The following is a 72,089-nucleotide window of genomic DNA, read 5'->3' as shown; positions in this document are numbered from 1 at the left end:
GCGTTCGTAGATACAAGAAAACTGTTAAAATTCTTCAGAAACGTCACTTTTGAAGTGTTTTCTTGTACTTCTAAGCCACTCAGATACCCTACGGGCCCGGAAAGTGCAACGAAACCATCAAATTTTAGCTAGAAACTGTATTTTTGTCGATTTTTATTGAATTTGAACTATATTTCAACGTTTTTTGATGGTTCTGAGCCACCAAACACACTTAAAGCATGTAGAATCGACTCAGAATAGGAAAAGGAGACGTTTAGGTCAATTTTATGCATTCTGGCGTTCGTAGATACAAGAAAACTGTTAAAATTCTTCAGAAACGTCACTTTTGAAGTGTTTTCTTGTACTTTTAAGCCACTCAGATACCCTACGGGCTCGGAAAGTGCAACGAAACCATCAAATTTTAGCTAGAAACTGTGTTTTTGTCGATTTTTATTGAATTTGAACTATATTTCAACGTTTTTTGATGGTTCTGAGCCACCAAACACACTTAAAGCATGCAGAATCGACTCAGAATAGGAAAAGGAGACGTTTAGGTCAATTTTATGCATTCTGGCGTTCGTAGATACAAGAAAACTGTTAAAATTCTTCAGAAACGTCACTTTTGAAGTGTTTTCTTGTAGTTTTAAGCCACTCAGATACCCTACGGGCTCGGAAAGTGCAACGAAACCATCAAATTTTAGCTAGAAACTGTATTTTTGTCGATTTTTATTGAATTTGAACTATATTTCAACGTTTTTTGATGGTTCTGAGCCACCAAACACACTTAAAGCATGCAGAATCGACTCAGAATAGGAAAAGGAGACGTTTAGGTCAATTTTATGCATTCTGGCGTTCGTAGATACAAGAAAACTGTTAAAATTCTTCAGAAACGTCACTTTTGAAGTGTTTTCTTGTACTTTTAAGCCACTCAGATACCCTACGGGCTCGGAAAGTGCAACGAAACCATCAAATTTTAGCTAGAAACTGTATTTTTGTCGATTTTTATTGAATTTGAACTATATTTCAACGTTTCTTGATGGTTCTGAGCCACCAAACACACTTAAAGCATGCAGAATCGACTCAGAATAGGAAAAGGAGACGTTTAGGTCAATTTTATGCATTCTGGCGTTCGTAGATACAAGAAAACTGTTAAAATTCTTCAGAAACGTCACTTTTGAAGTGTTTTCTTGTACTTTTAAGCCACTCAGATACCCAACGGGCTCGGAAAGTGCAACGAAACCATCAAATTTTAGCTAGAAACTGTATTTTTGTCGATTTTTATTGAATTTGAACTATATTTCAACGTTTTTTGATGGTTCTGAGCCACCAAACACACTTAAAGCATGCAGAATCGACTCAGAATAGGAAAAGGAGACGTTTAGGTCAATTTTATGCATTCTGGCGTTCGTAGATACAAGAAAACTGTTAAAATTCTTCAGAAACGTCACTTTTGAAGTGTTTTCTTGTACTTTTAAGCCACTCAGATACCCTACGGGCTCGGAAAGTGCAACGAAACCATCAAATTTTAGCTAGAAACTATATTTTTGTCGATTTTCATTGAATTTGATCTATATTTCAAGGTTTTTTGATGGTTCTGAGCCACCAAATACACTTAAAGCATGCAGAATCGACTCAGAATAGGAAAAGGAGACGTTTAGGTCAATTTTATGCATTCTGGCGTTCGTAGATACAAGAAAACTGTTAAAACTCCTCAGAAACGTCACTTTTGAAGTGTTTTCTTGTACTTTTAAGCCACTCAGATACCCTACGGGCTCGGAAAGTGCAACGAAACCATCAAATTTTAGCTAGAAACTGTATTTTTGTCGATTTTTATAGAATTTGAACTATATTTCAAGGTTTTTTGATGGTTCTGAGCCACCAAACACACTTAAAGCATGCAGAATCGACTCAGAATAGGAAAAGGAGACGTTTAGGTCAATTTTATGCATTCTGGCGTTCGTAGATACAAGAAAACTGTTAAGATTCTTCAGAAACGTTACTTTTGAAGTGTTTTCTTGTACTTTTAAGCCACTCAGATATCCTACGGGCTCGGAAAGTGCAACGAAACCATCAAATTTTAGCTAGAAACTGTATTTTTGTCGATTTTTATTGAATTTGAACTATATTTCAATGTTTTTTGATGGTTCTGAGCCACCAAACACACTTAAAGCATGCAGAATCGACTCAGAATAGGAAAAGGAGACGTTTAGGTCAATTTTATGCATTCTGGCGTTCGTTGATACAAGAAAACTGTTAAAATTCTTCAGAAACGTCACTTTTGAAGTGTTTTCTTGTACCTTTAAGCCACTCAGATACCCGACGAGCTCGGAAAGTGCAACGAAACCATCAAATTTTAGCTAGAAACTGTATTTTTGTCGATTTTTATTGAATTTGAACTATATTTCAACGTTTTTTGATGGTTCTGAGCCACCAAACACAATTAAAGCATGCAGAATCTACTCAGAATAGGAAAAGGAGACGTTTAGGTCAATTTTATGCATTCTGGCGTTCGTAGATACAAGAAAACTGTTAAAATTCTTCAGAAACGTCACTTTTGAAGTGTTTTCTTGTACTTCTAAGCCACTCAGATACCCTACGGGCTCGGAAAGTGCAACGAAACCATCAAATTTTAGCTAGAAACTGTATTTTTGTGGATTTTTATTGAATTTGAACTATATTTCAACGTTTTTTGATGGTTCTGAGCCACCAAACACACTTAAAGCATGCAGAATCGACTCAGAATAGGAAAAGGAGACGTTTAGGTCAATTTTATGCATTCTGGCGTTCGTAGATACAAGAAAACTGTTAAAATTCTTCAGAAACGTCACTTTTGATGTGTTTTCTTGTACTTTTAAGCCACTCAGATACCCAACGGGCTCGGAAAGTGCAACGAAACCATCAAATTTTAGCTAGAAACTGTATTTTTGTCGATTTTTATTGAATTTGAACTATATTTCAACGTTTTTTGATGGTTCTGAGCCACCAAACACACTTAAAGCATACAGAATCGACTCAGAATAGGAAAAGGAGACGTTTAGGTCAATTTTATGCATTCTGGCGTTCGTAGATACAAGAAAATTGTTAAAATTCTTCAGAAAAGTCACTTTTGAAGTGTTGTCTTGTAGTTTTAAGCCAATCCGAAACCCAACGGGCTCGGAAAGAGCAACGAAACCATCAAATTTTAGCTAGAAACAGTATTTTTGTCGATTTTTATTAAATATGAACTATATTTCAACATTTTTTGATGATTCTGAGCGACGAAACACACTTAAAGCATGCAGAATCGTCTCAGATTAAGAAAAGGAAACGTTTGGGTCAATTTTATGCATTCTGGCGTTCGCAGATACAAGAAAATTGTTAAAATTCTTCAGATACTTCATTTTTGAAGTGTTTTCTTGTAGTTTTAAGCCAATCAGAAACCCTACGAACTCGGAAAGAGCAACGAAACCATCAAATTTTAGCTAGAAACTGTATTTTTGTCGATTTTTATTAAATATGAACTATATTTCAACATTTTTTGATGATTGTGAGCGACGAAACACACTTAAGCATGCAGAATCGTGTCAGATTAGGAAAAGGAGATGTTTGGGTCAATTTTATGTATTCTGGCGTTCGTAGATACAAGAAAATCGTTAAAATTCTTCACAAAAGTCACTTTTGAAGTGTTTTCTTGTAGTTTTAAGCCAATCAGAGACCCCACGGGCTCGGAAAGAGCAACGAAACCATCAAATTTTAGCTAGAAACAGTATTTTTGTCGATTTTTATTAAATATGAACTATATTTCAACATTTTTTGATGATTCTGAGCGACGAAACACACTTAAAGCATGCAGAATCGTCTCAGATTAGGAAAAGGAAACGTTTAGGTCAATTTTATGCGTTCTGGCATTCGTAGATGCAAGAAAATTGTTAAAATTCTTCAGAAACGTCACTTTTGAAGTATTTTCTTCTAGTTTTAAGCCAATCAGAAACCCAACGGGCTCGGAAAGAGCAACGAAACCATCAAATTTTAGCTAGAAACAGTATTTTTGTCGATTTTTATTAAATATGAACTATATGTCAACATTTTTTGATGATTCTGAGCGACGAAACACACTTAAAGCATGCAGAATCGTCTCAGATTAGGGAAAGGAGACGTTTGGGTCAATTTTATGCATTCTGGCGTTCGTAGATACAAGAAAATTGTTAAAATTCTTCAGAAAAGTCACTTTTGAAGTGTTTTCTTGTAGTTTTAAGTCAATCCGAAACCCAACGGGCTCGAAAAGAGCAATAAAACCATCAAATTTTAGCTAGAAACAGTACTTTTGTCGATTTTTATTAAATATGAACTATATTTCAACATGTTTTGATGATTCTGAGCGACGAAACACACTTAAAGCATACAGAATCGTCTCAGATTAGGAAAAGGAGACGTTTGGGTCAATTTTATGCATTCTGGCGTTCGTAGGTAGTAGTTATATAGTGGGGGTTCTAGACCAGGTCAAATGAGGTCAAACTGGTCCAGCTCCCCGATTACTTTTCATCGAGCAGTCATTGACCTTTCGTTTGTTGTCGACCTTGTCGGTGCACGTGGCTGTCCTTGCCATCTGGTCCAGCTCCCCCATTACTTTTCATCGGGCGATCATTGACCTAGTCGTTGCACGACCTTGGTCGTTTATTGCCCGCGTTCATCTCGAGATCTATCCCCTCTTTTCTTTTAGGTCGGGTCGCTACACGGGGCTGGCCTTGGCTGACTTGCCTTAGGAGTGCACTTGACTGACCTGTACGTTTTGGCACCGCCTTTTACTCAATCGACCTGACCCGTTTTTCCATAGTCAGGTTGGCCGAGCGGTCTAAGGCGTCAGATTTAAACTCTGATTCTCGAAAGGGAGCGTGGGTTCGAATCCCACACCTGACAGTTTTTTTTCGTTCTTAATTTTGGCGTTTTGACTTGCGATTAAATAAAACACATTTTAATATTATATTCTTTATTGAGGAAACCTTGAATACAACCAATTGTAAATACATTTAGCATTATTTAAAGAACAGTAACATTTTTTATGATTAGCAATATGTTTATCACATGCCGGGATTTCTTTAGATAATTTCACAGAGTCTTCAATTGTTTCGAGGTTCACAATTTTGGGGCAGTCTTTTTCTAGCGTTTCCTTAAGGTAATGTTCTTTAAATTTTCCTTTTACATATAAGATCTCCACTGCATATTCCTTGATGAATTTGAACAAAATTTCTTTTACAGATGTCTGCTCCTTGAAGCCGTCATTAAATCTCAACATGTGATGATAACGTTCTAGATATCTAGCTTCAATTATGTCAACTGACTGAGAGGAAAGCGACTATGTAATTTTTTCTGTATCAATCCAACTGTTGTGGGTGTTATTAAATCCTAACCATTTTACATAAAATACCTTTCTTACCTTAACTTTTTCGACGAGATATACACCTGGATGCTTAACTTTCAGTACTTCCATTTCATAGAAACTCCCTAAAATGTTTTCACCCTTTTCATCTTTCAAAAAATATGTGGTGGGATTAGTGAGATTAATTTTTCTTATTATGAAAATCTCATTTGACCAATTGGGAGTGTATCCCTTATCAAAGATTCCGCGATACTTACTTATTCTTACGTTATCACTAGAGAGCGGATTTTATGAAATTTGCATATCCGTTATTTTTTGCATATAAGTCTTGATATTTAATATGTGAACGAATCATGCTAATTAAAAATGAATACAGCTATAAAAAAATTGCATATTTGCATATATTTGCCTTCTGCTGCATATTTCACGTAACGGGTGCATATTTTGCATTTTTATCAATTTTTGTGCTACTTTGAAAAAAAAAAATTGCCATTCGATCGGCATTTTTCTAGAAAGACGAAATTTCATGAATCATATTGCAAATATTGTCCTGAGCTTCAAATAACTGGGAAAGGTTTGGGTTTTATGGTAGTTTGGACGAACCACTGGGTGTTAAGCCATCCTTCCAGGTAAATTCGGGTCCTAATTACTTTTGGAAATACCGTTCATTTCAATATTTTTGTTCGTTACTTAAGGGTATTAATGGTATGTTTTATGGTGGTCGAAGGGACGTTATCCTATTATTTTTCATCATGAGTTTGCATTTAAGTATTTAAAGCGATAGAGATGTGTGTAAATATGTAGATAACTCAAATTAATTTATTAATTAAACCTTTTCCTGAACTTATTCTTCAAGAAGGAACTGTGTTTTGTTGTGCCTGCTCTAATCAGATAAGTATTTTTACATCTGTGGACGCAGTACGCAGTTTTTCTATTTACAAATACATACTTTAGAATCACCGGAAAAAATTTTGTTAGAATATTTCGAAAAATATTTAAAAATAAATTGTTACCAAAATAGTAATTAAATAGTCGATTACTACTATTTTTTAATTCGTTCTGTTTACCTATATTTATTTTTTAGTATAAGAATATTATCTTAAAAAATGTCATTTATTTGTCAGTGAGATCTAATTAAACACTTTGCAATGTGATTTATGTATTTTTTGTAATAAAGGGTAAGGTGTTTTTGCAATTTGTAAATAAATTTAGTTCGGTTATTACGCTTTCTTTTATTATTGGAGCATATGCAACTGCATATCTCTGCATATATTAAGAAAGTTATTGCATATTTGCATAAATTTGATGCATATCATATGATCATATTTCCCAAAATTTTGCTGCATATATTCCGCTCTCTAGTTATCACCAACTTTAAATTTTGATTTATTGCTAACTATTTTAATGTGAGTATAAGCAGCTTTTAGAATAGTGTTTTCATTACTTTTGTTAACTTGTGACGGTTTCATTTTTATAGTACGATGAAAAGAATTATTATATCGATGTACCACATTTGCCAATAAATCTAACCATTTATAATAATAATAGTTTATTTCCCTTCAGGTTACACCCAATTACAGGAAAATATACAATACTTAAGATTAAGGCAAACGGCCTGAAATTAAACACAATAGGGTAAATGTGTACAAGAGTACGCACTTAGTGTAAAACTGTCAACAACTTTTTAATTTTTTTGGATAGACAAATTTTATGATATGTGTTCGTCATATACATGTTTAGAGATCAGATATATTTAATTGTAGGTCCCAAGACCACTATATTTTACGAGTAATTTCAATTTTTGTCAAGATGTGTAAATGCGCACTCTTAGACAGTTCATTGCACAAGAGTGCGCATTTGAACGCTTATGAGTGCGCATTACATTTTATGAAAAAATCTTTGTTTCTAAGGTGAAAATAAATGGGAATAAGTAACTACAGACGGCACATAAAACGGGAGACCTATTTCTTCGTACTCTAGGGGTCTTGAAAAGTCGAGAAAACGTAAAACTAGAGAGTCGGTCGACGGACTCGATTACAACACGCTCAGAAAGTAAGAATTAAAAAAAAATTCACCATAACCACCACCACACAACTTGAGAAGCAGTACAAAGTAGTAGAGTTAAATAATTCATTATCGTATGATATGTATGTACAAGACTATTAGACTACGTATCGCAAGCAATGCACACTCTTATACAATACCTCGCTGCGCACTCTTGTACATTTGTACATAACCTAATGTTTTCAAAGTTAAAAGTTTTTGATGGATAGAAAGTATAAAACTGTTAGTGTATAACGAGACCTTAAAAGTTACAGCTAATGAAAATTATTACTGTAAAATAAAAGAACTGGTACGTACCTTACAAAAAACTAAAACTATGAGCGGTAAAAATTACATCCACGCAACATGTGAACATAAAATCGTCAGTACGACCAAACTATAAACTATATACAGGTCACTTTTTCACCTTTATCTCAGGTTTAGCATTAAACTCTGAATGGTATCACTTCATATTACCCAGATGGCACTAATAAACAGAAATCATCAGTGCGCACTCTTATACATATTCGCACTCTTGTACACATTTACCCTAATAATACTAAAAATTAGGCTTATTCTAAATACTTAATAACATAATCAGAAATCTCTTTAAATGGTGTAAAATAAAGATCACATTCATTAGCTATTTGATTAAAATGCTCACACATAACACTTACCGGTGAATTGTTTGATACATTTGTTCGGCCTATTTTGGGGTAAAATGTAATATGTTGGCGGGAATTATGTCTAGGTACCGCAAAGTTTAATTTTGATAAAAGCAGAGAGCTATCAATGATGTTATTAACTAGTTTGTATAAAAAGTGAAGGCTTAAAATAATTCTTCTAGTTGATAATAAATTCACATTAAATCTTCTTAGTAACATATGATGGTCACAGCCTCTTTCAGGATATCTACCGTCAAGGAGAAAACTTACGAATTTTAAAAATTTTCTTTGAACAGACTCGATATGCCAACTATGAGTCTCATAAATAGGGAACCAAATAAGACTACCGTACTCTAATTTTGACCTTAGCAGACTACAATACAAAGTAATAAGGGATTTCACGTTCGTAAAATCTCTACAATTTCTGTATATAAAGCCATAGTTTACAAATGCTTTTCTGACAATGTCATTTACGTGATTGACAAAAGTGAGTTTTTCATCAAACAAAATACCTAAGTCTTTAAACTCAGTAGTTCGTGTCAAGTTAGTGCCATTTATATTGTATGAAAATTCAATAAATTTTTTCTTATTTGAAAATGACATAACCTTGCATTTATCTAAGTTTCAAGCTAGACAATTTAGGGTGCACCATTTATATAAATTATGTAAATTGTTTTGTAGTAGTAGACAATCATTTAGACTGTCTATCCTGTGGAATATTTTAAAGTCATCTGCGAATAATAACTTTTCACTGAAGATGGTATTTGGTAAGTCATTTATAAACAACAGAAAAAGAAGCGGACCTAAGTTGGAGCCTTGTGGTACGCCTGAATTAGGGGTAAAAGCTTGAGAGGTATAATTTCTATATCTGACACAATTTATTCTGCCGCGAAGATAAGATTTTAACAAAAGTATTAGTGATTCAGAAAAGCCAATTAATTTTAGTTTATGTAATAACATGAAATGGTCTATTGTATCAAATGCTTGAAATCCGTAAATATCACATCAACTTGACTTTTGCCATCTATAGCTTCAGAGACATATTGCGTAAAGTAGGCTAAGTTGGTAATGGTGGATCGTTTTTCTACAAAACCGTGTTGATATGGTGATATTGAATGTTTCAGTGTAGAATATATTTGTTTATAAATGGTTGATTCAAAAACTTTTGAGAAATTGCATAGTAATGCTATTGGACGATAGTTTTCAATCTTGGCTGGATTATCCTTCTTAAATACAGGTGTAATACAAGCTTTTTTCCAAACAGAGGGAAAATGAGATGTTTTTATAATTAGATTAAATATGGAATGCAATGGTTTTGCAAATATTGCAGCACAATCTTTTAAAAGAAAATTTGGAATTTCATCTGGACCTGCTGTTAAGTTATTTTTAGTCCTTTTTAAAGTATTTAGTATTTCCTCCTCACTTATATACTTTACATTAACAGAATCGTTTGACACATTTTGTATCATCTGTGTATGTTTACAACTAAGGTTTGAATTAATAAATGTACTACAGAAGTAATCACAAAAAGCATCAACTATTGTGGTAGGAGTTGATACTTTAACATTCTTGTAGCTTAGTTCACTTGGTATTCTAGTCTTGTTTTTTTTGTTCTGCAGAAAACACCAAAATTTTTTAGGATTAGTACTGACAGAATTTTCTACCTCTAATACATAATTTTTGTAAGATTGCTCAATAAGATTCTTGCACACTGTACGGTATTGTTTAAATATTTCGTAATGATGCTCGGAAGGACAGTCCTTGTAATTTTTATGAGCAATAAACTTTAATTTCAGGCAATGTCTAACTTCACTACTGTACCAAACGGGATAAGCGGCTTTTTGGGACGAATATCTGCGAAACTTTGGAGTTGCTGTTGCAATAATTTCATCAAGAATACTGTAGAAAGCATTGCAGGCGTTTTCGACATCTGTTGCTAAATATACAGAGGTCCAATCAGCATTAGATAACATATGATACATAAGTGGAAAGTTGGATTTCTTAAAATTATATTGATCTGTTGAATTGTCAATAGAAAAGTTTTTAATGCGGCGAATAATTTCTGTACATTTGATATTTAATGTGGAATGATGTAAATCTTCATTGACTAACGACCAGTCAGATGTATTAACATGACACTGTATATTAGAGAAAACTAAATCTAAAATATGCCCATACGAATTGACTATTTTATTGTGTTGTTTGATATCATTTAGATAACGGAAGTTGATTAAAGCTTGAACATTACTGTTCATTAAGTTCAGACAATAATTGGGGGTATTAAAATCGCCGAGTAATAAGACTTTATCTGCGTTATTATTACAATAAAGCTGAAGTAAATCAAGAGATGTTTCAAAATTGGAAGATGTCGATTGTGGAATGTAAACAACGAATATGTATAATTTCTTGTTGTTAAAGCAAGTAACTTTAATTCCTACGATATCTATAGTTGGCACTTCATTAGTAATAAATGAAAGATCTAGTTGTGCTGTTGTATAACGAATGTCAATAGCTAAAAGATCTCCACCTCCCTTACTTACTCCACCATCTTCAACATTTCTATCTTTGCGATAAACAGCATAATTATTGGGAAAAATTTCGGCATCAAAAATATCCTTACTTAGGGGCCAATTTCAAGTTGTGTCGCAACTAATCGCAAACTCCGTTGCCATGGAAATTACAATAACATCACTTGCAACTCCTTGCGACGAATTTCAAGTTCGTTTTTGACCGGCTATTTGCAAAGACGTTTAGGTTTCCGATTAGATATTTTGCGAGCGCTTGGGTTGCGGTTGCAAGTCGTTAATGACAAGTCGGAGCGGTTTCCGCGGGCTTTGTTGAAGTTTTTTTTTAACTTCAGTGGATTTGATAAGAGTGATTAGGAAGATTCCAAGAGAAAATAAGCGAAATAATACGTTTATTATATACTAAATATTCGGACGGCCGCATTTTTTGTGAAATTGAGTTAAAACGTTTGGAGGTTATGTGGTTAATTTTGACAAAAACACGAGAAATAAACTACCAGTGGTTGAAGTTCCCAATTGGGGCATTATTTAAGTTATTATTGTTCCTTATTGCTTGCAGCCCCGCAGCTCTCGTCTTGTTTTAATACTTACTTTGAAATAGTTGGAATGGCATTGGCGGGAGCGGCTGCGCAACAAGTTTTAGCGGGAATTATTGTCGGAAATTTTTCGGAAAGTAGTGATAGTGATGACGAAGACCAAAGGCTAATAAGGCAGCCGTTTACCATCCGTCAGATTTCTGAGAAAATCTTGTACCAACAGACCCGGTTAAATAGGGAGGTATTTAATTTTGTTTTAGACCTTCTAACTCCGTATCTAACACCCAACACAAGAAAAGGACGTTACCAACATCTAACGCCAATGCAGAAGTTGTATGTCGCTTTGCAATTTTATGCCACAGGAAGTTACCAATGGTTAGTTGGTAGTAGTGGTAGAATGAAAAAAAAAAAAAAAAACTGAGTGGGAGTGAGTGACGCGTGAGGTGGTGTGTTCTCGCTGCGGATTTTTACCCACTATTTGCCTAAACAAGGTAACTATTTATTGTTTTGCTTACACAGATTGTTAAGTTTTTTGTCGACTTACTTTCCGCCAACCCCCCTAAATTACGGGGAGGCAGTAATTTGAGTAGCTGCCTTTATAGGTTACAGGCTATAAAACAACCTTCTGTACAATCGGAACTTATCGGAGGTACAAAAAGTGCGGCGATAAAGTCGGTATATTGTTGTTTTTTTGTTTTATCTGCACTCACTTATCTCTGCAACTTTCACTTATTTGTCTAAATACAATGGCTCCTGGTGATCCTGACGGGGCTTCGAATACTTTGACCCTTACAAGTACTTCGACTAATTATTTACCCTGCAAAAAATGTAAAGCTCTTCCTGCTGGTGGTATGGTCTGCATTAAATGCAATTCTCTTAATCATCCCAGCTGCGTAAAACTTTTAAAAAATATTCAAATTCTGGACAAGTCTTCTGTGATTTGTTGTAATGATAAAAGTAATTTCCACACTGATCTGAAAGAGCCTTTTGTCAAGGACTCAGATCATGCGGATTTACATGTCCCTACCTTGGATAAGGACCTAAAAAGCTTATTACTGTCAGCTATTAATCCCTTAATTGATGAAATTAGGATCCTCAGAAATGAAGTAAACATATTGAAAGAAAGTAATATATAGCTTGTCCATCTTTTACTTTCATCCGGTACTAGTAACAATCAGTGTCTAAATACACATAACGCAACTTTCTCACCTGCTAAAGTATATGCAGAAAATACTTCTACTACCCTTCCTACCTATGATATCGATAGCGAAGTTAATCACAACCTATTTTACCAATCTAAACCTAATCTTGTAGACAACATTCCGGGAAATAATGATCTCGAGTGGACTCAAGTTGAATCGCGTCGCAATAAGAAGAAAAAATTAAGTACAAATACAGATATAGTTTCACCCAATATTCTGTTGAAGAACCCAGGAAGGCAAAATTTGAGTTCAGTTGATTCTGTTTTTCCTCATACTAAAAATGATCCTCATACTAAAAATGATGCTTAAAACGATAAAAATGATAACACTTCCAGCTCACAACCCACCGGAGCTAATAAAAATCCAAATTTTTATAATAAGAAAGGAAAAAATCGTGAACGCTGCTTCTCAAAAAATCATTCCGTTTTAACTGGTGCTAGATCTAAGTTAAATCCTCTTATAAAATACTGTCGGATTTATGTGTCTAATCTTAGTCCACTTCAAACTAAAGAGGACATTTTGGAGGTATTAAAAGAAGTGGATAATACGGCGGATTTTGACGTAGATAAACCACCGGAACTTAATAAAAAAAATACTAGCAGCGCCTTTACCATTAAAGCTCCTAGTACTTTCCAATCTACTTTGCTGAATCCAGATTTCTGGCCAGCAAATACATATGTCAACAGGTACTTCTCTTCAAGAAGAAAAGATACAATTTTTTCCGATCAGCCTCAAGCACGGAAACCAGTGTAATTCATTTTGATCCAAACATAAAAACTTGTCTTTTTCCACATCAAATTCTTGACTTGCCTGTGTCATCTAATGCTTCTCACACATCAGAAACAAATGGTTCATCTAATCGGCATACTTCTACTTCTAGTCCACCTTGTGGATATATAACAATTGTGCACGCCAACATCCGATCGGCTGTAAATAAAGTTCCTGATATTCGTGATTTTGTTTCTTCAAATGCTTTTGAGATAGTGGCCTTGACGGAAACTTGGCTAAATCCTCTCATTGACGATAAATTACTACACATCAATAACTTCACCTTGGTACGAGAAGATAGGGAAACCAGAGGTGGTGGAGTTGCTATTTATATCCCATCGCACTTGAAATATCGTAAAGTTGACGTTCCTGTAGATGATTCATTACGCTTAGAATACCTAATAGTCAAGCTATCAATGAAAAGTACTACCATAACTCTTGGTGTATTTTATAAACCGCCTGATATTGCGTATAGTTCCATTTCTATTCTTGAGGATATTTTTAGTTTCCTTGTGTTAGAAAATTGTTCAAATTTTGTATTTGTTGGAGATTTTAACTGTGACTTCTTAACTCATTCCCCAGGTCGGGACTTTCTGACACATATTATGTCCAGTCACAACTGTCAGCAACTTATTAATGATCCTACTAGAGTAACTCCGGACTCTGAAACTTTACTTGACTTAATCTTTGTTAGCAGCGATCTGCCGGTTATCGAAAGTGAAGTGCTAGATTTGATGCTTTCGGAACATAATACTGTCTCTTGCAAAATAGCGTTAGAAAACCAGAAACCCAAGCCCTTGTTAAAAACCATAAGGTCGTACAAAAATTTTGATATACATAAATTCGCTGAAGACGCGAACAAAATTGATTGGTCTAGATTTTATCAAATGTCAAACATAGATGAAAAACTTGCCTTATTTAATCATTCCTTGCTCATGTTATTTGAATTTCATGCACCTCTTAAAACCATTAAAGTGAAACAGCATTATCAACCTTGGTATACCGACAATTTAAAATATCTGAGCAAAATCAAACGGAAAGCTTGGCTTCGTTACAAAAAGTCCAGATCTATTATTCATAATAGTATATTACATATCGAGGGTGGTAAGAAGCTAATTACGAACGAAGTTTATACACGAGCGAGCGTAGCGAGCGAGTGATGTAATATGAGTTCGTAATTAGCTTACCACCAGAGTTGTGTCATACACTTTTTCTACGATCTATAATAAAGAATCACTTTCAGAAGAAATTTTTTTGGGAAAGCAAATATTTATAGTTGCTATGGAAACTATTCAAACAGGCACGTAATATATATATATTACGTGCCTGTTCATTCATTACATGCCAGTGGGTGTAACTATGGTTTTACTATGAGGCTAAACAGTTCGTAATTCATGGATTACTATGTGGGAGTAGAAAAACAATTTTTTCTTCAAACGTCAGAAACACGGGTTATTGCATACCTCAATTGATAAATACAAAGTCCCACTTCACTGCCTTGACAGGAAAAAAAATTTCTGCTTAGGCTGCAAAAATTTTTTGCTGCCGCTGAATCAACCAATGAAATTTAAGCCTAGCCGTCTTATGTATTGATGTTGATGTTCTCACTGTTACTAGTGTTTTGTGCTGCCAATGTCAATCACAGACAACTGTCATATGTTATTTGTCACAATTCAATCGGTCAGAGTCGAAGATTCGAATTATAACTGTCACCTAAATTAACCAATCATCATGCACAATCAAGAATAGTCATAATAATATAAAAAGGTAAAATTTTACAAAGGGCACTTCACGATTTCGCACAAACTGTTTGCACACAACTCTTCTACAGCACCCCCTGAACACGTTCCTCACCTTCAAATGTAGAAATGCTTACTTTTGCCACAAAAAAATTGTTAAATTTCCTACACTCTTCAATGGGAAGCCGTTTCCAACATAACCTAACTTTTTATAGTCAACAACACGCGTACATGTAACGTCGGGTATTTAGTGAAGGCAGGGCGCTTCGCGCCCTGCGCCCCATTGCAAACATACCCCTAAACGTGGCACTTCTTGCTCCGTGGATCATTGTCATTGGAATTCGTGCGAATTCAACTATGTGTGTAGTTGGTTGCCTACATGTGGTGCAACTAATAGGGTGCAAACCATAGGGCGAAAGGGGCGAACACTAAATATTTTTTTGTGACACAAGGAAGCATTTCCACAACTTTTGAAGGTAAGGAACGTGATCAGGGGGTGATGTACAAGAGTTTTGCACAAACAGTTTGTGCGAAATCGTGAAGTGCCCTTTGTAAAATTTCACTGAAGTAACAACATTTAAAATATTGTAAAATGATAGTATTTGTAGGAGTACGTGATGGAATCAAAGGTATTTTGATTGCTAGAACTTGTCCTCTACAGATTTTAAAGGTGGCATATTTAGGTGAAGGTTGTTTTAAATAGCTGGAATTGGAATATTAAACAAGAAGGAAAGGCATCTCGGTGAGTAAATTTGCCACTGACCTATTTTCACATCAAAGTGAAAAACTATATTGATACTGAAAGAAAAAAATCACACAGTTATAGAGTATAGTGACTCCAATTTTTCTGCCTAGGCTGTTTTCGCATTTTTTCTGCCGGTCATCAGCGGCAGATAAAGTGAGGGGTAGGTACCTACCTGTTTGGTGATTATGATTTATGATCAAGTGTCTGAATGTTTTAGACCTTACAATACAAGTTGGTTATTTCAACATTTTCATGTCCAATAAATTGGATCCAGTTTCACGTTTGAAGAAAAAATAGCATGTTTTATACGGAGAAAAATGACTTTTCGTGGCTCATCTGTAATTGCCGGCCTCGCGCGCTCGGCCGTCAAACCTACAGATTCGCCACGAAAAGTCTCATTTTTGCTCCTTATAAAACAATATACTATTTCTGTCAAGTAAGAAATTTCTATAATCTTGCTGTTGCTAACGAAAAACGTGCCTATTATCAGCATGTTTTAAGTTCTGTTTATAATGATCAGAAGAAGTATTGGAATAAAATTAAGTCGCTACAAATTGGTAATCAATATACAAATAACACAGTACCTACTGAATTTAATGTAAATGACATAAATAAACACTTTATTGAATCTGTCCCAAAGTTTTCCAGCTGTAGTGAGCAGCAATATATTTCATCTTTTACTATGCAATCCTTTTCATCCGATCAATTTTTATTCAAACCGGTAGATGTTGCAACAATTGAGACCTTTGTTTCAAAATTGAAACCTAACTGTGCTGGTGTGGATTGCATTACAGGTAAAATGCTTCAGTTAGCTTCTACTTGGTTTAGTGAACCACTCACTCATATTATCAACCTCGCTTTTGAACAGGGACAAGTCCCTAAACTGTGGAACTTCTCTTTGGTGAAGCCGATTCCTAAGAAAAAAACATCTGTTTCTTTAGATGATTTTAGGCCAATAAGTCTGATTTGTAACACGCTAAAAGTGGCTGAGTTTGCACTATGAGCTCAATTTAAAACATTTCTAATGAAGAAAAACATTCTTCCGTCGCAACAGTCTGGATTTCGAGAAAACTTCAGTACATCTACAGTTCTCATTTCCTTGGTTGATGACATTTTTAGTGGATTCTCCAATGGTAAAGTCACTTTGCTAACTCTGCTTGACATGTCCAAGGCATTTGATAGCCTCAATATATCTCTGTTGGTTACCAAACTTAAGTATTATGGAGTGTATGGAGCCACCTTGAACTGGTTCCAGAATTATTTATTTAATCGTGCTCAGTTAGTTGACTGTAATGGTCAGAAATCAAATATGATGGCTTTAAGTTCCGGGGTTCCCCAAGGGTCGGTACTTGGACCTCTTCTCTTTTCTTTATATTCTGCCGACTTAGTAAAAGTTATTAAACATTGCTGTGTACACATGTATGCAGATGATGTACAACTTTATCTTACTTTTAATCCTGAAGAAACTGAAGCGTGTGTTAACCTTATAAATAGAGATCTAGAACATGTACAGCAATGGTGCGTAAACAACTGCTTGCAACTCAATCACAGTAAATGTGAAACGATTCTGTTTGGTATGCCTACAAAGCTTCTTCAGTGTAGAAATCGTGTTGAATTAAAAGTAAACAATCATGTCCTGAAAAGTTCCTCTGTGGTTAAGAGTCTGGGAGTTATGCTTGATAGCCAGCTAAAGTTCGTGGAACATGTCAATCACATTTGCAAAAAAACCTTTTTATCTTTTAAGCAAATAAGTCCTTACAGGTTTTATCTGGATACTAAATCTAAAAAGCGGCTGTCAGATGCTTTGATTTTATCTCATTTAAATTATGCTGACACAGTATACGGCCCTTGTCTATCTCAGCTGCAAAAATATCGGCTACAGAAAATTCAAAATTTTTGTACCCGCTATACATTAACTGTTCCACGTTTTGCTCATGTGACCCCCTTCATTAGACAACTAAATTGGCTGAAGTCAGGTGAACGACGCTTCATTCATTACGTCTCAATTGTTTCCAAAGTGTTGCACACATCAGCACCTTCTTATTTGATTAACAAAATAGTGCTGCGATCAACTATCCACAATAAAAACCTAAGAAATGTGTGTTTTTCAGCTGACATACCACGGCATAACCTGGTATGTTTTAAGTCTTCATTTTCCTACTTGGCGGCGTATGTTATAAATAATGTCATTGGCGTAGAGAAGAGCCTCATTTTTAATCAAACTTCAAAGAAACTGCTAAAACAACGACTGCTGAATGGAGAAATACCAAATATAAATTTAGGTCTGTTTTAAATTATTAATAATTAAACTTCTTTTAATACTAATGTTAGGTTAGATACTAATGTCAGGTCAGATTAATATCAGTGTTTGCTGTATCTGCACCTTTTGTACCAATGTTTATAATTTATTTATTTAAAATTGGTTCAATAAAAATTATTATTATTATTATTATTATATTATTATAATGTCTCAGTCCGAAGTATGTCAGGCCATCAGGGCAGTTACAGACGCTTTTGTAGCAGTGTCCCCTCAGTTCATTATTTTTCCAGATGCTGAGGAATACCCAGCTGTGAAACAAAATTTTTACAGATTGGGCATCACAAGACATGGACGAGGCTTTCCACATGTGTTAGGAGCAATTGACTGCACACATGTTAGGATCCAGGCACCCACAAATAGACCAGAACAATATCTTAACAGGCACATTTACCACTCAATTAATGTTCAGTTAATTGTAGGTCCTGACTTGATCATTTACAATGTTTTTGCTGAATATCCTGGCTCAAATCATGACTCCTACATCTGGCGCAATTCCGCTGTTCGAGATGGTTTAGCCAATGGAAACTTTGGTGAAGGCTGGCTTGTAGGAGATTCTGGTTATCCTCTAGAACCATGGATCATGACTCCGGTTGGGCAAGTTAACACACCTGCAGAATTGTTATACAATTCTGTGCACATCTCCACAAGAAATCCAGTGGAAAGGACAAATGGAGTTTTAAAAAGTCGTTGGCATGTTCTAGATTCTCCTCTAAAGTATTCGCCAAGAAAAGTTTGTGCAATAACAACAGCATGTTGTGTACTGCATAACATTTGCACAAGGCATAACTTAGGCGTTGACAATCTACAAGAATATCCACTACATGACGACTTTCCTTGTCAAGAACCCCAAAATCCCAACTATGCTAATATTAGACAAAATCTGATTGAACGACATTTCACCTAATAACTTGTCTTGTATCCTTTTTTTATGGGGTTCTATGCATTAGTTTTTTTTTTTTTTTTTACTTAAAAAAATTCATAGTCTTTCCTTGATCATGCTATTAATTTTGTAATACTTAATTCATTTAAGCATTTTTACTTTAGACTTTAGTAGGGGCAAGTGGTACCTAGTGGGACGCGGTACATACTGAGATTTCTTGTATAACACAAAATTTAATCGAAGCAGTGCAACTAGAATTTTAAGATTCAGTTCTACAACATCCTAGTAAACGTGGGTGATAACGCAGTAGTTGCCATTTAAAAGTATTTTTGTGATACACCAACTGATTTCGGTAAGAACTGTTCTGTGTGTGGTTACGAGAAACATGTTGATGGGCGTATTTTTGTTCAATATACATGAAATTCTTGCAATTTTTCGCCATAACTTCAAAAACATGAATCTAAGCTAGTGCATGTGTTGCAATTCATAAGAGCCCTATCACTTTAATAAAATCGTACCTGATTTTCATTTATGCATGACGGTATTTACTGGGACAGTCTGGTATATAGTGGGACAATTATACTTAACTTAAGCGTTGTATCATATATAACTCTGAAAAAAAAAATGTTGGTAGGAGTCCAATATGCCCAAATATCCAAGGAGAAGTATGGCAAAAAGGTTTCTCGAAAGTCAATTGCGTCTACGAGAAAGCAGAGAGAAAATACGTAATGCCGTCCATGAGGTTATTTCAAGAAATATGACTATACGACAAGCAGCAGACCAGTATGAAGTTAGTAAATATGCTCTTCATAGGAAAATTACGAAATATAAAAGTTTGGAAGATGAAAACAAGGAGAGATTTAATTTTTCCCGAGAACATGGTTTGAAATGCGTTTTTACTACGGAGGAAGAAACTTTTCTAAGACAATATTTGATTGAAGCTGCGCAAATGTGCTATGGTTTGACACTCAAATCAACTCGGGAATTGGCCTATAGATTTGCCATAGCAAATGGAAAAAATGTGCCACAATCATGGGAAAAAAATAAAATGGCTGGAGTGGAATGGGCTCACTGTTTTCGAAAACGAAATCCCGATCTTGCACTTCGTACTCCAGAGGCGACTAGTTTGAGTAGAGCGACTAGTTTCAATAAACATAATGTTGGGCAATTTTTTACCAATTTACGGGAAGTGTTGGGCAAATTTAATTTTCAACCAACACAAATCTTCAATTGTGATGAAACAGGTATTACAACTGTACACAGACCCCCTAAAATACTAGCATCATCTGCCCAACGACAAGTTGGGAAAGTTACTAGAAAGAATACAAGAAAAGGCAGAAAGAAAGCGCAGTCAACAATTTTAACTGATACACCAGTTAAAAAGAAAATTGAAGACGAACATCGAATAAGATTATTAAAACAAACGAAGAAGTTGCAACCTAATAAGGTAAAGAAGAAGGTATTTGAGGAAAGTTCAAATTCTGAAGACGGGAATGAATAGGAGTTTGCGGATGATTCTACAGACATGGAGAGTTTTACAGAAGAAGAAGATTTCAATAACAATTTAGATGAAGTTTTGGTAGAAGATTACATTTTGGTTAAATATGCTACAAAAAAGACTGTTCGGCACTACGTTGGACAAGTAAAGGCAATACGAAATGAGGAGTTTGAAGTAAGATTTAAAAAAAAATTACTTGGTTCTAAATTTGTTTTTCCTGACAAAGATGACGAAGACTTCGTTGACAAGGAAAACATAATTCTAAAATTGCCCAAACCATTTGTGTCCGGTGCGACGCAGAGGTCGATCCGACAACTTTCGTTCAATTTAGATCTTAGTCAATACAACCTTTTGTAACTTATATGTACCTTGTACATTACTAAAAATATATATTATTCTTATAAACTTTTTGTGTGAGTAGATTTGTTCATAATGAGTTGCGTTTGAATAGTCCCAGTATATACACTGTCGTTTCCCACTGTATACCACCCGGTGGTTTATTATGGGACAAATGGTACATAGTGGTACAACTTTTTTTTTTACGTTAAAAAATTTGTTTTTTAAGTTTTGGGGGTTGATTACATTATCCGACACCGTTTACCTAACAGTAAAACAATATATGATTTGAAAAAATCTAAATTTGCCAAAATTATGAAGAAAAGTTTTTTTACGTCCCATCTCGTACCACTTGCCCCTAATTACTAATCACGGCATTTTTTTGGACCATACTGTTTTCATTTGAACTAGAACCTCTTCTTATACTTACTGGGAATTGTACTTACTAACAGTGTATTTCAAACTAACATAATCCTTATCATTTTCCCTATCCTGGCGACAATTTGCCCGCCTCTCCGTGGCCTCGCTAGATAACCTCCACAAATATGTAGTTTTTCGCACATGTAGTTAATTTTTTTCTTCACTCTAACTTGAATGCAAAGTATTGAATATTTATTCTTTCTAATTTGTGGAAATAACCAAGTTGGCAAAATTACTAATGAACAAGTTTGAATTTGATAAGCACATTAACCTGTTTTTTTTTTTAGAAAAGAAATGGCGTGAAAAATTTTGAGGATCAACAACTTATCAAAAAATTAAAATTATACTACAAAAAAAAAAGAAACTTTTAAGCTAGAACAAAAACAGTGGAATATAGATATGACAAAAAACAAAACAAAAAAACAACAAAAATAATGAACACAAAAAAATTAAATAAGTTTTCTTCTCTTCCCGTCGATTTCATCGTCAGTTTCGAGTGCCCGCTTTTTGAAACAATCAACCAACTGCATCTTGAAATCTCGTATTTCACTAATCAAGCCAGCTGTAAATTTTTGTTGCTCGTGGAGCATGTTTCGTAAAATGGAATTTTGCTCCCACAAAATTGTATTTTGCTCACGCAAAACATTATTCCCCTCATCAATAAGGCGGCTTGTTTCTACCATTTGCTCTGCCGCAATGGTTCTGCCGCTCTTTTTTTTCTTTGGGATAGGTTTGGGCAGTGGGGCTTTTGGCGGGAGGGAAGGATTACTGGGAGTACTCAGTGGTTCTACAAGTCAGAAAAATTAACAGAAATAGCTTACATCAAGTATTTTTAAAAATATCTAGTGCAAAATAAATATATAAATGTTACTAGCATTTTTTTTTCTATTCCCATGAGTTTATTTTTATAACAAATAAGATTTTGTAAGTAAAATTACTGTGTTCAAAAACGATTTTGTAGAAATTTCAATACATACCTTTGCCATTATTGAGTGGGGATTGTGGTTCCATTTCGTCCTCAACTAATGGTACTGGCAGGATTATAGGGAAATGCATGGGATTTTGTTTTTCTACAGGATCGTTAACAACTAAAAAACGTTAAAATAAATACAGAAGTTAAGTGAAACTTTTATTTTATTATATCTGTGTCATCCATATATATATTAATACTGGATTGTCCACAAGTGATGAGCTAAAATGAATTTAAAACGCAACCCAAAATACATTGCACAGCTTTCGTTTATGGTTTTCGGTTTAATGGTGCCTGCCTCTACTATCTTCACAAAGTCCTATCCTACGTTTAAAATTTCTACGAGCTCTAACATGTCGGGAGTTATAGATCTGCATGACGCTATTATCCTTTCACGTAAGTGGTTTTCATTTTCGATTGGGAGACTATAAACGTCATTTTTCACATTCCCCCAAAGAAAAAAATCTAATGGCGTTAGATCAGGACTCCGTGCAGACCAAGCGTACTCTTCTTCTCTAGCAATAAGTCTTGGCCCAAACGTTCTGTGTAAATAGTTCCTAACGTCTCTCTGATAATAATGAGCGGGAGCGCCATCATTTTGAAACCAAATTATTCTTCGTATGTCTAACTCTACGTTTTCCAACAGTTTAAAACATTTAGATACATAGGTCCGTTTAAATTTCCTTCAAAAAAATGTGGACCAATGACGTGGTTACCAACAATTCCACACCAAGGATTAACTTTGAAAACTCCTTGGAAGTGTTTTTCCTGATACCAATGGGGATTTTGCTGGGCATAGTAATGCGAGTTGTGTCTGTTTACACACCCGTTATTGGTAAATGTGGTTTCATTCGTAAACAAAACGTTAAATAAAAAATCTTGATTGTCTCGAAATTGAGCCCTCACGAATTCGCAAAACACTAACGGTCGGATAAAAGCGCGTTCTGTTAAATATTGGACAATTGTCACATGATAGGGATGAAATCGGTTTGCCTTTAAGATGTTGAAACCCAAACTAATCACCATTTGTCTTGCAATCTGTCTTTGACTCACGTGGGGATTTTCTGCTACAATTTCAATTAGAACAGCTTCATTATCCGGCGTTGTTACAATTCGATTTCTAACTTAATTTTTTTTAATTGCTCAAATTCTCGTAAATTTTTTTCAAGTTTTCTAAACGCTTGATTTGAGGGAGTCCTTCTATTGGGATATTACCTGGCGTAGAGGCGAACAGCAGTATCAAAATTTTTGTCGCACTTTCCCAATATTAATAGCATGTGAACAGATAAAATGAACATCCTGTTCATGATAATCATATTCGTTTTTTCATTGTTTGAATACATCATATTCAACAAATTCAAGTGATTTAAATCTTTTATATGTAAAAATTTTAAACCCAAACTTGCTGTTTTAAAAAAATTATAAAAGAAGGCTGCTGCAAGAATGTTTTTTGAGTTGCATTTCAGAAAAAGGCAGGCTTGTAAACAACGCTATTGATGTTGATATGTAAGGGCCTACCTGAAAAAAAGTAACATCAATAAGAAAGTATATACTTACCCTGTTCTCTATAAGTGTCAATGCCTCCATGGATGCCCTCAATGCTCTCCTCCCCAATAAAGGACACCACCTTCAAATCCACATCAGACAGTGGAGGAGCTTCGTTTTCACCCCCACCGGTCTTTCGTGCTTCGCGCTTAAAAGTATTAGCTTTCTGTTTCGTACGGTGTTTCAGATCTCGAAATTTGTTTTTAATGTCTTCGAGGCTCCTCCGGACTGGGGCCACCGCATTGACACAGTCCAACACTGCGCTCCAGGCGACATCCCGATGGAACTGGGTCAGTTTTGGACCCTTAAGGGGTCCAAATAATGTCGCCCGTTTCTGCTCCACCTCTGTTACCAATACTTCAATTTCACCCTCGGTGAAATTTGAGGCCCTCTTCCTTCGTGGTACCTTGCTTTTTTGGTTTCTACAAGAACTTTGCCGTTAATTTATGAATTAATTATTGACACAAAAAGAATGAGAATTAAAAAAAAATATGTACTTACGACTTCTGAGACATTTTCAGTCACAATAGTAAATAAAATAAACAACACAAACACAACACCCGATGTAAGGTTATGTTGACTTGATATAATAACACTATTGACATTTATCTTCGCAAGATGCTGTGGCTACAGCGCCGCGTTTGCGAGCTCGCTGCGATGGGGAATTTTTTGAACATGAAATTGATCGCAAGTAGTTATTGTAAGGAAATCGCAGTTACAGGCTCGCAATGACTCGCAACTTGACAGTTGCAAGGAGTCGCAACGGCCGACTTGAAATTAGCCCCTTAGCCATGTCTCTGAGATAGCAATGAGAACCGTATTAGACGTTAAAACAGAATTGAAAAATTGTATAGTCTTAGTTCGTAGGCCTCTAACATTCTGGTATATACAACTTAGCTGACAATTGTAATTAGGTGAATTATTCAGTTTAAATGAACTATTTTCGGTACTCCATTGAAGTGGCGTATTCTTAAATTATTTTCGCCTTTCGCAATTCTCTCTGTTAACTGTTGTTTTAGCAATTTATAGTATTCCAGTTGTTTGGGTGTGCGATCGAGTGACAAAGAAACCATATTGAATTCCGCCTTAGATTTCAGATTTTTAGCGTTCCGAAGAATGTCAGATATCTCAGTGCAGTTGTCAAAAGTGACTTTAATTGGCCTAGCCCTAGTGCTGTCTAAGTTGTAACGTCCCAGTCGTTGAATTTTTATCACGTTAGTTTGCAATGAGGGTTTAACTAAATGCAAAACGTTATTAGTTACCAAATTATCTTGTTCCGTGCGTTGAGTATTATCAAGAGAGTTGTCTTGTTCAGGAATTCCAAATATTATGTTATTATTTTGTCGTTTTTGTCTTTCTATGACTTCCTGGATAATCTCTTCCGTTTGAACGACAGGCGAGGGGGGTATCACCGAAGTCATTGACATTTTTAAATTGTTTATTTGGGCTTCAAAATCAGCTCTAATTAAATTCAACGAGTTAGTGAACTCATGTCGTAAAGAATCTGTCAATTCCTTGAAGTTTTTAAATTGGTTCATGTTACAATTACAGTTATTACATACGACCTTGACTGACTTAGATTTTGATCTAGTAAATTTCATATCTCCTTCTGTTAAACCTACACATTGTAGATGTAGATTATTGTGACATACATCACAATGTATTGTTGTAGAGTTAGGTTTTATAGCACCGCTACAATTTATACAATTATTCATTGCAATTGTGGGAAAAAGATGGGGATGGAAAACAAAACTTCACACCCAGGGGCCGATCAGGGTGTCTCACTATGTAGGTACAGAGGAAGGCCACGGAAAGGGTGACAATAGAGCAGTTGTAGGATTTCGCGAAAAATGCGATACACTATTACTTTTTAGTATGTAGGTTGATAAGATGATGTTTTTGTATGGGTAAGAACAAGTGGTTATGACGTTGTTATAGAAAGAAATCTAAATCAACTTACGGGAACAAATCCAGCACAATAAGTCAATTAGAAATATACCAAAATCGCTAATATTTTTTTGAATTGTACTTGTTAATACACTCAAAACAGCAGACACCGTCACACACGTCTGTCGGCAAAACATATTTTCATATTTATAATTTCCTTGCAAACTAGATTCTTTCCACATTAAATTTTTTAATGTGCGATTTACTCTTTCGACGAGTGAGGCTTTTTTTAAACTGTAGACATTGTAATGATTAATTTTGTATTTTTTCATAAGATTTTGAAACTTTACGTTGTAGAATTCTTTTCCTTGATCTGTTTGTAAATTTTTAGGTAAACGTACGATTTTGGATAAAATTGTTTCCATTGCAGTGGCGATTTGTTGAGCATCTTTTGACTTTACTGGGACAGCCCACACGTATTTTGAGAAACAGTCAATAACAACAAGTATATATTTGTATCCTCTGTTTATCTTAGCATACGGTATCATTTCCACTAGATCTGCTTGTAATGTTTCATTAATACCTTTTAGTATAACCTTGCGTCGTTTAAAATTAATTCTTACAGGTTTGTGCAATTCTGCAACAATATCTCTTTTAATGGTAGTTGGCTCATACACCTTCTTGCGTTTCATTTTTATCAGTCTTATGTTTATAATATGCTTTCTCGGCACTAACTACCGATTCTTCAAAATTAACAGGACATTTTATTATCATTTCTGCGAACAAATTTGGTACATTTTCTGTTTTATTTAGAGCATATTTGAACGATATTCGGTCACCGTTACGTAGAACAAATCCTTTCAATTCTTCTTTACTAAAAAATTTGTTATTTACATAAACATTTATTTCATTACTGGTAATATTTAATTTTGTAAGGGTTCCAATTTCTAAAGGAAACGTATAGTGCGTTTCTTTAGAATTTAATACATACGTGTTTTCCACGGTTTTATCGGATTCGAAGCGAAATATCAGATTATAGAACATATAGTTTGAAATAGTAATCATGTCATTGTCGATAGAACCTGAAAGTTTAGCATGTTTTAACAAATGACGTCCGAATTTATCCAGAGTCATATTAAGCAATAATTTGAGCTTCGCGTAGTTCTTCTATTATAGAAACAATTTCGTTTTGATGACCCGAATGACCTGCTGTCTGGGAAGCGACTAACAACTTCAGTCTTTCAACTAATTCATTTGGATCTTCCCAATACACATAATCAACTTTATTTGTGTTTACTTCTTTAAATAGTATTTGACCACCTTTCTTCGGTTTTTTATACTTCGTGAGAGTTGAGAATAATGGTCCTATAATATTTTTGTATTTTATCGAACTTGTCCCCAATATTCGATAATTTTCATTGAAATTTCTTCGATATGCATTGGTTTTTTCTAAAATTTTTTTGTAAATTTCCTTGTCTTCCGTAGTAAAATGAACAGGCTTCTTTTTAAAAATAAGTTCATAAATTCCAGGAGTTCCTTTAAAGATTTCATTGTCTATTTTTATATCTGGACCTATAAATTGAACTTCCTTGGAACCAATATAAAATTTCTCTGAGAAAGTGTTATGTCTTACGCCTGTTCTGTGATCAAATTTACTTTCTGCATCGTGATGCATTTCGTCAATATATTTTCTGGGTAATTCATCAAAATCATTTAAATATTCGTTGTAAACGTCTGTATCAACGATGTTTTTAATATAATTTTTACTTAACTGAACAGATTTTTCAAGAACCTGATTGAAGTTATAATTATCATTGTCTTCCTCGGGAATGTATTGGAACACATTGTCCTGTGCATCTGTTTTATTTATTGATTCTTCGAAATCTTCCTGTGATAAAACATCATATTTTGAACTAATCGGACTCATTCGATCTTCTTTTTCATTTTTGATGGCATCGATTCTTTTCACAAGGTTAGTAACTTTTGCAGCAATTCTTCTTTGTCTTGGCGTGAAAATTTCTTCTTGCTTTGGTGTAGTAACAATAGTTTTTTTCTCACGAACAGGAGACAGAATTGTATTTTCCAACTTTCGCTTTGTAGGTGTACTGTGCTCAATGTTCGACACATTTTTTGTTTTCACATCTTGATTACTTTTTATTAGATTTTCACTCCGTCTTTCAATTAATGTTTCCAAATGTTTAGTGAGGGGTTCATACTTTTTCTCTTCATTTCGTTGAGTTGCTTTAATTAGTTCTAATTTTCTTTGTAAATCTTTTCTTTTCTTAATCAGTTTCCTTTTTAAATCAACCACATCTGATATTTTCGAATTCATGTCTCCTAAGACTTCCGAAAATACAAACAAACTGAATCTATTTATTTGAATGATAGGCTTATATACCTATGCAAAATTTCACAAACATTCTATAAAAATACTTTATTCAATAGTATAGATGTACATGTTTTGTTTTGTAATGATCCCTTATATGATCTTTATAGTAGCAATATATACATGGTAAGTTAGGAGTATCTCTTTCACCTCCACATTTTGGACATTTATATTTTACAGGAACTGGCATGTTGAATGTTCAACATACTTCTATAGACTGAAATTATGAAAATGGATCAATAAAATTATCAAATCCTTTTCTAAACCGACCACTACGAATTTCGTTCTCGTTATCGACTACTAAAAAACCATAACTGTTTTGCCAGCAAAACGAACACATTTCTTTAAATTTATCAAATGAGATATCAGTGCCGATATGATCATCATAGATATGGCGCAAGTTTAAATTATCTTGCTTAAATAAAATAATAAAATTTGCGTTGTCTCTTATTAGATGCTTAGGAATACATGTGTAGGTTTGACATAAATAAAAACAATCTATATTTCTGTGTCGTCCCATGTTAAAATATTCTTTCATTAAATTTTGCTTGTCACATGCCACATCATCAAAAATAAAGACAGAATTAGTTTTAGCTTTGTGGGGTGGTGGTATGTTGTTATTGTCGAAATTGCTAAAACTATAAAAATTTATACCTTTAACAGGTTTTAGAAGATTTTCCAAATATTGATATTTTGGTTGTAAAAGAGATTTAGAATACATATAGACATTTTCAAATGTTAAACCATTTGGATGTTCGATTAAACCTATCATAACATTAGTCTTTCCGCAGTTAGACGGTCCAACAATAATACATCTTACTGTAGATGGTAAAAGATCCCCATGTCTTTTATTCTCACTGTTAATTTTGATATCGTTATTATTTATCGGCAATTTGAGGTTTTGAGGTGTCAAACGCATTTCGATATCTGATTAAGAAACTGACATGTGGGGGGGTATAAATACTAAATTTTTCTACGTTTCCGTTAGTATTTTAGCTGATCCGAAAGTTTGAGTATAAATGAAGATTACGAAGCGAAAAAGGAACAGTAGTCGTATTGAGACCTACAGAAAGAGATATTGTGGACGTGGGATCGTAAATTCGGTTATTAATAAATTACCGTTTGAACTTCATATTTCCAGTTATAACTTTTGTGGACCAGGAACTAAATTAGAAAAACGATTAGCAAGAGGAGATAAAGGCCGGAATCAATTAGATGAAGCTTGCAAATTTCACGATATAGCTTACGGTGAACATAAAGATTTGGAAAATCGACATAAGGCCGATAAAGTTCTGTTAGATAAAACGAAACTTAGACTACGTTCTTCGGACGCTTCTTTGGGGGAAAAAGCTGCTGCTTTAGGTGTTGCGGCTGCTATGAAAGCTAAAATAAAACTCGGTATGGGTTGTCGAGTCAAAAGAAAAACTAGCAAACGTGGAAAAGTCTTGAATTTTAATGTTTTAAGAAAATTCGCCAGACTTGCTTTAAAAAATAAGAAATTTAAGAATATGAACGATGCTGTAAAAGTGGCCATGAGAGCAGTAAAATCATCAAAAGGAAAAAAGAGAGTGAGACCTGTTCGTCACAGACGTATAATATCCATACCGAAAAGTGGTGGATTTTTACCTCTGCTACCAATATTTGCCGCTTTAGGCGCTCTGGGATCTCTAGTTGGTGGCGCAGCAGCCATTGCAAAAGCTATTAACGATGCTGAATCAGCTAAAGAACAGTTGAAAGAAAATCAACGACACAATCAGAAAATGGAGTCGATAGCTGTAGGAAAGTCAGGAAGTGGATTATATTTAAAACCATATAAAAGAGGATATGGTCTTTTTTTAGCTCCATCAAAATTTCAAAAGAACTCCCGATAAATATTCCAAAACATGCTCTCACCAACATCGACATTTACAAATATGTAAAGCGTTTGAAAATTCCCCGTTTCAGAAGAGTTTTTATGAAAAATTCACTTTCAAGTAAAGTACACCTTAATGAGTATGGTATATTAAATTTAGACAATAAGGAAGGTCCTGGAACACACTGGACAGCTTATAAAAAAACTCGAAACGAAGTTATATACTTTGATAGTTATGGAAATTTGAGACCACCTCTTGAACTGATCAAATATTTACAAAGCAACGGTTTCTGTAATATAGTATATAATTATGAATTTTTACAGACTTTTAATAGTATTAATTGTGGACATTTGTGTTTAAGATTCCTATATAACTGCTACAAATAAAATTGTTTGAAATTCGAGCGTTTTAGTTGAACTGTTAGTGTCGTCGAAGTAAGTTGCACGATGTCGAACGTATTCTCATTGGATGGAAACAGTTCTGTACTTTCGAGCAGATACTATCCACCAATTATCTTGGAAGATTATAACTATGCTTTAGGATTAGAAAGTTTGGTTACTTGGAATTATTTTCCAAATATCGATAACAATAACAACAAATTTTATTTTTTTACACCAGACAAAAAAGAGCATTACATAGAAATTCCCGAGGGTTCTTACGAGATAGAAGACATTGAGTCGTATTTAAATAAGGAAATCAAAAACTATATGGAATATTATTTTCAATACGAAACTAACAAACACGAAAATAGAATAAAGAAATTTAAAATGTCAACACCAAGCTTAATAATCAGAGGAAATAATAATACTTTAAAATCGGAAGTTAAATGCACTCTTGATATAAATTTTTCAAGAAAGGATTCGTTAGGGAGTTTATTTAGATTTAAGGATACCATTCTGAAAGCGCATAAAACTCATATATCAGATTTTCCAGCAAAAATTTTAAAGGTAAATGCTCTTTGCGTTTATTGCAATATAGTAACTGGTTCATACAAGAACGGAAATCCCGTTCACGTCATCCATCAATTTTTTCCAACAGTACCACCCGGTTACAAAATAGTGGAACGACCATTAAATGTGATATATCTACCAATTAATACGAAACAAATAGATGAAATAATCGTTAAAATAACAGATCAAGAAGGTAATATTGTTAGTTTTAGAGGTGAAGAGGTAGGTGCATCTTAAGAAGGTCACGTGATGGGTATTATATTTAATGAAAATCTAAAAAAACGAAATTCGGTATATATAAGTAGGACAATGAAAAATAGATCAGTCAGTCCTTTGAGAAGGGTCAAACGTTTAACTTTAGGGAATCGTAAATTTCTTGAATCTCTAGGATTAACGGTCTTGAAATAATATTTTTATTGAATATATAAGTCACCAATGAATTTTGAAATATTAAACGTAAGCGAAAAAGCTGCCTATGATCATTCAATTTATTATGGAGAAAGACATACACACCTACCTTATTCTAACAGTTCATTTAACTACGATGATGAAATAAGAATTCCTATTGAACATCAAGATTTATACACTTTTCCACATTTGAGTACATTGCATATAGAGGGTACGGTTATTGTGAAGAATGAAATCGACGAAATTGTACAGAAACCAGAAATCAAATTTGTAAATAATGGCGTTCTTCTGCTGTTTAATCAAATAAGATATGAAATTGCGGGAGTCGTTGTTGATAGTATTAGAAATCCTGGGTTAGCGTCTACCATGAAAGGATATGTAACGTATAACAGTAATGAAAGCATAGCTCTAGAGAATGCTGGATGGTTTCCTAAAAAGATTAGAATATAATTAAGGAAAATGGAACTTTTGAAGTTTCGATTCCATTAAAAATGATTTTTGGCTTTTGTGAAGATTTCAAAAAGGCCATTTTGAATGTAAGACAGGAGCTTGTTTTAGTTCGTTCTAATACCGATGTGAATGCTTTAATTTCCTCAAATAATAAATACAAAATTAAAGTAGAACTTAATAAAATATGCTGGAAAATGCATCACTTGTCCGTGTCCGATGCCGAAAGGATCGCATTAATCGATATTGTAAGAAGCAACAGGGAATTGGATATTATGTTTAGAAGTAAAGAATTACATGAATTTGCTCCATCAGTACAATCGATAACAAATACTTGGACTATTAAAACTTCCTTAGAAAAACCTCAGTACATACTTTTTGCATTACAGCAAGGAAGAAAAAATCAATTGAAGAAAAACTACAGTCAATTTGATCATTGTAATCTGAGAGATGTAAAATTGTACCTTAATGATACCATGTATCCCTACGACAACCTGAACGTTGATTTCACAAATAATCGGTATGCAATTCTCTATGATATGTTTAAAGAATTCCAGACATCGTTCTTATCCAAACAAACCAGCGATTATTCGATAAGGATGAATTTAAAGAAAAGGCGCCTATAGTAGTAATCGACTATTCTAAACAAGCGGAAGCTTTGAAGAGAGGCCACGTTACAATCACTTTGTAGTTTTAGACGAACTTTGGTATTCCTGCAGACACTACAGCCTACTGTCTTATTCTTCACAACCGAATGGTAAAATACATCCCTGCACAAGATGTCGTCAGAGTGTTGTAAAAAATTTCATCTGTTATTGTATTATTATCAGGGGCGGCTTGTCCTATGAGGCAGGTGAGGCAGTGCCTCACCAATGAATTTTACGCCTTATTAGGATTTTTACTATTTTTTAACGACACATTTCGGCCAATAATTTGTGTCTTTTTTCTAAAATTTAAAAAATAAATATGGAAAATTATATTCTTATTTTTATCTCAGTAGGTACTCGTTGCTCCCTTAGTTAAACAGCGCGCTGAAACACTCGACACAACATGTATTTTGTGACGCGAATGAGGCAAACTCGGAGCTTGCCTCTACAGCGGATATAGAAATCATATCGTTAATAGGCAAGCAACCTGCAATACACTCATAAGCGGTATGAGTTGAAAAAAGACAAAATTGAGGCTAGCCTCATTTCCGTGCTTGCAAAAGAGATGGACAACAATATTTGCGCGCGGAGAACGTGCGATTACAATGCAGTCTGCATTTGCAGAAGTATTCAAAATTAGGCCGTTGATTGTTTTGCCACAAATCTGTGTGTGTATAAATTGATTCAAAATTTCGGTAACAGAATTTTGTCTTAAAAGTGCCTACGTTTGTGTGTGTCGCGTTAGTGCTTTGTGCTTGTCATAATTTGATTTCGGTAATCGTTATTTAAGATTACGAGTAAATCGGAATTTTTCTCTACTAACGTTAAATGACAATAGCAGTTCTGTTTTTTCTACTTTCACGTATGATGATAAATTGTATGTAGTTAAGGAATTAAAACGGCCGGTTCCTGATTTGAGTAAATCGTTAATTATTGATCTATAAAGAAGTTTAAAATAAATCCAGAGTATTTATGTTTTATACAGAGTTAGTCACGAGAGAATTACTTCTGAAAATTATTTTTACGCAACCCAAAATACTAATACCCTGTACCACTTGATATTATCTAAATTTAAAATGAAATGCCTAATCCATGATTGCTTTGACTTTGGCAGTGTCACTTTGACGTTAATTAATTTTTAACATTTTTTTTCATCGTTGACTCGCCTCTAGAGCCCCATTGGATCGATGACATACAGTCAGATCAATCTGGGCTATACTGAAGCCGTAAGTGCTCTACCAATGTTGTCCGCCGCTAATGTGCATGTGTTAATTCGCCATCTCTGCGTCACCTAGAGCCTCTTCGAAGTGCAAATCTGCAACCTCTGGACTTCTTCGGCCATCCATTTACAAAAAAGCCGTAGCATCCGCCCAAAATGCCCAACATTTTCAACAGATTAGTAGTTAAATTATTTACTTACTTGTTTGAGTTTGTGTTGTAACCTTTGAATAAAATGCCGTAAAAGGAATTTTTAGAAATAATTTTCTCGTGATTAATCGGTTGCAAAAGATCAAGAGGCACACTGACAAATTTATTAGCGGCGCCGGAGGAGATTTCCGACTGGCTGCGGTACCACCATGGACACTCGCGTAACCTCCTTTTCCACAATTGTCAAAATAAGATTGTCAAACTCAAAGCAATCATGGATTAAGCATTTCATTTTAAATTCAGTTAGTATCAAATGGTACATGGTATTCGTATTTTGGGTTGCGAAAAAATAATTTTCAGAAGTAATTCTCTCGTGACTAACCCTGTATGTTTTTCGTTTTGTTTTTTGTTATACATCAAATAGGTTTATTTTATGTTGTATTTGATTTTTTTCGATACGTTTTCTTTAAAGTTTATTTTAATTTTGTTTTTTTTTTAAGTTATATTAGTTTTTTCTGACCACGTTTTCCTTTCCTTTTGTCCTGTCATTCCCATCCTACCCTTACAAGAGTTCCTTACACCTTCACGTTGGTTCTTGGTGGACAGTTAAATGAGTTTACAAATTTGTTTATTTGACTAAGTAGAAAATATTTAAGTAATCTTGATTTATTTATATTTTGGAGCGTATTGTGCTTTGCCTCATCAACTTTTCAAGTCATGAGCCGCCCCTGATTATTATGTTTGGGGGTAAATAAAACTACATATAACCCATTTCTGTGTGTTTTATTCATGGTTACCAGAAATTACATGTAAAGTTTTCTTATAATCATCTAACTTAATCGAGGGCCACTTTGTTGAATCAGGTCCCTCCGTCCATCCTAATGGTATTTCAGGATTGGCTTCTCCTTTGACAATGTTCTTTTTGATCCAGTTGAAAATTCTTCGGTGCTCCTGATTTTGAGAAGGTTTAAATGCGAAAGAATCGTAATTTATTATTGTTAAAGACTCATAGAAAGTACTGAACGCCTTATGGTTTGCCAAATACGCAGCCCGACACAAATTCATCCACGCACTGGTCGATCCTTCGGTAATTTTTCCGAATATTCTCAACAGGCTAGAATATATCTCCAAGATTCTGCCAGCGATTATCACTCAATAATTTATAAATAAAACATTTATACGTTAGAGTATTGTCCAAGTAGTTGGTTTTCAATTTGGTCTCTTTCGCATATATGTACAAATGCATCAATGTAACCATCGACACATTGTTTTTTTTGTAGCAAAATACAAATGTCAAGTGTATAAAAATCATTTTCACTTTCGACAATCCATTTAAACACTTCGTCCGGTACAATAAAATCTTTTTTATCAACGAGATGAAGGAATAAATTTAATTTCGTTCGATCACTCCCAGCGGCTTTAAGATGTGTTTTGTACACACTTTCGGATGCACAAAATGCTTGTAGATCAACAAATTGTCTCAAGTCAGACATTGTTGTAACGTAAAATAACCAACATCGAATAAATCATCTGTGAAATTTAATTACTTATGTATGGTAATTCCCACTTTTCACGCTTCATATTTTTAAATTTCGTGCGAAATATGATATCCCCAAGGTTTCGTATCCGTTGCAAATCTTGTGACAATTCTTTTATCATCATTGGGGCTGAGAACTACTTTTTCTTGTTTTACTGTGTAAACAGTATGATGTTTGGACTTGATGAGTCTTTGTCATTTTTCGTAACTTCGATTATTAAATAAACATTCTTTGTAATTTTCAAACGTTATTGTTTTAAGTGATGCTTTTATACTACCTTTGGATTTCTTAAGTAATTTATAATTGAAATCATCACTTGCAATTCTATATGCGTACATTTTAGATCTGAGACCCACAAACTCTAGCATAATCTTACCGTTATTTTCATCTTTCATTAAACCTGGTACTTTCTTATTTTTGAGTTCTATACCATAAATATTATATAAATCATAGTCACAAGAATCAAATCGATGTGAATCTTTTTTAATATATTAATTTGTACATATATTGTCTACGTGCAATTCATAAATTAGGCTGTCAGTGTCGGTGTAAAGCAACTTAGCATTATTTTTAAATGTTTCCTTAACACAGTCATAATAAAATTCATAGAGAAAAGTTTTAGAAATATCTAAAATTCAAAAACAAACATAAATTGGTTTATTCAAAAATACTTCTAGTTTACTGATTTCGATTATTGCTGAATCATCGTCAAATACAACAGAACTGTGAAAATTTGGTTTAGATGTAAGAGACCGAACTCCCCATCTTCCCTCCCATTTATTAACCAATCGAATATCGCGATGTTTTCTTACATTTTCCATGCATTTACCATAAATAGCATTAATCATTAATTTAGAAAAATCTTTTTCAAAATCGTTCTTTGCTTGCTGCCTAAGTTTTGTATTTAAATCTATATATGCACACATTTTATTCGTCGATCAGAATAATCAAAAAATGTTGAAATATAGTTCAGATTTAATAAGAATTTACGATTTCTAGCTAAAATTTGATGGTTTCGTTGCTCCTTCCGGGCCCATAGCATGTCTGATCGGCTTAAAACTGCAAGAAAACGCTTCAAAAGTGACGTTTTTGAAGAATTTTAACAATTTTCTTGTATCTACGAACGCCGGAATGTGAAAACCTAACCCAGACGTCTCTTTTTCGTAATCTGAGATGATTCTGCATGTTATAAGTGTGTTTCGTTGATCAGAATCATCAAAAAATGTTGAAATATAGTTGAGATTTAACAAAACGGTTGCACTGCATGTGTCGGAATTGATATACGTGTCCTTACTGAAATAATGTTGACTGAAACATTTTTAAATGGGAAACTCACCAATACATACACGAATAGTATTCCCTTTTATCAACGCATTCATATTTTTGGAGCTATTGTTAATCCGGTTCCTATCATGGTTTGACGACCAAGTCACTCAAGAGTTGCCGGCGAAATATAAACAAGTGTGTTTTTGTAACATGTGTTGGAATGGTAGACAGTGTACTGTAGCGGGGTATGGGTGATTAAAGGATGATACATTAATGAATCCAAAAAACAAGCTCTACAAGATCTCTAAAAAATATTATAGAGTGTCATTAAAAAATAAATGATATGTGGTAGATAAACAAACAAAAAAATATAGGGTATCAAAACGAATTTATAGGATATCATTTACCTTCTGAGGCGGTTACTAGTATTACTTATCTATGTTTTTTTAATTTTTCAAAGAAGCGAGATTTGTTGCACTGGGCTTTATGATATTTTTCTCTAGAGTTTACTTTTCTTAATTTTTCTTTTCAGTTCTTCAAATACGTCCTTCCAAATTCCTTTTCTAGCTCTCACAATCCATTAATATCATACTTGAAAATTTTAAAACTACTTAATTATCCCGGAGAGTGCTGACCAAAATTTATTTATTCATCCCTTGTAAAGTATTAATGACGCCATTTCAGAATATTTTCTAATAAATCAAGGTCACTTAAACACTTTATTTAATGTTCCATTTCAAATTATTACTAGGAAATATAAATTCAAACTTTCAATGGGTGATTTATACTTACATATGATATTATAGTTGAGTCATTTTTACATAAAAGCACTGTGTTATATTAAACTAATCCAGTGATAAAAATGTATTTATTCTGTTACTTTACTGTCTTAACGGGTCATTGCTTTTAACGCCACTGAATATGTAACTATATGGGAACCTTGAACACGTTTAAGTGTGTCTTAGTAGTTTACTACATAATTGTAAGTAAGGTCATAATAGCAACAAATGCATAACCATTCCATTTGTATTGTTATGGCGAACTACGATAATTCGGCATCGGGCACCGTAAGCAAAAATTTGAACCGGGTTTGCTTTGTGCTAGCTCGGTATCAATTGTGCAATATTTATTGAAATAGAGTTTTATCCAATTTGTTAAAAAAGATCCGTTGTATGTCCCTGTTTTAATAATTTTGTTCATAATACAATGTGAACGTTGTAAGCGCAATGTAAATGTGGTCAATTTTTGCATGTTTCCAATTTTTTTCTTCACAAAAAATAGCCTTTAGTATCGAATATTAAGGGAACAGGGACAAAATGTGTCCAGTAAAGATTTTTAAGAAAAAAAACTATCACTCCAAGTCAATTTCCTTCCATTTTAAGGTACAACAGAATTGGGGAGAAAATTGTCCCAAACCAACCCGAGGGATACCGCCTTAGCACGTTGATGAATGTGAATTCTTGTAGAAAAGTTGCAAGAGGCGAACGAATGTTACGCTATTCGGAACACTCTGTCAGTGAATATCTACTACCAAATTCACCTTTAAGGAGGTGACTTGGATGATGAGGGCAATGGAAAAAATCACAACACAATCACTGTACATGAGACCACAACACCAACAGCCATTCAAGAGAGAACAGAAAAATTAATAGAGATGACAGAACCAAATAGAAGAAGTGAAAGAATTTACAGGAAGGAGAAAATGAAAAAAAAATAGATATCAAGGGGGACAAAATATACAGGAGTTTATATGGTTATTAATTATTATTATGTTCCTACGGTTTCTTTTAAAAGTTTCTACAATCGTTTCTTATATGCATTTACTATCACTGTTGACACAATTTGTAAATCGAACATACAACACATACGTTTCATTATTTACTAAAAATGTTCTATTTAAGAGATAATAATAGAAACGAAACTATGTATACCTATAGTAATAAAACCTATTTATCTATCCTTCATTATTTTGAACCCTGTGTAAAAAATTCCTGTGAAACCTTAGTTTTTTATAAACTACTGAATTTTTATAATTCTCTGAAACGTTGTCATACAAATAAGGGACTAAAAAAGAAGACAAGAAACGACATTATAGAAACAAAAAAAGAACATGTTCTCGCTATCCACACTGTATTTCTAAAGCTTTATGTAGGTAAATTCTCAAAGAAAACATTTTAATTATTTTCCCGTTGGGTTCACACTTTGTCCACATTAAAAATGTTAATGCCATTTTTTTATGACACCTGTACTTACACTTGTTTATTATCAAGTTTATTAAAATAAATTACTCAAACTACAAAAACTTTGTAGAACAGAAACTTTCAGCCCATTTGTCAAAGAAGACAGGATGTTCTACTGGTACGACTATCTTTTGGTATTCTTTGTGCTAGTTACAAGTGTGTTAATCGGTATTTATTTCGGTTGTTTTGGTACTAAACAGTCAACCGTTAAAGAATACCTTTCCGGAGGAAAACAAATGAAAATTTTTCCAATAGCTATATCGGTAATAGTCAGGTACAACAATTACTTTTTCTTTACATACACCTATATTACACTATTTTAGTCACTTTTCTGGTATTACTCTAATAGCAGTTCCGGCAGATGTTTACAAATATGGAGCATTTTATGTGTTAATATGCTTGTCTACTGTTCTTTTGGTTATTGCTTCAATGTATGTTTATTATCCTGTATTGTTTAAAGGCGAATACGATAGTATTTATGAATACTTGGAAGTAAGGTTTAATCGTAAAATTAGATTGTTTAGTTCTTTTTTGTACGTTTTGTACGAAAATCTTTTACTTCCTATAATCGTTTATACCCCAGCACTAGCGCTGTCTGTTGGTGGGTGAAACTTTTCGTAATGAACGTACAGAATTATAATCAAAATATTAGTTACAGGATTTAGTGTACAGCTGATAGTCTTGTTAATATGTGGTACATGCGTGTTTTATACAGCTATTGGAGGTTTACGAACAGTGAATTGGACAGACATTTTTCAATTTGTCATAGTTATGATAGCTTTCTTAACAGTTTGTGGCGAAGGAATTAAATCAGCAGGAGGTATTTCGTCAGTTTGGAATAAAGCAGTATCCGGAAAACGACTTGATATTTTTGAGCACTTTTCTCTCACAATTATTGTTTTTTTTTAACATAATTAAACTTGTAGTTTCGACCCAGATCCAACAAAAAAAGACTCATTCTGGATATGTACGTTCGGTTTTACGGCTCGATTTTTGTTTTACGTTTGTTTATCTCAAACGAGCGTCCAAAAATACATGAGTCTTGCAACACTCCGTCGCTGTAGATGGTATAACAATTTTTTTTTTTGTATTTTGTATTTTGTGTTTTGTGTAAATGTGTAGGTCCCTTTTACTATCTGGTCTGTGTTGGTGTATAGTTAACACATGCGCCGTTTCTGTTGGTATAATAATATATGCTAACTTCTACAACTGCGATCCTGTAATGGACAAAAAGATTACAAAAAATGACCAAATTGTGGCTTACTATGTAGAACAAGTAGCAAAAAAAATTTCAGGTATCTCTGGATTATTTATGGCTGCACTATTAAGTTCTGCAATAAGGTTGTAACAACGTGTTTATTAACATAAAAAAATACTTGTGTATTTTTAGTACGTTATCGTCAAGTTTAAATTCGTTATCTGGTGTTATTTATAACGACTTCGTCAGAAAATTTTCAAAGAAATCATTTACTGAGAAAACCAGTGTAACAATTATCAAAGTTATTGTAGTTATTGAGGGAATTTGGTGCACTTCTATGGTTTTTGTTATTCAGTACTTGGGTGAAATTCTGCCTTTAGCCACTGCTATTACAGGATTAATGGATGGACCATCGTTGGGATTATATACCTTAGGCATATGCTTCCCACAAGTAGACTCTACGGTTATTGAAGTCCGTACATATTTAATTTCGAATTGAAAAAGTTTTACTTCCAGAGCGCCTTCTACGGGACAATTGGAGGTGTAATTTTTGTATCTGCTATATATTTTCCATCAGTATATTATAAACAAAAGCAAGTGTTCGTATATCCCGCCAAAGAAGTCAGTGTCAAAGGATGTAATGTTACCGATGAAACGCTTTCCATGACTTCAAAATACTCGAATTCTTTTCATGAAAATTTTACCAGCAACAGTTACAATGTCGATGAGCTGAATGTTGTTAATTCGACAATGAAATTGTAAATAACATCACTATCACTTACTTAGTTGTGTTACTTCTGTATATTTTTAGGGATGACTTCAGTGCGAATCAACCGTTCTTCTTTTTCCGAATTTCTTACGCGTACTACTGTTTACTGGGAGCTCTTGTAACCATAATTTTGGGATTAATTATATCATATGTTAGAAAGTGTAAAACAAAATCACATGCTAATCAAGCACGACCAGCAAGCCTACCTTTGCTGGTAGAATAAATTCCACACACAAAATTGTTCGTCACATTTTGATTTGCGAAGAAAGGATATCAAAAACATTTTAATCAAAACATCGATCAAAGACACAATCAAAAATTTCTTTTGCCTCATAGTTTGTTAAACTAGAATGGAATAATTGTGTAAATCTCGTTTATAGCTACGTGTCATTTTATACAATGGAAAAACAATATGTAATTTCATAAAAGCATGTAAAGAGAATGCCAACGTTTTTGCAAGGACTACATTTTGTAGAATAGGAAGTTAGGAAAAATTAATCCACTCACAAAACTCGTAACTTGTTTAACCACCCATCTCATCAAAAGAACAATTACCATAAGTAAAATATCTGTAATGATTTAAATGCATCAATTTGAACATGAAACTCAACTTACTTTCAACTTACGTCATTTATACGGATATGGGTAAAGCGTTCGACAAAGTTGATCACCGTATTCTCATACATTGTTTAGATAAGGTCGGTTTTAGTCCTAATTTATTGAAATTATTTAACTCTATGTTACGTGGTAGGCATCAGTTTGTGGAATATTGTGGTTTTTGATCTTGTCTGTACGCCGCTTCATCTGGTGTTACACAGGGATCTAATCTAGGTCCTTTACTTTTCAATGTATTCATTAATGGAATTTTCGACGTCTTAGATCCTTCTTGCAAAGCCTACTTATATGCCGACGATCTAAAGATTGCAAGGATTATTAACACGCCCGAGGACTGCATTATTCTACAAAATACTTTAAACAGAATCGTTGCCTGGTGTGTACAAAATAAACTTATGGTAAATAAAAGCAAATGCTACACAATCAGTTTCTATCACAAGCTTAGCACAATATTATTTGATTACTCCATCGACAATGTAGTACTTAACAGATACACTGAAATACGCGACCTAGGTATAACACTCGACTCAACACTTTCTTTTATTCCGCATGTTTCCCATATCTGCAATGAAGTCATGAAATTACTGGGTTTTATAGTTCGCAACACTAAAGGTTTTGCAAATACAGATAGTTTGATCTGCCTTTACCAATTTTTGGTTCGGAGTAAATTAGAGTACTGTTCGGAAGTTTGGAATCCTTGTTATGCCGTTCATATCGATAAACTTGAACGTGTTCAAAGGCGATTTTGTAAATATCTCTATTTCGTTAAAAACAAATTAAATGGGAAAAGAGACAAATGCGACTTAATTGCTGTGGACTTTAAGGTTAGCGAACAGAATGCCGGTCCACGAAAAAACTCATTTATTTATAAAAAAAAAACCGGTCAAAAATATGACAAACTTCACGATGATAACTTTGTACTAGCTTACATGAACCACTAATAACATGAGTACATGTTAAAATCTTATGGTTCTAAAATAGTGTGTATGGTTGGTACACACGGTACTAATCCATGCAATTATGAACTGACAACTATTTTAGTCCTAGATGATGAAAATATTCCAACAGTGTTTTTACTTGGCGACCGAAAAGTCAAAGTTGTCCAAGAATATTGCTCCGCAAATTAAAAAATATTACATCCGTAATAAAACCCGAATATTTTATGTCTGACGATACCAACATCTATTTTGATGCTTGGTGTGACGTAATGGGTTTAGTTCCATTTAAACTGCTATGCACGTGGCATATAAGAAAAAAACTGGCCCATTCAAACAAAGGCAAAAGTAAGAAGTAGAGATGTGTGTATGAAAGTTCAAAAAGATTTGGACGTTTTATTAAAAGAAGTTGACACAAAAGAATTTTTCAGATTGAAAGAAGAGCCATATAAATATTTAGAAACAGAGAAAGAAAAAGTTTTTTTTTACATTACCTACAGAAATATTACTTCCAGAACGACGTCAGAATTCGGTCCTGCGCACATTGTTTCAGACTGCATGCTGGATTCTACACAAATATGCATCTGGAAGCCTTGCATAAATCGTTGAAATATACTGGCTGTGGCAAGACAGTGTGTCGATTAGAAACTTGTTTGGATATGTTGGATAAACTTTTAAAAGACAGGTCATGGAAGAGAATTTCTTCAATTCTTAGACCAACTGCCACACACAGGCATCTTGCTTTAAATAAAGCACACAAAGCGGCCATGACAATGAGCTTCGAATGTGTTGCTGAAAAAGATACCAAAACATATTGAGTACATTCGCAAACAAAGGTAGACTTTTATGAAGTCAAAGTATCTGACAGTTTGTGTGCGTCCACTAAAATTCCGACATTACACCTACGCGTGTTGGTGACTATAAAAAGTTAGGTTAGGGAAACGGCTTCCCACTAAAGAGTGTACAAATAGGAAATTTAATAATTTGTTTGCGGCAAAGTAAGCATTTGCATAACATTTGAAGATTAAGGACGTGATCATGGGGTAACGTAGAAGAGTTGTGTGTAAATAGTTTGTGCGAAATCGAGAAGTGCCTTTTGTACAATTTTACCGTTTACTATTTATGTACATTGTATATGTACATACTATAACAAAATAATTTAGATACACATATACTTAAAAAGCTACAGGAAGAACTTTTAACTTTGAGGTCATACATCATTGATCATCAACGCGTGGAGGTGTGTTTCATACGTTAGATCCAGTGCTGTCGCGGCGATAGTTTGATTACAAATATATTTTTCTTTTGGACTATATCAACATAATATAACATTTCAAGATCACAAATCTGTGGTCCTGTGTTTGAAAAATTAAAAAGAGCATCGAGTATTATTTTTTGAAGTAATATAGTAATACATATACAGGGTGTCCCAGAATTCGCGCCATTCCCGTAAATGACATGTTCCCTGTCCCGAACTGTGCCGTAATTCGCAAAAAGAATTGTCCAGGCTTTAACCGTGTGAGAACTGGAAGGCGATTAAGTTGACCAATAGAGAGGCTGCTTTTATATCCGAACGTTTCTATGTTCAAAGTTACCTATGCCAAGAACAAAAAATCGGGTAATACTAAAGTTGAATGAATTTTTTTCGAATCCCCCTCCGTCAACAAAAGGAAACAGAAGTGTGGTTATAAATTTAATCATTTTGACAATTGTTTGTCATAAACTGTCACGAAGTTCATCACTGACCTGAACAGACGCTTCTGCCCCCAAAGATGACTGATTAATGTACACAGAGACGTCAAGGTTTACTTTAAGGCAAGTAGCATGGCACAGAAGTTATTTCTGCTGCCATTCTAGTTAAATTGTGTTTAACTGGGCTGTACATGTCATAAGAGAAGCTGTTTCATTTCATCGTAGGCAAATAATACATTTATTACTATTCTACATAGAGTAGCTACCGAAGAGCAGGTATTAGAAGTGATTTTCTTAGAGCCCCGTGAATAATGTGTTGTTCTTTTTAACGAAAATTAGTACATTTTCAGAATGCATCATATGCCTGATATTAAGTTTATCGTTATTTCTAAAAAAGAGTACCACATGTCCATTCAAAGAACGTTATTAAGTGTATTTAAACATAAATATCGCTTTTGATTAATCAGTGATTATGATTTTCAATAAACAGTATCAATTTTTACTGAACAGCTTTGTTGCTGATACCTAATCTAAGCAACGAAAAAATAGACGAGACTCCACTTCTCTGGTGTATTAAGATCATAGGTATCTGCTGTGGTGTCAATCATGTGGGGGAGATACTGAAAACTGAGACTTATTCAAGAATAATATTGATGTTGCACATGATGATTTAAGACAGTTTCTTTAAAGTTGTGAGTACATACTTTCTAGAGATTGAAAAGATACGAATAAAAATTATAACAATAGTTGCAATTTTTTTTAAGAACAATACAAACAATTTATGGAGAATGTACACGCTATGCAGCCACTGCTGTGCGCGAATATACAGGTCTTTTCCCCAATCATCGGCTCCTTGACCAGCATGTGTTTCGTCGTTTGTTGCATCCAGCAAAAGAAGATGGATCTTTTCAGCCTATGCGGAAAGCCGTGCTGGGGCTCCACGGATTATACGCATAGACGGTGAAGAACAAGTGGCACAAATGATTGGATGCTCAAGATCGATCATGCATCGTATCCTTACAGAGAAAAATCTGCATCCTTACTATTGACGAAAGTGCAGCATCTGCGACGAGCCGACTGCGCGACGAGTGCATGTTGCTATATGGTTACTGCGACAAAATGAACTAAATCCTGATTTTTCACGGCACATTCTTTTCGCCGACGAATGTTGATTTTCCCGAAAAGGAATATTTAATGCGCACAATTCACTTCTGGGCAAACGAAAATCCACATTTCGCTAACGTGAGAGCATATCAAGAGCAATACTATTAATCTATGGGCTGGAATCGTTGTACTGTAACGTTATTAAACAATGTGCTCAAAATGACCACCATTAACTTCAATGCAAGTTCTAGCTCGTTGAATTATGTTGTGTTGTGTATTATGTAACATCTCAGGAGTAACTGTAGCGTAGGCTTCGTGCAGTCTCTCTTCCAGTTCTTCTAACATATCTAGGGGTTCTCTATATACGTAATTTTTAATTTGATTCCAAAAAAAAGTCCAAAGCAGAAAGGTCTAGAGATCTAGGAGGCCAGATATTAGTACTGCCACGCCCAATCCACCTATGACGATACTCTTTTCAATGTTCGTCGTACAAGTATCGAATTATGTGGAGGAGCGCCGTCGTGCTGAAACCACATATTCCGCCGTACATTCAAAGGAACGTCTTTCAACAATGCCGGAAGCTCTAGTCGTAGAAAATTAGCATATGCATCCCCATTAAGGCGATCAGGTAATCTGATAATTTTATCAGATGCATTAAAATTTTTACCACAGTAGTACCAATGATTCCAGCCCATAGATTAATAGTAAATCGCTCCTGATATGCTCTCACCCTAGTGAGATGTGGATTTTCGTGTGCCCAGAAATGCCAATTGTGTGCATTAAACATTCCTTCTCGGGAAAATGAACATTCGTCGGTGAAAAGAATGCGCCGTGTAAAATCAGGATTTAGTTCATTTTGTCGCAGTAACCATTGAGCAAAATGTACTCGTCGCGGGTAGTCGGTTGGTCGCAGATGCTGCACTCTCGTGTAATGGTAAGGATGCAGTCTTCTCTCTTGAAGGATACGATGAGTGGTCGATCTTGAACATCCACTAATTTGCGCTACGTAGAGGACACTTCTCTTAGGATCCGCTTCCATGTTTCCTAACACTTGCTCTTCAGCACCTACACGTACATTCCGTGGAGCCCCAGCACGGCCTTTCCGACTAGGTTGAAAAGATCTTCTCTTGCTCGATGTAACAATCGGTGAAACACATGTTGGTCTGGGTGCCGACGATTATTCACGGGGCTCTAAGAAAATGACTTCTAATACCTGCTCTTCGGTAGCTACTCTATGTAGAATAGTAATAAATGTATTATTTGCCTACGATGAAATGAAACAGCTTCTCTTATGACATGTACAGCCCAGTTAAACACAATTTAACTAGAATGGCAGCAGAAATAACTTCTGTCCCATGCTACTTGCCTTAAAGTAAACCTTGACGTCTCTGTGTACATTAATCAGTCATCTTTGGCGCAGAAGCGTCTCTTCAGGTCAGTGATAAACTTCGTGACAGTTTATGACAAACAATTGTCAAAATGATTAAATTTATAACCACACTTCTGTTTCCTTTTGTTGACGGAGGGGGATTCGGAAAAAATTCATTCAACTTTAGTATTACCCGATTTTTTGTTCTTGGCATAGGTAACTTTGAACATAGAAACGTTCGGATATAAAAGCAGCCTCTCTATTGGTCAACTTAATCGCCTTCCAGTTCTCACACGGTTAAAGCCTGGACAATTCTTTTTGCGAATTACGGCACAGTTCGGGACAGGGAACATGTCATTCACGGGAATGGCGCGAATTCTGGGACACCCTGTATAAGTAGTTTTTTAACAAGCTGTAAACACTCCTAGCGACGCACTGGCTACAATCTTGTGGACCAGATCAAAGCGTCCCCGCTACTCTACGTAAAACACACCTTGCTTCAAGTGGGGAATTGCATCCGTAAGATAAATTTCCGCCTACTGTTGATCATACATTAACTGATCTGTCAAATTCCACCTTCCAAATAAAGGGAATAGGCAACCCTTTGATACAATGCTTAAATTTGTATAAAATCAATGCCTTCTAAACTTACAAGCCACGCTGTTACATTTGGCAACGCTGCAGTAGGCTGTTTAGGTAGTCCTACGCGCTAAATGTCGCTTGGTCGCGTGTATCTGCAGTGTGCGCATAATCGTTCAATATTTAATCTCCAATGCCGAAAAAGTTTAAAGCAATAAAAATATTACAACGGATAAAAAAATCAAAAAATAATAATTTCAACTGACGGTTGATATCTTTAAAATGCCTTTGCTGTAATATTGTTTGTGAATGTTAATTTTACGACACAACAATGAAATTAAATACCGCAAAAAAATAATGTGAATGGTTTTTCAAAAGAGTGTGATTTCATATATGTAGGTACTTACGATATTTTTAAATAAGACAATTCAAGACCGTGACAAGAGTTAATTGTTCCACTACTGAAAACCGAAAATGCTTAAATTGGGCTCTTAATTCAAAAGCTTTTAAAAATTCGACCCGAGATCGGATCGCACATTGAAGGGCTTGAAAAAAATATAAAAAAATTAATAATCAGTTTATATTAAACAAAATAAATGATATTCAGTACACAAATACATAATATTGGTCGGTAACACATAACGCCTACATATCTATAATAGTTATAATATGTATAAATGAAACTTAATTAAGACCATAATATTAAGACTTATTTTTGCAGAGTATCCAACTTCCTTTTATTCTTACTGGAATACACAAAATCGTTACAAATTTTAGAATAATTGTTTAATACAATATTGGCCATTATAGAACATACTTTTTTGAAAATATCTTGAAGATTTGTCCCACAAGCACAACCATCGTCAACATTTAAAAAAAATCATTCTCCTGTAATCGACGCATGGTTAATTTAGTAATAATGTTTTTGTGGTTGGAGTATTGAAAGAATTTTTTTTCATAATCTTCTGATGTAATGATAAATTGAAAAATGCTGGCCATTTGATTAAAAACATATTTGATTTCGTGTGAAGGAACAGACAGCCCTCCTCTCTGTAGGTGATCAAAATATACATCTCCAGTACCACAACCTTTTCCTACTCTCAATAATTGTTCACATAAAGAGCATGACAGGGATTTTAATACTGAATGTGAAACATATCCGCAAATATAATTCTGAACAGCTTCATCAGGTACAACTTCCTCTAGATGAAAACTGTCCTCTAAAATAACGGCAAAATCAGAAATATCTTCATCGCTAACTTCAGATACATCGTAATTTAATGCGTCCTTCAAAGAAATTGTACCAGCACCTACTGACTGAAAGAGTCTTCTTAGTCTACACTTTTTTTCAGACTCTAGAATCTGTCGGACAGAAACATGGTAATTGCTCCCAGATAATCTGCGATACAGCCCAAACCGTTCTTCCAGATTGTCTGTTTCGCATTTTTCTGGTAAAATATAATTTACTTTCAAAGTCGTTAGAGAATATTCGGCAAACTTTAACAAAATGGAAGTACTTCGAAATAATGCTGAAGCCGTATCCTTCGATAATCCGTCTTTATTTAAGGTTGACCACTTTTCTAACCAGAGCAAAAATTTTTTTAAAAACTGAATTTTTTCATCGTCCATGCTGTGAATAGGTCCTGAAAATCTGTTGCGTTTAGCAATTCCTTTTACAATATTCTTGGTGTTTACAATATCCCACCAATTTCTGATTATTTGCAAAAAATCAGCAGTTTCATGATAGGCTGGAATTGTTTTTAATGCTGCGATAGTGGTGTCGTGAAATACATTATCCGACAACTTAACATTTTGCCTCTCAAAGTTATTGGGATATAAGGTTTTCCTATTCAATTTGAAAGCTTTCTTAACCATTAATTCTTTCTCTTGATTATAAAATATCCTAATATGTTCTAAACGTGCCTGCTTAACATGTTCGAAATTATTAAAATCTGGGTAAGTGAATGTTTTCAAATTATCTTTTCTATTTAACCAATTATTATAAATATTTTTGAATAAATGCACAAAATCATACGTTAAAAATATAGGCATATTACTGTGTAACGGATTACAAAATGTATCACCTGATACCAAATTTTTAAAAAAATTTTGGTTCAATCGATTGTTATCTGTAATAATAAGTATTACTTTAAAGTCACATTTCTGAACCACATTGATTGTTTCCAATGCAGCATGTTTTAATTCTTCCCCAGTGAGATTATTTACAGGATACAGACGAACCACTTCTTTAAAATTTCCAAAAACTGCAGTGATCATGAATGTTACAACAGTTTTTGCCGCCTGTGTAGGATGGTTTTCTGCCATACCGACAATGTTATTATTTTTGAAACTTATATGACTATGAACATAAATCTCATCAATCAATAGGGCCACATATTTTTCTCTTTCAGTTAAATGGCTAGCTAAATGTTCAATATAATGTGTTGTACTGGTAGAATCATTTGTTGAAACATTGAAACCTGAAGACAATTGCTGCAAATATCGTTTATGTGGCAGAAAAAAGTAGTCTCTCAAAATATTGTATGCAGGCACAGATTGTGAATATATCATAAATGCAAATAATAATACTGATGAACTGTATTTGCTCTTCTTCTGACATAACATTTTAAGCTGCTGCAGAATACTGTCCAAATACTTCTTATATTTATATTCATGATCATCATTCAACAATGCATGTGCTTTTTCTAAAAAAATATATGCTTTATTTATATAATGTTCAGGAACAGTATCTTCTCTATGTGGTACATTTTTGTACCGCAACAATAAATTTTCAAATTGTGACCATTTGGTTAATTTTAGAGTACCAGTAAACAGCCACCGCAAGTCATTATAAGATATCTCATTACCTTTTACAAACACTTTTACTCCTAAATCGTTCCTTATGTTAACACTACAAACGACTGTAAGTTCTTGAATTTCACAGTCAGTTTGATGATCAATGTTCAGCACATAACACCACACACCATCTTCTACCACTTTAAAACTCCACTCTGATAGATTTTGTAGATGATTTTTAAAGTTATTTACAAAATTATCGTAGCCATTGATATTGTCACTTAACAAAAATTGTTCAATTTTTGCAGCATGCTGTTTCTCCAACTGAATTCTTCTTTGTTCTGGATCTTTTCGCTCTGGCACTAAATCCACTGAGAGATATCCTGGTAAATTTTTGAAGATTTGGGGTACAGCATCCTTTGTAAGTTTTGGATATTTCAACAAGACTTGCTGCCTTTCCCCATTTGGCTTCACACAAACTTGATATTTAACAACATGTCGATCGTTAAAATGATTAATACAAACTGCTGAAGTAGCAGAAGGGGTCCAATCTTTACGTGGTATTGCTCGTATCCACACATTTTTCCGGGCAGGATCTTTCGGAAAGGAAAATGTTGTCACAGTAGTGTTGGTTTTTTTAATTTCACTGTCATAATTAGATTTGCAGGCTGGAACGCAACACCTACGAGGCATCTGCAGAAAATCAAGTTTTGAGGTTAGGTACATTAATCTGTTAATTAATAATGGCTTTCTTGACTTGACAGCAACAACAATTGTAATAGACTTACAACTGGGTTTAAAGTAAAGTTAAAGCTTACCGTAGGGTGGTTTTAAATAACAGAAACCGTCTCAAAAGTAAAAAAATTCAAACACAAACTGCTCACGTGAATTGGATGACATCGGACTACCTTACAGTGTTGCCGATTTTCAACATCATGGCTTGTAAGTTTAGAAGGCATTGATAAAATACATTTTTAAAGTTTAATGCGCATGCGTGAAATCTACTACAGCGCTACTTTTTGACCATGGCATTTTCTCCTTAGACTTGCGCCTTGGAAATTCAGGTGGCTGCGCTTGAGGTGTATAAGTGGTTGCCTACTTCCAGGCGTCCGCAGTACTTCCCTCCCAGTAGCCGTTCTTTCTGACCTCGTGGTGGTGCTCGTCAACACAGGTGTTGTCCGGCCCTGCTGCGTTGGGGGCCGCACATGTATCGGAGTGCAGGACTCTGCTGATATGAAAGCCGGTTTTACTCGGTCCAGACTCACTGTAGTTTTCCTTCCGTTTCTGACTATCACCTTGTCGGTACGTCGTAATACATCCGGTGTATGGTGGTTGTAACGGCTTTCTGAGTCATGTCTGAGAAAGATGTAAGAACAGTCCAACAGCTCTGGGTGAACAAAAGTCTCGTGGTGGCCATGGTGGCTTGCTTGTGTTCCTCGGATATGCATCTGGAGTCTCAATTTGTCGACGAAATTGTTAGGGTCGACTTCTGGCTCGTCGTTCGCAAAGAAAAATTCCCCTAGGACTCGTCGTTGTGTTCCGTAAGTCAGCTCAGCTGAAGAACACTGAAGGTCATTCTTGATTGTTGTTCTTAAACCTAACAGCACTGTAGGAAGGATGTCATACCAGTCACTGGTCTCGTGACACATGATGGCGGCTTTGATCGTTCTATGCCACCTCTCAATCATCCCATTGCGCTGTGGTCGATACGGTGTGGTCGGCAACGTCTAGTACCCAAAAGGTTTGTGAAGGAAGACATCAGCGTGGCCTCAAACTGTCGGCCTTGGTCAGTCGTGATGCGATGGGAGCAATCAAAACGCGCGACACAGGTTGTGTAAAAGGTTTTCGCCACCGTCACCGCTGTCATGTCAATCATCGGTATTACTTCTGGCCATCGGGTAAACTTGTCTGTCATCATGAGGCAGTACCGGTGTCCCTGTGATAGTGATAATGGGCCGACGATGTCCATGTGCACGTGTTCGAACCTGCATTCTGGAAGTTCGAAATGCTTGAGGGGTGTATGCCTACTTACCGCTGGCGACCACTTTTTTATACTGCGTTCCATGTATGGCCACACGAAACTTGTTTGCACCGCCTTGAATGTAGCTTTGCAACCCGGGTGTGACTTGGAATGCGCCATGTCAAATACCCCCTTTCGGAAATGGAGCGGATGTATGGGCATACTCTTCCTGTTGATGTGTCACACCAGATCGCCGTATCCGCGGTGATAGGTGTGAGGTTTTCTAGCTTCAGTTTGGTACCGGAATTCAGTAGGTTTCTCAACTCCGGGTCTCGAGCTCTTCTGGGTCGATCACTGCTGCGCCGAGACAGTGTTGTTTTCGCCCGGAATGCATTCGATCTCGGTCGTGAACTGACTGATGAACTCGAGTTGGCGTAATTGTCTCTGAGATGATTTACCTGAGTTCTGTCTGAACGCGTAAACCAAAGGCTTGTGGTCCGTTCTAACCGTAAAGATTCTTGCTTCCACCATGTAGCGCAAAAACTTAATGGCCTCATATATTGCGAGCAGCTCACGGTCGTACATACAGTACCTTCGTTGGGTGCTGGTGAACTTTTTAGAAAAAAATCCTAGAGGGCGCCAGTTGCATCTAACTTCCTGCTCCAACACAGCCCTCATGACTGTATCCGAGGCATCGGTGGTCAGCCTTAATGAGGCGTTCTCCGAAGGGTGAGCTAGCAGCACAACACTAGACAACTCGTTCTTGCACTGGATGAACGCTTCTTCCGCCTTTGTAGTCCAGCTGATTGGCGTTTTGTCATTTTTCGGGAGTTTTGCAGGCACACGCGGAGCGGGGCTTGGATAGACGCGGCATTTTTTATAAAACAGCGATAAAAGTTAATCATGCCTTGAAATCTACGTAACTCTTTCACCGTTTGCGGCTTCGGAAAGTCACTTATCGCTGTCACTTTCGCGGTTACTGTGCGGGTCCCGTGAGTGGAAATGTTGTGTCAAAGATATTCTACTTCACTTGCCCCGAACACGCATTTTGCCAGGTTAATCACGATGGCCTCTGATGTTGTCTCATTCTTTCAAAAAGAGTTTTCAGGTATCGCACATACTCCTCTGGGTTCACGGTGAAAACTAAAATGTCATCTATGTACGCGAAACAAAAGTCTAAGTCACCAAGCACCGTATTAAGATGTCTCTGGAAAGCTTGTGTGAAATCAAATAACTGAAATTGGGTATACACTGCAGTCTTGGATATATCCTCTTTGGGGACTCGAATTTGGTGATGTCTGGTCGAGAAATCCTGGATCTGGAGTATGGGATACCTATTCGGAATCGTTACACCATTCAGCCTTCGATAACCCCATAAGGACGCCATTCCTCAGGATTCTTTTTCCGCACGACGTGCAACGGGCTGGCCCATGGACTGCTAGAGGAACGACACCACCCATGTACTGAATCTGAATTGACAGTCTTGAGTTTCCCCAGTGGTAGTCTGCGGGGTGTTTCAGCTACAGGAGGACTGGTTGTGTATATGTGTTGCGCTACGGGGCTGGACGTTTGACTATCTGGGCGCGATGCTTTCGTCAGTTCTGGATATTTTACCAGCAGGTGATAGCCAGAGGTTTTTCCCACCGTCGTAAATCGTGGTGAAGAGCAGGCTAACACGAAACCAGGCGAAGAGAGGTGTGTCAAAGAGTCTACCAGCTTCCAGTTTCGCAAGTCCGGTAAGAGGTGGTAGCCATTTAAACTAAACCATGATTCGTTGGAAAAAAATGATAAATCCAAAATTCTGTTGTTCATGTTCTTTTGAAACCATTGACAATATGCATGCAACACGACGAGGATAATCAGCTGCTTTAAGTTCATGGACTGACGATACATTACCTTTATAGGGATGCATGTGTAGTGTTCTTTTCAAAACTTTTCTGACAAGTGGTGCACTAGATTGCAAAGAAAATTTACTAAAAGATTTTTTTGGGCTTTGCTCCATCCTTTCCCTCAAATCTTCGACGACCTCTTCACTAAATAGAGACCTTCTTGGTGACTTTCCTTTAGAAACATTTCCGGTGTTGTTGAATCAGTCCACGATTGTTTTTATGTGAGTCATTAAAGACTGTTCTTCGATGTTTATATATATTAAAGGTTACCCCTAATGGTGAGAATTAAAAGGTCTTAACGCAAAGTGAAGGGAGGAGGGGGGAGGGAATTCAACTTCATACGACGATGACCCTCTAGGCCGTCAAAAGTCGATCGTACTACCAAAGAAAATGAACACACGGGGTAAAAGCTTGGCACTAGAGGAAATAATGATGCCTACGAGTTCACCATAAGATATTCGGAAAAAAATGAAAATGAAAAAGAATAGAGGAAATGGATAGAAATCATAACGATCTGAAAGGAATGCTAACTCTTCCAAGGAATGGCGCAGAGGGAATCTTGCAACTATATATATTAATCCAAGAAAATGCAAAGACAAAGAGGAAAGTAAAAAAGTTTCAGGGTTTAGAAGGTTATCGTATGCTACGATGTTAAACCGATTAATTTTGCAAATATCTGTATCCACGAAAGACGAAATAATTTAATATGGGTTTATAAACCTTCCTTAATCGAATTTGGATAACGGAATCGGCTATCACAAAAAACGCGGACGCATCCATCAGAATAAATGATTTAAGGATATCGGGTTTCAATAAACTAAAGAATGTCTTTTAACCTTCTACTTTTGTTAACGAAATTAATTTTCATAAATAAGTGATATTTATTCCACGTATGTAGTGTTTGTTTCTTATTTAATCCCTTATTCATTTAATGTAAGCGCACTACTTCCGTTCTTTCAATTCTGTATAAATCTGCGTAAAGATCTTCGTCTTTGAGGTTGGGCTGTTGCATTGATAACTCGCATAAAGTTTGTGTAATCGGACCGGCTTGCATTTGTTGATCGCTGTTCGATCCGATCCCTAAATCTGATTTCTTCTTTTGCATGTTTCTTCTCATGTATCCACTTAGTGTTGTTGACAATATTTTATTAATTTTACGAGCAGTGTCCCAACGGCCTTGGAATAAACTACTTTGTTTGAAAACAACGTCGACACCTAAATCAGGATGACTACATATTACACCTTGATAATTAGAGTCTTGATGTTTAATATCTGCAAGAACAAAAACAGTAAACTAGATAGTCTTATATTCACACGTACCTTCGGAAACCTGGCTTATCTGTGGTCTGAGTAGAGGGGCGTTTATTGTTTCAATTAAGATATTAACTTCGTTTATCAGCAAGTAATGAAAAACAAACATTAACATGTTTATAACAGATTCCATTAAAAAATTTGGTGAAGAATAGATGTGGACTTGGACATCACGACAAAAAATTAGGGCTAATTCATGAAAATCAAGATTCATTACAAAAATTTTGAGTGATTGAAGCGAATGTGTCAGAAATGTAAATTCTGACGTTGGCACTCCCAATACCTGCCAACTAACTTTTAAATATGCTGATTTCGGAGGCTTTCACGGCCGGAGTCAATATCTGATCGTCTTCCGGGTTGGAACCGTGTCAGTTAAGTAAGCCTAAGGCTCGACGTTTCGCATACTTTCGTAAGTGGCATCTTCAGAAGCAAGGTTAGAAAGATTAGGAAGAAGGCAAAACAGCACGATAACTCAGGATGTCAACCAAACCAGAAGCGAAGCTCTTCTGGCAGCAAAGAATGTAGTTGTGACCTTTTCATAGAGATGTGATGGCGGAACCGTCGTGGTTGAAGTTGATTGGACGGCTCTGGGCGGAGTGGGAGGAATTGCATCTAGTGGGGGTTTCTTAATATTTGACAGATAGTAACCATTATCTCGGTTGAGATGGGTTGAGATTATGAGGACATTTATGGATTTCATTAGCTTCACGGTTTTTCGGGTCATAGAAATGTGGTGCTTTGGAAAGAACTTGCGAATTTTGAGACAGAATGGTGTGACCGGTTTCATGTTGGTGTTCAGCGTAGGCAGAGTGGGACAGAAGACCTGTTTTGAGGCAACGTTTGTGTTCTTGAATTGGAATTTTTATGGACCGACTGAAGAATTTGTGCAACTTTGAAGACTGTTTTAACTTTTTGCGTTTGGAGTATTGTGGTCGGTAATCTGCAGTCGGGCGATCTGAAGTTCTGTCAGAGTTGGGATTAAGCCGAACGGAATGGCAGACTTGAGAGTGTGGTGGTCGCATCCATTTTGTTGAAGACATGTTTGGAGATGTTCTAATTCTTTTTGGAGTTAGTTTATCCGGTTGACAAATGGTATTGGCTCGATGAATTAGGAAGTTAATCGGTATCTAATCTGGTTACTAAAACATCAAGAAAAGGAAGACATTGTTCATTTCCACTTCCATGGTAAACTGAATGTCGGGGTGTTGACTGTTGAGATGTCGTGAAAGACTGAAAGGGCGTTTTGACCATGGGGTCATATGACAAATGTGTCGCTCATGTAGTGGAACCATACTTTGGGTTCGAGTTGGGCGGATTCAATGGCTGTGTCTTCAAAAGCTTCCATGAAATATTGGCGTATAGAGATCATTCAGTAGGGACAACTCCCTATTTTTACTGACGCGTTTTCATGGGTGGTCGTTTGTCTTGTGACCGTATGAGGGCACGCAACGCAAGGTACTTCTCTTTCTTACACATTGGAACATTGAACTGGGGTACTTTGGTTATCTTGTGACTTTAATGTGAAATATTTGAAATTTGGCAGTTTAGTTTCATTGGTTTTGATCGTTTAAGGTTGATCTTCCGGTGTAATTATTGCAGTTAAGTGTAATTTTGACAGAGACATTTTAAAAAGCATTGTTCATGTTCATGTTTTCATGGGACCATTGTTTATTGTTTATTATTTTTTTGTAAAAAAATTAAATGCATATTAGTGTTTTCTAATAACGTCGAACTTTACAACCATTTACAACCATCATGGAAAGAAATTAATAAAACGTAAAATAGTAATCAGAGACGCGGGGCGAAATCTGAATTTCAACACGGCATCTCTGTTATAGGGGCTTAATTCATTATTTATTATAATAGACTGTGTGGTTTCTAAGATGTTATTGTTATCACACTATTTTTAATTCTTTTCCAAAAATTCATTTGCACAAAGTGTACTAAAATGGGTACACGAATCAATTTCAAAATTTTCAAATGAAGCGTTTGTGATACTTTTTAAATTGGGTGGCAACATCTAGACCACCGATAATGGCTTAAAACCGGGTCAGAAAGATCAAGGGCGCCGACACGAGGTGTCCCCACTGAATGATCTCCATACCGTGCCTGAATACTTTCGCATAGGCAACACATTGTACACATGATGAGCAACTTTGATCAATCTATAAATCTATTTAAATTAGCGATCGTAGTTAGTAAACGCAACAACACAAAAATTACACTATGTCATAAATGACAACAAACACGTCAAGCAACTAATATTGGCAACATTAAAAACAAAATAGAGCCTGGTTAATTCATTCCTCAAACGAATTCAAATAAAATAAAATAAAATAAATAAAAAGCTATCCTATAATAAGTGCTGAAACTGCTCTTTCTTTACACGCTATCCTGCGTTCAAAATTTCTACATAGTCTAATTAGAATTTCGGGTGTTACGTGAAAATCTGTACGACACCATTTATCCTGTAATTGTGGAGTGTAAAGCTACTGTTAGATAAATAAATATTATTATTATTATTATATTGTTTACTTCTTCTTAAAATCTTCCCTGTTTCTGTTCGTTTTCTGTCGTTCTCTTGTTCAAGCATTTCACCATGTCTCCACCTCCTGAGACCATAGGAGATGTTGTGATCAAAAACTGTATCTCCTATTCTAAGATTTATTATTATCTAACCTAAGTACAAAACTTATATATTGACTTTCATACCTACATCCTCATTCTCATATTGTACGAAAGTCTTGAGGGACACGCACAATCCCACCCGCGAACTTTCGTCAAGCCCGCTACACTTTCAATTGTCTAATAATATGTCCTCGATTTGCTATTCTCCAGGTACCCTCTGCCGGCCCAAGCATTTCGTCGTTTTTGGCGAAATACCTGGCATCAACCAAACTTACTTTTTGCAACTTGATGCTAATTGTCACATTTGCCGGCCCTTCAAGATTATCGTCCCGACAATAATTTCCTAAAATTAGGCTACCCTAACATCTTACAATTCTACCCTAATTTTGCTCTTGTTTACACGGTGAGATGCCACTTAATTTCTGCAAGTTGCCCTGACTCATGTCGATTCCTGTTCTCTTTCGTTTCACTATCACTAGTTTCTACAAGTCGCGAATTTTTCAGATCATCTGCCATCCCATCTTCTTTCCCTGTTTTTCAGCTCTGTTCAGGAATTTCGTCCGCTACGCATTCCCACTTCGATTCTTCTTCAAAGTCTGGACCAATGAAAATTGAAAATTAGTGGCGACCAAAGGATATCACTTACAAGACTCTTTACGTTGTGGACAAGCGAAATTAGTTTTCAACAAGATCGGATTCTTCTTAGTTTGTTGTCAAATGTGGATCGTTCATCTCCAAATGTGGGCTCATTGACGGACTCGTCGCCCCGCGTCCGCTCTTCTCGAAAGTGATGCTCAAAAGTGACCCTACTCCTCCCTGTGCCCTACTACTAGGATAGTTCGATGTTTCCAGGACGTTGTCGTTTGTCTCTCGTTGTGGTATCCCATGGGACATAAAGAAAATGATGTTAATTCGTTGCAATAAAAATGCACCTATGTTTACCTAAATTCTACATACACTGGATCTTTAATTTTTATCCCCATTTCATTACCAACTTAGATTAACTTAATTACTACACATATGGTGGTAATATGAGTACGGTGAGGTGTCTGGCGAACACCTCATACCTGCTATCCAGTAACAACCGTGATCTCGTAACTCTGACCTACAATACTCTTATTATTATTATTACTTATAGGCAGACCTTACAAAAGAGCATTTTAATGTAGTACAGCTTGTTTCCCTTTTATAACTATGCTTTCTTTATCCCCTCCCTTAACAATATTTGGTTATCTTTCTTACCTTTTAAAATTTTAATTAGATACCCTTCTTCTCCGGACGATCTGATTCGCCAGTAAACACCCGCATTTATTTCTATAACTTGTACGAGGTATAATATCCCCATGTAGCATATTACCAGCATCGTAAAATTAATTTCATTTTAATTTTTTTATTGACAACAATTAAAGCGTTATAACTGCGCGGGGAAAACCCCGTGCGTGTGGAGACAAGTCGCTGCACGCTTGAGTTTTAATTCATTAGCGCCGTATTTTTAAATGACGTCTGATTATATTTTTTTTATATAATACAAATGCACGTCACTGTAATGAAATAAACATTTTTGTTCGTTAGCATTGCGATGCACATTTGTTACAGAACTGACGGGGAAGTATGAGTGTGTGTGTGCAATGAGAGAGTACGGGTTTTACTTAAGACAAGCGTGCATACTTTTAACTGCGCAGTCTTCCCTCTCTCTGTGTGTGGCCGCCTTAATATTAAATAAATATCATGAACCAACTATTTGAAAATGAACATTTACTCAACATTATTTTTTTATTAGTGAGAAAATAGTATTTTATGATACGAGTTTTATAAGTGCGAAAAAATGTATGAACGAGTATCATATAGTATTTTTTCTACTTTACCCCCTTTTCATAAAAACACAGCACATTCAAAATCTGATTATTTTCACGACAGTTGGCAGAACATACCTTTTATTTCATTAAACACTGAGGGGAAGTTAAAAGATGATAACACAGTTATACCATCTAGCAGCTAGCTCCTCCGTAATGACAACAGCAAAAATAGGTATTTTCCTAACAAGTGTGGGAAGTCAGCGATTCCGAAACGAGTCCATGTTTTTCCTAACGGCGTCTTTTAGATCTTTCAGCAATTAAGATTTTCGTCATATTTATAAATCGCAGCACATTCGAAAATCATATCGTTGAGTAGTAGGTATTGCGAATGCAATTGTTTAAACATAAACAAGTTTTTTGCAAAATATTTGTCAAATAATACCTAATCGTGTTGTGTTCTGTGTGTTCAATTGAAGATGGAAATAGTATATTTCATAACGAGTGTCGAAAGTGAAAGATATCATGTGAGTGCAGTTAGACGAACAAGGCGAAGCCAAGTTCGGATAAAGAAGCACGAGCATGATAGTCACTTTCAACACGAGTTGTGAACACTATTTTTTAGACGACTTGAACAAGAAAATAAGCATTATTTTTGTATGCATAAAATGTTTAAAAACAAGCGACACCATTTTTTAATTTTATTCATGTTGGCCACGAGCACGTTGCTATGGATTCTTTACTGTTTTGAAAATTTAATTGTTTCGACAGTTTTGTCATTTTGTCCAACTAGTATTGCACAAATGAATTTTAAATGAATTTGTTAGAAGAATTAATGCAGATGCAGATGGTTAGCGATAACGAAGACGATGTTTTACAACTCGCACCTCCATCAGTAGTTGAAGCCAACCATGACTGAACGTCGGCTGTTTTTAAACTATCAGAATTCCAAATGCACTAAACAACCCGTGGGAATTAACAAAATTAGTGGTATACCCAAACTAATTGCTGCTAATTTGGGTTTAGAACAGCCTGCAGCTTTCACAGGCCACTGTCTGAGGCGATCATTGTCTACAATTTTTATGGATGCAGATGGCAGTATGGAAGATCTTAAGCGTCACGGAGGATGGGTTTCTACTTCTGTTGCGGAAGGTTACATCCATTGGACACAAAATAAAAGTGGCTGACAAAATCATTACAGCCATAAGAAATTCGTCTGAAAATCGCCCACAAGATGATTCCGATAGTCAAATGTTGCCATCCACCTCAATTTTTACAACATCCTCAACAACCGTGGCAGGTTTACTGGATGATTTTGAAAAGTCCCAGAAGTCCAATAAATTTCAATAACTGTTCTTTCAGTAATGTAACCTTCAATTTACTTAACGAAAGGCAATAAATTTGTAATTGATCATTGTTTGACAATGTTAAAATTTCAATAAAACTGAATTGTCTTGATGAACTTTGTAAACATAACTCTACTAACTCTTATCATGCACCGTGCATGATAAATTTCATATCCGCATCGGTCTCTGAAATTTTCAACTTTCTAAAGTAGGCTACAATATTGATATGTGTCACTTTCAAGACAAGTCGTCTAAAAAATAAATTTCACTACGTTTAGTGAAATTATTATAACACATAGAGTAGGTATTATATAGGGGGGGTTCTAGATCAGGTCAAATGAGGTCAAACTGCTCCAGCTCCCCCATTACTTTTCATTGGACGGTCATTGACCTTTGGGTTGTTGTTGACCTAGTCGCTGCACGTGGCTTACCTTGGTCGGGTCGGGATTCTATGCCAGGTCAAATCAGGTCAAGCTGAGCCAGCTCCCCCATTACGTTTCATCGGGCGATCATTGAGCTTTGGTCTGTTGTTGACCTAGTCGCTACACGTGGCTGACCTTGGTCGTTTATCGACCTCTTAGGTCTAGGTCGTTCAATCTCGAGTTCTATCCCCTCTTTTCTTTTAGGTTGGGGAGGGATCTTACACTCGGACGCAATCTCACATCCCCACTTCCATTTTATACTTGTATAAAAGTCGATGTATTCGTCTGTAGGAATTAATTAGTTTTTTTAATTCAATTATTTAACACTTTGTAAAGTCGAAATGTCATCTTTCATTTCTACCTTGAATAAAGAGTCTCACTTGCAAGCTTTTGTGAGTGCCAAAATAAAAAATTTTTAACAAAAAATTTTAGTAAACTGTCTACAAAGTACGGTGACAAGATATTTGTGCAACTTGAAGAGTCTAGAACAATACTTCCACAGAGTCTTATCGAAAAATTCACCGACTCAGTGATCAGCGATCTGAACCACAAGATCGTGAACGGCTTGAAGTTGTACGTGGTAAATAGAGCTCCGAATCGTCAAACCATCAATATCGAATTTATCGAAGAATGAAGAAAGAATTTAAAACGAATTAGTTCTTTAAAAGAAGCAATTAAAATGTATGAAATAAAGACTAAATTGAATAATCTTAAGCTGTAACAGAAATTATAATAAATATTATTTAATTCGTTCGGTGTATTATTTTCCCCAGTCTCATGTAATAGTTATTTATCGCCAACCGGCAATAGAGACATGCATTACCATAGCGATTTTCGGAAGTAAACAAACACTTTATTTTACTGTAAAAATCAAGCACTTTACCTGCTGCTCATAATTGTCAACATAACCATGACTGTATGACATTCTGTCTGTCACTGTCACGGTTCCAACGAGAAAAGTTCTGATACGATTGCAGAGTCCTATGTTGAGAAATCTGTGCCCAATAAAAAGAAAATCGCAGAGACAATTTTAGGTGAAAGTCAAACTGACAACATATTTGTTACCAATGATAATTTTACTCAAGATTCACCTAATGAAATTATTAGCACGGCTAATCCTCAAACATTTTCACTTCAAACTCCTTCGACTTCAGGACTCAATTTTTATAATCCGTTGTACATTTACATTTAATATAACAAGTAATAAGTAGATATCTTTTGACTCATTGTTATTATACGTTTACTGTCATAATAAAATGTGATAAGTCATAACATTTCCATTATTTTTAATTATAAATTTTTAAGGTTGGCGATAAAAATTTGTATGCACCACGTCAGTAAAGGATCTTTATCGAACTCGCCTATTACTCGTTCAATAAAGAATCATTTTACTGACTTGGTACATAAAAAATATTTGATTGCAAACCGTCATGAATAAAAGACGTGTTTGTTTCGACAAAGTTCCGGTTATTTTCTTAATAAATGATAAAGAAAGCCGAATTAATACTTGGTTATACAATGTTAAAAGATTTCAAATGAATGTGGAACGTTTCGAATTGCAAATAAAGCCCTTAATCGAAAAAATGATGGAGAAGAAGCGAAAATTTAGAGAAACAATCGAAAAATTGGATTCAGAATTGTAAATTATTCAGCAAAGAAAATTGGTTAAATAACTGTGCATATTGCGGTTAAACCACTGCGTCGTAAATTAGATTTAAATTTAAAACTTATTAGTTTCTTAAAATGTATAAAATACGAACTAGTTTGTATAATCTTAAGCTGTAATTGAAATTATAATAAATATTGTTTATTTCGTTTGGTGTATTATTTTCCCCAGTCTCATACAAAATTATTTAATTGCGAATAACCGCAACGAATAAAAGCCGTGTTTGTTCCGAAAAAACTCCGGTTATTTTCTTAATAAATAAATGTTCATCAGCAAGTTTCTGCCGATTTAAGCTTATTTGTCGGTGATTATTAGAATAAAATCTCAAATGTCAGAAAGCGAGTGTGTTGTTTAAAATTAAAAAATTGTTACTTACGGCATTGAAAACAGGCAATAAAATTATCCGTTCTCCCTCGAAAACATTCATACACACGCACACTTCACAGAAGCCACCATTTAGTTCAACAAAACCATCTTTTTCCCAAATCTTTTCACGGTAAAATTCATAAACCGAAACACGCCGCCCGTCATTATTACAACAAAGAATTAAATAACGCGATGCTGTTTCAGCAAATTCTTACGGAACTGGACGCTTTTATCTCATTAGACAGGGACGTATTCGGAAATATTAAAAAAAAGAATTATCGCTTGAGGGTGCCAAAGGGCAGAAAGTTTGTTAAAAAAAAATGCATCCCTATAAACTAATAATACATTTGTGTAAATATAAATGTCGGTTAGAGGTGTAAAAGGTTGTCAGAATTCGACAATAAGTTTTCCTTGAGCAGTAGGCAAGCAAATTAGAAGTTTTGGTGAAAAAAAAAATTAAAAAAATCCAAAGGATATAAAGAAACATTGAAAAGAAAAAATCTCAAAAAAAAATTATCGAAATTTTGAAAAGTTTGTTTTTCCATAAAAACTACTACTAGCTTACCGCAACCAAAAATAAATATGAGTCATAGGTGTAATATTTTTTGCTACCGTTTAGTAGTAATAACGAAAAAACGTCATAGTTCGCAAGCGGTAAGAGGTAGCATGTCGGCGCAGGGGAACGGGCAAAAGCTAAAAAAATTAAGGCATATGTTGAAGAAAAAAAATTTTGAAAAAAGTTGAAAATAAGGGAGAAAAGGGCAAAAGTTTCTAGTGTGCAAATGGTAAGAAATAGAATATCGGTTGTATACATCAAAAGCTTCTTCTGGAACGCACGCATAAGTTTGCTCAAAAAAATCGATTCTGACCACGCCGGCCTTGATACAGGAGCCATTTTTAGTTTTTTCGAGGTCGCTGCGTAAAAATTTTTTGAGGTCGAAAAAAGGACCATCGAAAAAGGATTCAAATAAGCCCAACATGCAACACTTAAAAAAAAAGCGAAATATGTTATATTCTTTATATTTATTTTTATATGACTACTACCATCACAACTAAATATACTAAGACATTAAAAAAAAAATTCAAGTTAAACAAAAACCGCTTTTTGTTGAATTTTATATGAAAACAACAAAAAATCATTAAAAAAATCAAAAACCTATAACCAGCCATCAAAAATCAGTAAAAAAAACATCAAAAGAGTAAAAAAGGGATTAATTTCGTATATAAATTCAAGACCACATGGAAGAAATGATTATATCTGATTAACTAGAATTAACCAATAGATATCCAGGGACATGGGTAAGGTTATATTTTTATTATTTTTTGTTTTGTTTAGAGGATTTTACAGTTTGCCCATACGATAGGAGTCATCGAATGCTAGAGGGGAGACTCCAAAAGCATATATTTAGGTGTTATCGGGAGGCTTGGGAAAAGGAGCGACAGCTCCGAGAAGCTGCACTTCCCAAAGCATCACCACCAATACCATCTCAACCATCAAATTGGTTCAATTCTGAACCCCCAAAAGTAACATCACTCGAAAATTGGGACGACGACGTCAGTGGGACGTACGTTCCATCGTTGAAGGATGACTTGATGCTCGACAAGACATCAATAAATTTTTATAACGCTGTGTTCGGGAAAAATAAACAAAAATAATGTTTTGTTTTTGTCTGTCTACTCGTTAATTCATACCACCCTACCAGAACTTACCATCTCTACAAGCTACCTCTCTAAATAGTAACAGCGATACTAATTCCAAGGAGAACATGGACTTTTGTTTAAGAAATGCTCGTGTATGGTTTGTCACAATATTCCTGATATTATCGATACATCGATCCCACTACAGTATAAACTATCATTTGTCTTAAGAAACAAAAGCCGCTGCAAGTCACCTAATTACACCATTATTGGCGATTATAGTGGTTCCAAAAATTTTAGCGAAAATGCTACAAGATATCGTTTGACAAAACCATTGATTTGGATATATACTTCCGCAGGAGCAATTATTTTTGTATGTGTTACTTTATTTAGTACTAATTTGTTTCACTCATTGTAGCAAATTCAATAGTTTAATAAATGTTTGAAAATGTATAAACATGTGGGTTCAATAAAACAATTAGTTACTTTTGTGTGTTTTATTTAATATCCTCTTACATATTTATCTAACGGAATCAACACTACGATATAGGAATATGAAAATATACAATGATTCAACATAACAATATTAAGTTATATAAATATCTTTCAAAGTATTTGTCTAGCAGCACGATATGAGTCATCATGATCTACCACGACGGTATAGGCCAACATAGACAAACTGTTGGGATCGAATCGTTGTTCCTTTTCCTTTTTCTCAATTCTTTTCTTATACTTACTGATGCGATCCTTTTTCTTGACATTATTGAAGTTCACGTCAGTTAATTTCCATTCTACAAGAACAGGATTTATTCCACTTGAAAAGTATATTGCCACTTTGCACGCGGTTAAGTCGAACGATTTAAGAATACATAGAATTCTGGCCTCCAACGAAAATTGTAGACGATGTTCAACAAAAATAATATTAAATACAAATTAGCCAATTTTTGTGTATTTTTATCTGTTTCGACGTAAATATCGATGTCTGTATAAGAAGACCTAAGAGAAACGCTGCACATCCCCCAGCCATGAAAGTTCTGGACGACCGAAATTTTTGATGTAACAAACTTTCGACTGCTTGAATGATATAACGTTTTTCTTCATTCAGTGAAGATATATCAAGATTGCGAGAAATGAAACTTCTGTTTTTTAATGAGAACATGTCTGATGTGTGAACTGAACTCACATGCGTACAAAAGTCACCTCCTTACATACCAAAAAATTGCTGAATTGCGATCCACACGAAAATAGTTTGAAGAATTGCTGAATTGCAATAAATTATTAAATGACCATATATGGACATGAAAAACTGCTGATTTGACATTTCGCCCTTCTACTTCATTGCAATCAATCTTTAAATGACCATATATGGACATGAAAAACTGCTGATTTGGCATTTCACCCTTCTTCTCCATTTATTTTCTGCATATTCTGCATTATTTTTCCTACATATTTTGCATAGGGACTCGTAATTGTTTGTCTTAATTCTGTGTCTGTTAGTGTTAAGTGTTAATTGTTAAAAAAATTAAGTATTCCATGAGTCTCAAGAAACCAAAAATTAACATCCTCCAGGATGTAGTGATACAGGTAGGTTTTTTATTTTTGTTTCATTTAAAAAAAAAATGTTTTTATATTCATAAATGTAGAAATGTTTATAAGTATGTATTTTGTTTTCAGCCGCCTTTGCCCAAACTGCGGAGACTTGCAGCTCTACCTGTCGAGGAAATAGAAAAACTAAAAACAAGAAGTGAGGACGCCTCCACTTCCGCTGTGGAAGACCCACAGACACCTTCCCAGCTAGATATCTCAGGGCTGGAGGAGCCGTGCGTCTCTATGACGCTCTCACTGATTGAGGGGTTAGAGGCGCACGGAAAAAGCTTGTCTTTCCTTCGTAATGTCTACGGAGTAACGGAGGAAGACGAACAGAGGCAGAGAGAGAAGCAGGAGCAGGAGCAGGAGCAGGAGCAGGAGCAGGAGCAGGAGCAGGAGCAGCAGCAACAACAGCCGGTCCGCCAGTCGCCATCACCACCGACGTCTCAACCAACACCTGCCCCTGATACACCTCATCCTGCTGCACCTGATGATTCGGGGGATGAATTCGAAGACGAAGACAATGCGTCTACATTGTTGTATAATTTTAAGTGGAAGTGTAGGGCAGCGCAGGACAGACATAATACGCGACAAAGGGAACTAGTGCAAAAACAAAAAAAGTGCAAAAAAAACATTAAAAAATTAACAAACCAAATTGCAACTCTACAAAGACAGTTAGTGGAAGAGCAAAGTGAATTGCGCGGTGCAGAAATCGAACTGACAAAAAGTATTCAAAAATCCGACAAATTAAAGAAACTATACGTAAAAATAAAATGTATATAATCTCATAGTGTTAGTAGTAGTGTTCGTAGCGTTAAAAGTGTTGAAATGTTTTATAGTAGAATTAGTAGTGATAGTGGTGCTTGTATTGTAATAGTAATAGTTATAATTCAATAAATAATATAAGTAAACATGTTGAAGGATATTAAATAAAACAATCAAAAGTAGCTAATTGTTTTATTGAACCATACATTTGTTGGAGTATTTTATTTGCTAAAATAACTGAAACAAATTAATACTAAATAAAGTAACACACAAAATACGATTACAAAAATAAGTGCTCCTATCGAAGTAAATATCCATAGGGGAAGTTCAGCCTCCCAGAGTTTTCTCTCCCTCTCCCGGGCATCCCGATGACAATTGACAATATGTTTTCTCAGCCTCTTCTCTAACAGCCTGTGGCTGGCATTATAAGGACAAATGATAAATTTTTCTATACAGAAAAAAAAAAGTTTTTAGAACTTCACATACTACAACAAAAATATATAAGTTTACCCATTTCTGCTGTTAAGTATTATCTTATGTACTTGCAAGATAGTTATCAATTCGTTCTTGTGTGTGTGTGCGATCGTTAATTTATACACCATATTAATCCCCACCCTTGCTTTTTGAAGAGAGGCCCCGTTACAATCACTTTTATGTGGTTTGAGACGATATCTGGTATTCCTGCAGATACTACAGCCTACTGTCTTATTGTTCACGACCGAATGGTAAAATAAATCCCTGCACAAGATGTCGTCAGAGTGTTGTAAATAATTTAACCTGTTATTGTATTATTATGTTTGGGGGTAAATAAAACTACATATAACCCATTTCTGTGTGTTTTATTCATGGCTACCAGAAATTACATGTAAAGTTTTCTTATAATCATCTAACTTAATCGAGGGCCATTTAGTTGAATCAGGTCCCTCCGTCCATCCTAATGGTATTTCATGATTGGCTTCTCCTTTGACAATGTTCTTTTTGATTCAGTTGAAAATTCTTCTGTGCTCCTGATTTTGAGAAGGTTGAAATGCGAAAGAATCGTCATTTATTATTGTTAAAGACTAATAGAAAGTACTGAGCGCTTTATGGTTTGCCAAATACGCAGCCCGACACATAAATTCATCCACGCACTGGTCGATCCTTCGATAATTTTTCCGGATATTTTCAACAGGATAGAATATATCTCCAAGATTCTGCCAGCGATTATCACTCAATAATTTATAAATAACATATTTATACGTTAGAGTATTGTCCAAGTAGTTGGTGTAGCAGAATACAAATGTCAAGTGTATAAAAATCACTTTCACTTTCGACAATCCATTTAAACACTTCGTCCGGTACAATAAAATCTTTTTTATCAATGAGATGAAGGAATAAATTTAATTTCGTTCGACCACTCGCAGCGGCTTTAAGATATGTTTTGTACACACTTTCGGATGCACACAATGCTTGTAGATCAACAAATTGTCTCAAGTCAGACACTGTTGTAATAATAAAATAACCAACATCGAATCATCCGGGAAATTTAATTGCTTACATATGACAATCACCACTTTTTTTTTAAATTACGTGCGAAATATGATATCCCCAAGGTCTCGTATCCGTTGCGAATCTTGTGACAATTCATTTATCATCATTGGGGCTGAGAACTACTTTTTCTTGTTTTACTGTGTAAACAGTATGATGTTTGGACTTGATGAGTCTTTGTGATTTTTCGTAACTTCGATTATTAAATAAACATTCTTTGTAATTTGCAAACGTTATTGTTTTAAGTGATGCTTTTGTACTACCTTTGGAATTTTAACTAATTTTTTATTGAAATCATCACTTGCAATTCTATATGCGTACATTTTAGATCTGAGACCCACAAATTCTAACATAATCTTACCGTTATTTTCATCTTTCATTAAACCTGGTACTTTCTTGTTTTTTGAGTTGTATACCATAAATATTATATAAATCATAGTCAGAAGTATCAAATCGATGTGAATCTTTCTTAATATATTTGTATATATCGTCTACGTGAAATTCATAAATTAGGCTGTCAGTGTCGGTGTAAAGCAACTTAGAATTATTTTTAAATGTTTCCTTAATATAGTCATAATGAAATTCATAGAGAAAGGTTTTAGAAATATCTAAAATGCAAAAACCAACATAAATTGGTTTATTCAAAAATACTTCTAGTTTACTCATTTCGATTATTGCTGAATCATCGTCAAATACAACAGAACTGTGAAAATTTGGTTTAGATATAAGAGAATGAACTCCCCATCTTCCCTCCCATTGACTAACCAATCGAATATCGCGATGTTCTCTTATATTTTCCATGCATTTACCATAAATAGCATTAATCATTAATTTAAAAAAATCTTTTTCAAAATCGTTCTTTGCTTGCTGCCTAAGTTTTGTATTTAAATCTATATATTCCTTTAACCACGCAGATTGTTTGAATTTCATAACACGATGTACACACTTTGTTTTCATACCAAATTTTGTATACATTTTTAAATTCCGATAATGAATAATATAATTTTTCTTGGGATATAAAGTCAACAATAACTTCTTAAGTTTAGATCTTGAAATGGGTGGTATCATATGCTCTGGAGCTAATGGTAAATCACTATGTATTTCATGTTTTGCGTCTTGTTTTTCATACTTTATTTAGATATCTTTTTACAAACACTGATAAAATTGTCGAGGTAGCAACAAAATTAGTGAATTTTATAGTCATAAAGGTGACAAGTGTAATTCTAGCACTCATTCAATTAAAAGTCAGCTGAATTTTTTAACAACCCTTGTTATACATCCATACCGCTATTTTAAATTCTTATTTTCAACATGAGTACCTGCCAAAAATGTAAATGCTCAGTAATTGATCACGTAACATGTACTAAATGTAAAAGCTCATTTCATCCTAGCTGTCTCAGAATATATAAAAACTATATTGCGTATGCTACCAAATCTCCAATCTACTCATGAATCGAATCTTATCGAATCTAACAAACCACCATCATCATCTAGAAAATCAAAAACATCACAGTCGCCACAATTAACAAAAAAACGCAAAATTATTTTATTAGCTGACGAAAAAGGACGAAATTGTGTTGACTTAATGAATGATTACCTTCCACCTAATGAATCTGATTTATTTTCAGTAGTTAAATCAAATCCATCTTTGACTGACTTAACGGACTGCGATAATGAAACTTCTGATCTTAGCAATGATGATTACGTAATTATATTTGGTGGCAATCTAGAAGTAAAAAATGGTAAAGTACCTGATATGGACACGTTGCATAAAACATTTCGCGATAAGTTTAAAAATAATAAAACAGTTATTGTAGGATGTCCGTATTTTAATGGTCGTTCTGATAGGAACAAGTCGGCCTATGAATTAAATTGCAGTTTACGTAATATAGCTATAGAGAATATAAATCTTGAAAGATATTCGTATTTGGATCCCAATGAGCTTTTATACAATCAATTTAAAACTGATGCTGTCATATTTAACCAAGCTGCTACAAGAAATATAATAAAAAATATAGTTCATCACATCATTTATAATAAGGATAATTCCTCTGCTAATTTAAATATGAATGTACGACGTCCTTTCACTCCCAAGAATTATCCGCCTAGCAGGTCAGCTAATCGTCATGTGATAAAAAATTTATCCTGGATAAACAATTCTCATTTTTTATAGATAATTCCGTTGCGCCCTTAGATCATATAATAAATAGATACCACCATGCCGTGTTCTTTCCCTAGGACAGCCTGTGACGACATCCTCCTGTCATACATCTCTCTCGTGCATGGAGGGATTACAATGAAGCTATCCTTGCCTGATCACTATTTGAATTTTGCGCGCCTAAATTTTAGGAAGTATGTCTGAACTAACTTCGGAAGAAAGATGTTGACAGCTTGATTTTATAAATAATTCACAGTAGATAACGAAAGGAATAGTAAATTATTGGACAGCAATTGTGATCCTTTATTTTTTTAAAATAGGATCTTTGTTCTAAATTCTAAAATTGTTTTTTGTACAACAACTCGAAAGAGAGGTTAGAAGAAACATCTGTCAAAAGCGATTTGTTGCGCTGGTGCGGTACAAGGATGGAAGTGAAATAGACATATACAGATAAAATGCATATAACAAAGATGAAGATGTGGTGATCACACAAGGATAGCATTATACTACTCCCCTTGACGTAGAAAACGACAACAGATAGCTTCATGTCTAGTCACAGCTTTCAGTTTGAGTATTGGTATCTATTTATTATATGATCTAAGGTTGCGCCTAATTTTTTGGTTAATAATTCCACTCGTTTTTTCACTGCTCGTAATAACACTACTCTCCATGATATTTACCATAATGGTGAGGCATCAAAATCCAAATGCACATTATATTCTAATAACATTTCCACACAGAGATCGTCGCAAATATTATGCTACTATCAAAATACTAGAGGGTTATGCACTAAAGTAACAGAATTCTATTCTACTTGCTCAGGTCTTATACACTACGATATCATTGGTCTAACGGAAACCTGGCTTAATAGCAGCATAAATAATGCGGAATTTTTCGACCTTAACAAATACAATATCTTTAGGACAGACCGAAATAATGACACTACAGGTCTTAAAAAAGGTGGAGGTGTATTACTAGCTATCGACCAGAGACTAAATGCTGAACTGATAAAATTTGATCGCTCTGATAACAATATAAATGTATCACCCTTAATAGATTTTTTACTAGTAAAGCTTGTTTCCCATTCTCACACATTATTTGTATTGCTTATATGTATCCCCCCTTCCTGTGACAGCACACTTTATGATGTATTCGTCGACTATCTACTGTCCTTAGAATGTCTTCTCGGATCTGAATTACTCTTTCTTGGTGATTTTAACGTCCCTGAGTTTGTCCAGTCCATATCTAGTCGCCCCAGTTCTAAGCATCTTACGAGTCTAAACCACCTAATGAACTTTTTTGACATGAAACAGTGTAATCATATCCTGAACACCAATAATAGATTACTAGATCTTGTTTTAGTGACTAACCACAGCCAGTGCTATGTCTCTAGAGCAGGTGAGTCTTTAGTCCGAGAGGACAAACACCATCCAGCCTTGGATATTGATTTTAAATTCCT

The 72,089-nt window shown here is 35.0% G+C and overlaps 4 protein-coding genes, 1 long non-coding RNA gene and 1 other non-coding gene across 6 annotated transcripts; 2 read left to right on the top strand and 4 right to left on the bottom strand.

Annotated features, from left to right (window-relative positions):
- The first annotated feature begins 4,791 nt into the window (after window positions 1-4,791).
- Trnal-uaa (transfer RNA leucine (anticodon UAA)) lies at window positions 4,792-4,875 on the top strand. Its single transcript has one exon. It is a non-coding gene; the product is annotated as a tRNA-Leu (tRNA).
- Window positions 4,876-37,311: 32,436 nt separating this feature from the next.
- LOC135144243 (sodium-coupled monocarboxylate transporter 1-like) lies at window positions 37,312-39,581 on the top strand. Its single transcript, XM_064076223.1, has 5 exons — window positions 37,312-37,385; window positions 38,588-38,791; window positions 38,841-39,118; window positions 39,176-39,363; window positions 39,444-39,581. The coding sequence occupies exons 1-5, from the start codon at window positions 37,312-37,314 to the stop codon at window positions 39,579-39,581; spliced, it is 882 nt and encodes a 293-aa protein (XP_063932293.1).
- Window positions 39,582-47,344: 7,763 nt separating this feature from the next.
- On the bottom strand, window positions 47,345-50,596 carry LOC135144247 (uncharacterized). Its single transcript, XM_064076227.1, has 2 exons — window positions 50,393-50,596; window positions 47,345-50,267 (listed from the first exon to the last, which is right to left on the bottom strand). The coding sequence occupies exon 2, from the start codon at window positions 50,265-50,267 to the stop codon at window positions 47,649-47,651; it is 2,619 nt and encodes an 872-aa protein (XP_063932297.1). The 5' UTR covers window positions 50,393-50,596; the 3' UTR covers window positions 47,345-47,648.
- Window positions 50,579-51,262, bottom strand: LOC135144242 (uncharacterized). The gene has a single exon (XM_064076222.1). It carries the CDS (start codon window positions 51,260-51,262, stop codon window positions 50,579-50,581), a length of 684 nt encoding a protein of 227 aa, XP_063932292.1.
- A 2,986-nt stretch (window positions 51,263-54,248) lies between these two features.
- On the bottom strand, window positions 54,249-55,424 carry LOC135144244 (uncharacterized). Its single transcript, XM_064076224.1, has 2 exons — window positions 54,744-55,424; window positions 54,249-54,695 (listed from the first exon to the last, which is right to left on the bottom strand). The coding sequence occupies exons 1-2, from the start codon at window positions 54,946-54,948 to the stop codon at window positions 54,352-54,354; spliced, it is 549 nt and encodes a 182-aa protein (XP_063932294.1). The 5' UTR covers window positions 54,949-55,424; the 3' UTR covers window positions 54,249-54,351.
- A 1,807-nt stretch (window positions 55,425-57,231) lies between these two features.
- On the bottom strand, window positions 57,232-61,549 carry LOC135144248 (uncharacterized). The gene is made up of 3 exons (XR_010283050.1): window positions 58,605-61,549; window positions 58,009-58,467; window positions 57,232-57,958 (listed from the first exon to the last, which is right to left on the bottom strand). It is a non-coding gene; the product is annotated as an uncharacterized LOC135144248 (long non-coding RNA).
- Window positions 61,550-72,089: the final 10,540 nt, after the last annotated feature.

This window comes from Zophobas morio, unplaced genomic scaffold, assembly GCF_036711695.1.
Source record: "Zophobas morio isolate AGI-343-1 ecotype UQ-CSIRO unplaced genomic scaffold, CSIRO_AGI_Zmor_V1 ptg000087l, whole genome shotgun sequence".
In the NCBI taxonomy this organism is placed as follows: domain Eukaryota; kingdom Metazoa; phylum Arthropoda; class Insecta; order Coleoptera; family Tenebrionidae; genus Zophobas; species Zophobas morio.
The sequence above is the reverse complement of the archived record's forward strand: the minus strand, read 5'-3'. Positions and strand labels throughout refer to the sequence as shown.

What these genes read in the sequence shown, in the direction of transcription:
- LOC135144243 (XM_064076223.1), top strand. Translation starts at nt 37,312, where the DNA reads ATGGCGAACTACGATAATTCGGCATCGGGCACCGTAAGCAAAAATTTG. An exon ending in GCTATATCGGTAATAGTCAG is followed by an intron (nt 38,792 to 38,840) that starts GTACAACAATTA and finishes ACACTATTTTAG; the next exon opens with TCACTTTTCTGGTATTACTC. An exon ending in CGTCAGTTTGGAATAAAGCA is followed by an intron (nt 39,364 to 39,443) that starts GTATCCGGAAAA and finishes TTAAACTTGTAG; the next exon opens with TTTCGACCCAGATCCAACAA.
- LOC135144244 (XM_064076224.1), bottom strand. Translation starts at nt 54,948, where the DNA reads ATGAATCTTGATTTTCATGAATTAGCCCTAATTTTTTGTCGTGATGTC. An exon ending in GATAAGCCAGGTTTCCGAAG is followed by an intron (nt 54,696 to 54,743) that starts GTACGTGTGAAT and finishes TTGTTCTTGCAG; the next exon opens with ATATTAAACATCAAGACTCT.
- LOC135144242 (XM_064076222.1), bottom strand. Translation starts at nt 51,262, where the DNA reads ATGATTGAGAGGTGGCATAGAACGATCAAAGCCGCCATCATGTGTCAC.
- LOC135144247 (XM_064076227.1), bottom strand. Translation starts at nt 50,267, where the DNA reads ATGCCTCGTAGGTGTTGCGTTCCAGCCTGCAAATCTAATTATGACAGT.